This window comes from Aegilops tauschii, chromosome 2 (genome assembly GCF_002575655.3).
Source record: "Aegilops tauschii subsp. strangulata cultivar AL8/78 chromosome 2, Aet v6.0, whole genome shotgun sequence".
Lineage (NCBI taxonomy): Eukaryota > Viridiplantae > Streptophyta > Magnoliopsida > Poales > Poaceae > Aegilops > Aegilops tauschii.
This window is the reverse complement of record NC_053036.3, coordinates 55,229,649-55,301,737: the sequence shown is the minus strand read 5'-3', so window position 1 is coordinate 55,301,737 and position 72,089 is coordinate 55,229,649. Positions and strand designations below refer to the sequence as shown.

The following is a 72,089-nucleotide window of genomic DNA, read 5'->3' as shown; positions in this document are numbered from 1 at the left end:
CTTTAGGATTGACAAAACCTTCTGGTTGCATCATATACAACTCTTCTTTAATAAATCCATTAAGGAATGCAGTTTTGTTTATCCATTTGCCATATTTCATAAAATGCGGCAATTGCTAACATGATTCGGACAGACTTAAGCATAGATACGAGTGAGAAACTCTCATCGTAGTCAACACTTTGAACTTGTCGAAAACCTTTTTTCGACAATTCTAGCTTTGTAGATAGTAACACTACTATCAGCGTCCGTCTTCCTCTTGAAGATCCATTTATTCTCAATTGCTTGCCGATCATCGGGCAAGTCAACCAAAGTCCACACTTTGTTCTCATACATGGATCTCATCTCAGATTTCAAGGCCTCAAGCCATTTTGCGGAATCTGGGCTCACCATCGCTTCTTCATAGTTCGTAGGTTCGTCATGGTCTAGTAACATAACCTCCAGAACAGGATTACCGTACCACTCTGGTGCGGATCTTACTCTGGTTTACCTACGAGGTTTGGTAGTAACTTGATCTGAAGTTACATGATCATCATCATTAACTTCCTCACTAATTGGTGTAGAAGTCACAGGAACAGATTTCTGTGATCCAATAAGGGAGCAGGTACAGTTACCTCATCAAGTTCTACTTTCCTCCCACTCACATCTTTCGAGAGAAACTCCTTCTCTAGAAAGGATCCATACTTAGCAACGAATGTCTTGCCTTCGGATCTGTGATAGAAGGTGTACCCAACTGTCTCCTTTGGGTATCCTATGAAGACACATTTCTCCGATTTGGGTTTGAGCTTATCAGGATGAAATTTTTTCACATAAGCATCGCAACCCCAAAATTTTAAGAAACGACAACTTTGGTTTCTTGCCAAACCACAGTTCATAAGGCGTCGTCTCAACGGATTTTGATGGTGCCCTATTTAACGTGAATGTAGCTGTCTCTAATGCATAACCCAAAACGATAGTGGTAAATTGGTAAGAGACATCATAGATTGCACTATATCCAATAAAGTACGGTTATGACGTTCGGACACACCATTACACTGTGGTGTTCCAGGTGGCGTGAGTAGTGAAACTATTTCACATTGTTTTAACTGAAGGCCAAACTCATAACTCAAATATTTTACCTCTGCGATCATATTGTAGAAACTTTTATTTTCTTGTTACGATGATTCTCCACTTCACTCTGAAATTCTTTGAACTTTTCAAATGTTTCAGACTTTGTGTTTCATCAAGTAGATATACCCATATCTGCTAAAATCATCTGTGAAGGTCAGAAAATAATGATACCTGCTACGAGCCTCAATATTCATCGGACCACATACATCTGTATGTATGATTTCCAACAAATCTGTTGCTCTCTCCATAGTTCCGGAGAACGGCGTTTTAGTCATCTTGCCCATGAGGCACGGTTCGCAAGCATCAAGTGATTCATAATCAAGTGATTCCAAAATCCCATCAGTATGGAGTTTCTTCATGCGCTTTACACCAATATGACCTACACGGCAGTACCACAAATAAGTTGCACTATCATTATTAACTTTGCATCTTTTGGTTTCATTATTATGAATATGTATATCACTACGATCGAGATCCAACAAACCATTTTCGTTGGTGTGTATGACCATAGAAGGTTTTTATTCATGTAAACAGAACAACAATTGTTCTCTAACTTAAATGAATAACCGTATTGCAATAAACATGATCAAATCATGTTCATGCTCAACGCAAACACCAAATAACACTTATTTAGTTTCAACACTAATCCCGAAAGTATAGGGAGTGTGCGATGATGATCATATCAATCTTGGAACTACTTCCAACACACATCGTCACCTCGCCTTTTACTAGTCTCTGTTTATTCTGCAAATCCCGTTTTCGAGTTACTACTCTATAGCAACTGAACCAGTGTCAAATACTGAGGGGTTGCTATAAACACTAGTAAATACACATCAATAACATGTATATCCAATATACCTTTGTTCACTTTGCCATCCTTCTTATCCACCAAATACTTGGGGCAGTTCCGCCTCCAGTGACCAGTTCCTTTGCAGTAGAAGCACTTAGTCTCAGGCTTAGGTACAGACTTGGGCTTCTTCACTTGAGTAGCAACTTGCTTGCCGTTCTTTTGAAGTTCCCCTTCTTCCCTTTGCCCTTTTCTTGAAACTAGTGGTCTTGTCAACCATCAACACTTGAAGTGGTCTCGTCAACCATCAACACTTGATGTTTTTCTTGATTTCTACCTTCGTCGATTTCAGCATCACGAAGAGCTCGGGAATTACTTTCGTCATCCCTTGCATACTATAGTTCATCACTAAGTTCTACTAACTTGGTGATGGTGACTAGAGAATTCTGTCAATCACTATTTTATCTGGAAGATTAACTCCCACTTGATTCAAGCGATTGTAGTACCCAGACAATCTGAGCACATGCTCACTAGTTGAGCGATTCTCCTCCATCTTTTTGCTATAGAACTTGTTGGAGATTTCATATCTCTCAACTCGGGTATTTGCTTGAAATATTAACTTCAACTCCTGGAACATCTCATATGGTCCATGACGTTCAAAACGTCTTTGAAGTCCCGATTCTAAGCCGTTAAGCATGGTGCACTAAACTATCAAGTAGTCATCATATTGAGCTAGCCAAACGTTCATAACGTCTGCATCTGCTCCTGCAATAGGTCTGTCACCTAGCGGTGCATCAAGGACATAATTTTTCTGTGCAGCAATGAGGATAATCCTCAGATCACGGATCCAATCCGCATCTTTGCTACTAACATCTTTCAACATAATTTTTCTCTAGGAACAAAAAATAAACACAGGGAAGCAACAACGCGAGCTATTGATCTACAACATAATTTGCAAAATACTATCAGGACTAAGTTCATGATAAATTTAAGTTCAATTAATCATATTACTTAAGAACTCCCACTTAGATAGACATCTCTCTAATCATCTAAGTGATTACGTGATCCAAAGCAACTAAACCATGTCCGATTAACACGTGAGATGGAGTAGTTTCAATGGTGAACATCACTATGTTGATCATATCTACTATATGATTCACGCTCGACCTTTCGGTCTCTGTGTTCCGAGGCCATATCTGTATATGCTAGGCTCGTCAAGTTTAACCTGAGTATTCCGCGTGTGCAACTGTTTTGCACCCGTTGTATTTGAACGTAGAGCCTATTACACCCGATTAACACGTGGTGTCTCAGCACGAAGAACTTTTGCAACGGTGCATACTCAGGGAGAACACTTTTATCTTGAAATTTTAGTGAGAGATCATCTTATAATGCTACTGTCAATCAAAGCAAGATAAGATGCATAAAGGATTAACATCACATGCAATCAATATAAGTGATATGATATGGCCATCATCATCTTGTGCTTGTGATCTCCATCTCCGAAGCACCGTGCTTGTGATCTCCATCTCCGAAGCACCGTCATGATCACCATCGTCACCGGCGCGACACCTTGATCTCCATCGTAGCATCGTTGTCGTCTCGCCAACTTATTGCTTTTACGACTATCGCTACCGCTTAGTGATAAAGTAAAACTATTACATGTCGATTGCATCTCATACAATAAAGCAACAACCATATGGCTCCTGCCAGTTGCCGATAACTCGGTTACAAAATCATCTCATACAACACATTATATCACATCATGTCTTGACCATATCACATCACAACATGCCCTGCAAAAACAAGTTTAGACGTCCTCTACTTTGTTGTTGCAAGTTTTACGTGGCTGCTACGGGCTTAGCAAGAACCGTTCTTACCTACGCATCAAAACCACAACGATAGTTTGTCAAGTTGGTGCTGTTTTAACCTTCGCAAGGACCGGGTGTAGCCACACTCGGTTCAACTAAAGTGAGAGAGACAGACACCCGCCAGTCACCTTTAAGCAACGAGTGCTCCGAACGGTGAAACCAGTCTCGCGTAAGCATACGCGTAATGTCGGTCCGGGCCGCTTCATCTCACAATACCGCTGAACCAAAGTATGACATGCTGGTAAGCAGTATGACTTATATCGCCCACAACTCACTTGTGTTCTACTCGTGCATAGCATCAACGCATAAAACCAGGCTCGGATGCCACTGTTGGGGAACGTAGTAATTTCAAAAAAAATTCCTACGCACACGCAAGATCATGGTGATGCATAGCAACGAGAGGGGAGAGTGTTGTCCACGTACCCTCGTAGACCGACAGCGGAAGCGTTATCACAACGCGGTTGATGTAGTCGTACGTCTTCACGATCCGATCGATCAAGTACCGAACGTACGGCACCTCCGAGTTCTACACACGTTCAGATCGATGACGTCCCTCGAACTTCGATCCAGCCGAGTGTTGAGGGAGAGTTTCGTCAGCATGACGGCGTGGTGACGATGATGATGTTCTACCGACGCAGGGCTTCGCCTAAGCTCCGCAATGATATTATCGAGGTGTAATTTGGTGGAGGGGGGCACCGCACACGGCTAAAAGATCTCAAGGATCAATTGTTGTGTCTCTGGGGTGCCCCCCCCCCTGCCCCGTATATAAAGGAGCAAGGGAGGAGGAGGCCGGCCCTAGGAAGGGGCGCACCAAGTGTGGAGTCCTACTAGGACTCCCTAGTCCTAGTAGGATTCCACCTCCCATATGGAATAGGAAAAGAGGAAGGGAAAAAGAGAAGGAAGGAAGGGGGCGCCCCCCTTCCCTAGTCCAATTCGGACCAGACCAAGGGGAGGGGTGCGGCCACCCTTGAGGCCCTTTTTCTTCTTTCCCGTATGGCCCAATAAGGCCCAATACGTATTCCCGTAACTCTCCGGTACTCCGAAAAATACCCGAATCACTCGGAACCTTTCCGAAGTCCGAATATAGTCGTCCAATATATCGATCTTTACGTCTCGACCATTTCGAGACTCCTCGTCATGTCCCCGATCTCATCCGGGACTCCGAACTCCTTCGGTACATCAAAACTCAATAAAACTGTCATCGTAACGTTAAGCGTGCGGACCCTACGGGTTCGAGAACTATGTAGACATGACCGAGACACGTCTCCGGTCAATAACCAATAGCGGGACCTAGATGCCCATATTGGCTCCCACATATTCTACGAAGATCTTTATCGGTCAGACCGCATAACAACATACGTTGTTCCCTTTGTCATTGGTATGTTACTTGCCCGAGATTCGATCGCTGGTATCTCGATACCTAGTTCAATCTCGTTACCGGCAAGTCTCTTTACTTGTTCCGTAATACATCATCCCGCAACTAACTCATTAGTCACAATGCTTGCAAGGCTTATAGTGATGTGCATTACCGAGTGGGCCCAGAGATACCTCTCCGACAATCGGAGTGACAAATCCTAATCTCGAAATACGCCAACCCAACAAGTACCTTTGGAGACACCTATAGAGCACCTTTATAATCACCCATTTACGTTGTGACGTTTGGTAGCACACAAAGTGTTCCTCCGGTAAACGGGAGTTGCATAATCTCATAGTCAGAGGAACATGTATAAGTCATGAAGAAAGCAATAGCAACATACTAAACGATCGGGTGCTAAGCTAACGGAATGGGTCAAGTCAATCACGTCATTCTCCTAATGAGGTGATCTCGTTAATCAAATGACAACTTATGTCTATGGCTAGGAAACATAACCATCTTTGATTAACGAGCTAGTCAAGTAGAGGCATACTAGTGACACTCTGTTTGTCTATGTATTCACACATGTATTATGTTTCCTGGTTAATACAATTCTAGCATGAATAATAAACATTTATCATGATATAAGGAAATATGTAATACTTTATTATTGCCTCTAGGGCATATTTCCTTCAGCCCCGGCAAGGGTCTTACCGGGGGAACCTGCTTCGTTCCTCTGCTCTTTGTGGTCTTGGCCTTGGCGTTGCTCTGGTTATCTTGGGCTTCGGTCTTACCTTGGCTCACCTCCCCTATTCTGCTTGGTGTGGCCGTGGCCGCGGCTCCGACTGCGCATGCACAGGTAAAGGGGTACAAAGGTGCGCCCCTCCTTTTGTACACCGACAAGAGCTCACTCCCCTTACTTTTTCACATCTCTCTCCTCCACATAGGCCCTATATAAATGGAAGGAGGGACTGCTATGAGCACTGCATACTCTACTACAGATGTTGTCAGTACTCCACTAGTACTATTCACTACTAGGGAAAACTTTATACACAGAACTTTAGCAGTAGCGCTTGTTAAAAAAGCGCACTATTGCTACACAGCAGTAGCGCGCGCGAAATAACCGCGATGTAGATACATATATAGCAGTAGCGCGTCCTGTTGTAAAAGCGCTACTACTAAAATTCCCACCACTAAGCCGATAGGCTACACATAGTAGTAGCGCTCTTTCAGAAAAAGCGCTGCCGCTAATATTGTTGTAGCAGCGCGTTTATGTGTAAGGCGCTACTGCTAACGAAAATAAAATGAAATGAAAAACAAGTAGAAAAGTAAATGAAAATGAAAATGAAAGAAATAGAAAAAGGAGAAAGGAAAAAATAAAATGTAAAGAAAAATAAATGAAAAAGGGGAAAAAGGAGAAAGGCATAGCAGTAGCGCATTTCTGGAAACGCGTTGTAGCTAACTTGGCTATAGCGCGTTTTCAGAAACGTGCTACCATTATGTTTCACTTAACCAGCGGTTTCCCTCCCCCCCACCACTTCTCCCCCAAATCCCTCGCCCCACTTTGCCGCCGTCTCCCCAATTCGCCGTCGCCCCACTTCACCGCCGTCTCCTGCCGGCGTGGATGCCCGCAACCTCACTGTCTCCCCCCGAGGCTGCCCTCATCCTCACCGCCGCCGCCCGAGGCCGCCCTCAGCCTCACCGCCGCCGCCCGAGGCCGCCCTCGACCTCACCGTCGCCGCCCTCGACCTCACCGCCGCCCGAGCCCGCCCAGGACCGTCGCTGTCCGTGCCCGAGCCCGCCTTCCCCGCCCCTGCCTCCATCGCTGAGCACCTCCCCGCCACCGTCTCTCCCCTCTCTGTAAGCCCCCCACCCCTCCCCCCACCACTCCTCTCTCTCTGCATTTTAGAGCAAAAATTAGTAGAGCAAAAGTTAGTTTATAGCAAAAAAATTAGTTTAGAGCAAAATATGTTAAGTAGTAGATGTTAGAGCAAAAATTAGTTTAGAGCAAAAAATTTGGTTTACAGCAAAAGTTAGTTAGGGCAGTAGGGTTTAATTAGGTTTTTTGTTTTCATAGATGTTTTTTTAAAGGAAAAATGAAGAAAATGTTGTAGCAGTGCTGCTTGTAGTATATAGTGATACTAGTAGATGTTAATTAGGTTAGGGCAGTAGCGGTACTAGTAGATGTTAATTAGATGTTTTTTAGTTAGGGCGGTAGGGTTTTGCTAGGTTAATTAGGTTAGTAGTGCTGCTAGTAGTAGTGGTACAGTAGGTTAATTAGGTGAAGTTAAATGAATAACCTAAATGAATGAAATTAGTAGTTAACTGAATTTTTTTCCTTTCATCATTATAGAGCACTAAAGTTAACTGAATTTTGTTCTATTAGTAGTTAAATGAATTTTCTTCTACACTTAGTTTTTGAATTAGCTTGTGAAATTTGGACATGTGGTTGCTCGTGTATATTTGGACATGTGTTGCGGTGTCGAAGATGGATATTTGAACACTATTTCCAGGGAATGAAGCCGAGTGGCCTATGTTTTGCCGGAATGTTGATTCATTTCCGTTCCGGCAAATTTCAGGTTCTCGATTTGTCCACTTTTTAGCAAAAGTCATGCCGAAATTTTCCGTGAATTTCGGCATGACTTGTGCTACAAACTAGGACATATCGAGTGCCCGGGGTTTGCCGCACCGGGAAGAAGTCAACGTTCCTGCAAAGCATAGGCCTTTTTTATGTCATTATTCATTTTATTAGGTCTAGAATTAATTAACTAGATTTAATCGTAGGAAACATGGCTAGCAACCATGAAGGATAGGGTTCTGGCGACTGCGACAATGTCTACCTGGCGGCAGAAGCATTTTTGAGGGAAGCCGACGATCAAGAGTTGATGTTGCTAGGTCCACCTGTCACATCGGAGATTGAGACCGACATTGAGACCGGCGCTGAGACTGAGACCGGCGCTGAGACTGAGACCGGCATCGAGACCGGCGCTGAGACTGAGACCGGCGCCGAGACTAGTGGAGCCGGTATAGAACCGAAAGCAAAGAGGCAATGGCTTCTTAACAAGCTCAGGACTACTAGACTGGTGGTCACGGAGGTGGACGGCGGCAATTTTGAGCCAAACGCGCCCGAGGAAGCGCGCGCGTGCTACGACAATCAAATAGGCTGCATCATACGGACAACCGCCACCATCAACGATGAGAAACTAAAGAAGATAGATAATATGAGGCCCTCCCTCCTAAAGAAGTTGCACCAGATATTCTTGCTCCCGGGCCGGAATGAAAAGGATTATAAAGATCCAGATAAGGACCCAGCAATGAAGAAGATAAACAAACACGCCATGACCAAGTTTAGCGACGCGTTGGCCGCCTGGAAATCAAGGGTGAAATATCGGATCGTCAACAAAAAGGAACCCTACTCCGAGATTGTAAAGGATAATCCGACAGTCACGGCAGAGCACTTTCAAATATTCAAGGCGGCTTGCGAGACCTAAGCTGCCAAAAAAAAGTCGAAGTACATGAAGGGGCTTCAACAGAGGAACATTGGGTGCCACCACCTCGGAAGCCGTGGTTACGGCGGGAAGAGGTCCATATGGGCCATGGAGGACGCGGAAGCCACGAGTCTGGGCATCCCAGACCCCTTGGCGGAGTTCACCATCCCGCAGGAGCGTGACGTCCTCCGGGCCCGGCACCGTTGGGACCCAGTGAAGAAGGTTTTCGAGACGAACGCGGTCACGACGGAGTTTATGAGACTGCTGGTAATTTTAGTTTCTGATCAATCCGACTGCACGTTAGTCATATTTGTAAACGATCCTTGTGCCTTTTGCAGAGAGAGCAGCACAGGATTGCGGCCGAAAGCGACTCGCCGTCTGGGGCGTTGGCGAGGCCCAAGTGGGACACTCCATTCAACCGGGCGTTGAACATATTGAAAGGACTCCCGGTGGAGACTCAACCATGGTATGGACGCGTGCACGGTGTCGAAGACGGCGCCACGTGGAAGAAGTACTACCATGAGACCACGGAGGAGAGAAAGGAAAGACGGAGGTTAACTGAAGAAAACATCGACAAGAAGGTTGAGATTGCGGTTGAGAAGAAATCATCTGAGACAGTCGCAACAGCGGTAGCTGCCGCAAAACAGGTGCTTGTAGATATGTCTACTACCTTGGTTCTGGCCGTTTTCAATTGGAGCAGGCAAAATCCAGAAAAAAATGCAGCGGACTTTCCCCTTGCTGACTTCTTGGGGAGCAGCTCGACTAGCGTTGCACCAGCACCTGCAGCTGCACCGGCTCCCGCACCGGACGTGCTCGGCGGTGCTTCGTCTTTCGCTGAGCTCGACGCCCTCATGGTATCTGTCACACCGGCCCCCTTCAATAAATGTATAACCTCACGTTTTCGTTGCCTTTCGGATGTCTCACGTCGTAGACTTTTCTTTGCAGGCCGACGAAACCCCGTGCACCATACTGTACACCATCGGTGACCAGAAGGTGGACGTGGGGAAGGCGACGATAATGGAGCCGAAGGAACCATTGTTCCACAGCCGGCCGATCCCCCCAGACGTCTTCAAGGTTTCTGTGGCCAGTGTCAAACCGGGCCACGATAATTTGGCTCCTCTGGTACTAGTGGGGGATGACGACGAGACCCCGCGGCGGCTTGGTGATTGTTGCAATGGGTGGGTACTATTGTGGCCAAAGAGTCTGCTTCGTCTGGAGGCGGCCGGGAGCACACCCACGAGCACGCAGTTAGGTATGAACATCAACACCTCACCTACCCAATTAGCATCGGCGGTCGTGCTGGGTGATAGCGGAGGGGGTGAGGAAAAGGCTCCATTAGTCGCTGGTGACGTCGCCATAGATGAGGATGAGGATGAGGATGACGATGACACTCAACAGTATGTCGATACTGGCGCCTACTTAGTGTTTGAGCGTCATGAGTCGGTGCCTTAATTGCCGTCTTCGGAGGCTGAACGTATTATGAATGACCTTCCGGTAGTAAAGAAGTCTAGGAAGAGACCGAGGAAAGGCAAAAAAGCTGCTTCTATGATCCAGCCGCCTCAGCAGCCTCGGGTTCAAGACCGTATAGATATCCCCGGTGCGGCAAATGGCATATCCCCGGTCAACCAATCCTACCTGAAGCAGCGCTAGGGGCCAGATTCGGTGATCTAAGGAGACTTCATGACGATGTGTTGCGGATAGAGAAAGGCCTCATCACCTCGGAAGATCCAGGATACCCACTCTACGTGGTTAACGTTCCGCGACAATTGTCGTACGTCGACACATTCCCCGCGAAGAAGTTCTTCCATCGATTCAATTACATATTCGACATGTTTCACGTGAAGAAGCTGGATTTTACGTTTGTCCACCTTTATGCCTTGCACATGAACTACCTCATCGGGGTTGAGCAGATACCTCATATATGTGTTGCTGACCCGTACTTCATGCACGAGGGTTTCTTGGGAGTCTGCGCAAAGCACCGTGAATATGCGAGGGAATACATCGTCAATTTCATGCTCGCCAATAAGGACAAGGAGGCGATTCTCGTGCCTTATCATCCCCTGTAAGTCATCCGCGCGGATATCCTTCCTTCAATTTCAATCATTCATTTGCACGGTGGAGGCTAATTAATTTGAGGTGTACTTATTTTGCGCAGCGGCGGGCGCGCCGTCCTCATCATCCTCTACCCCCGATACTCCCACGCTCTTACTTGGACTCATCGAAGAACATTAACAAAAAGGATTACACCCACATCAAGTTTGTTCTCGACAGTGCTATGTTTTACTACGACGCACGGGGTGGAGAGGTCAAGGACAAGAAGAGAAGAGACAGCAGGCCCGCCTTCGGCCATAAGACCAACTTCTGCTGCATCCAGCAACCGAGTGATTCTCTTAATGATGGATTCTACGTCCTACACCACATGCTGGAGTACAGACGGGATCACCAGAACCTTCGTATGTCAGCTAGATCCGGTGATGCCCATATTCTACAATGGGCAAAGAACTTAGGAGATATCGAGGATCATCGACTTCGAGCTGAGTTCTATCACATCCAGCGCGAACTTGCCCAAATCATCATGAAGGAGGTCATCGAAAAAACAGGGATGTTCTACGAAGAAGGACAAATGTCGCGGGAAGACGTCCGAACACGGGTAGCCGCTCAGCGTCTCGACCTAAAGCCTTTCACTAGGCTCGGGGACTATCTCCCTGACTAGGATGGATGGCACTACATGTTGGAGTGATTGTTGATATATGACAATGTGTCCGTTTAGTCCATACTTTCTGTATGACGAAACTTTGAGTTATGCACGACGAAACTTTATTTGTGATGTAATTAAACCGTCCTCCTCGACTAGCGACGATCACTCTAGTTAGGGCATTTTGGGTACGATCAACTTTGTTATTTATGCTTATGATATGTTGCTTCTATTTTTGCCAAGTCTGTCTCTTTCTGATGCAACTATATATGTTGCATATCATCGACTCATGTGACGATGCAGGTGCATAGATCATCGATGGCGAAGAAGTGCTACGCCAGGAGTATATATACGACGAGTGGCCGGAGTGTCAGGCCCAGGTGTACCGGTTTCCGGTTTCCGAGCGACAGGCAGTAGTTAGTTTAGGTTCACGCTAATGCGAGAGAGGGATACGAACTCATGTACTACATAGTTCCGCTCTCACTCAAAGTGGTAGCTCTTCTCGCGTATATCATTGTTTAGATGGATGACGATGTAGTTGCAAGTAATCGAGACTTGTATCGCTATTTTTGAGATGATGACGAGAGACCACTTTGTGTTGGATGATGATTATGATGATGACATGATTTGATGAGACTATTTGTATGTATATGCTATGATTACATTTGTATGTGTATGATATGCTAAAGATTATTGTATAAAGCCTATTCAAATACAAAACAAATATGCAGAAAAAACAGAAACTAATAAAACTAACAGTAGCGAGGGGAACAAAGTTAGTAGTAGCGCTCCCTTACCAGTAGCGCTTCCTGCTAAAAAGCGCTGCAGATATTAGTAGCAGCGCTCTGCACTAAAGCACGCTACTGCTAGCCATGCATAGCAGTAGCGTGGGACGACAGGTGCTACTGCTACACGTTAGCTGTAGCGCCTTATCAGTAGCGCATCGTCCCGCGCTACTGATAGGCAAAATACGCGCGCTACTGCTAGGGTTTTCCTTAGTAGTGATTGGACAGGGAGCTTAAAAAAGTTACTATTGGACTGGCTATATGTGGCGAAATCCTAGTAGGAAGAGCATGCGTGAGAACAAGCACATTCACGTGGTTGAAAACAAATTGGAAACCTTGTCTGTTTGAATACAAATCTAGGAGTACGTACGAATCTAACAATATTGATTGGGCGTTGTTGAATGTTGATACTTTTTTCCTGTAAGTTTGATCAAAGTAGAGATACTTTGACTACACATAAAACTTATATGTAAACTAGAAAGGATCGGAGGGAGTATATTGTACGTTCAAGAGAGAAACGAACATTGAATACCCTTTATATATGATTTGTGGATGCTATGATCACCGGTTCAAAATTTTGAATCCGCCTTAGGTATCACACATGCACCCACTCGTTCTCTCTCGATTTCATCTCGGGGTCCGGAGATCGATTGAAAGAGGACTAGGGTGGGTACAATACGTTCATTTCGCTTATGAATGTACAATATACTCCCTCTGATCCCCACAGACCCCCCCCCCCGCCCCCGCTGGTCATTTCTATCATAGAAACAGACCAAACCTTTATCTCCTTGCACGACACGCAATTGATCTCTCAACATCAATCGATCTCATCAAGATGTGTCGGGGCATGAACCGAATGGGATGTCAAAACTAAGACGGGAAGCAACACGTACTAGAGGCAAAGTGAAACTTTCAACGAACCATTTGTTTGTATGCATGTCGGACAAATTACAACATTGGAAATACAAGCATGGTCTAGGCCCACATGCGAATGATACTCGGCGGAATGTTCAAATGAGGCATGCGGGAGCGACACGCTCATCGTTTCTTTACACGGTCGGTTTTAGTGTGCCGAGGGTGGCGTTAGCGCTGTGGCACGACCAGCAGATCAACACTGGGCTCGTCGAGGATGCACGGGGCGCCTAAGTGTGCGCGCGCCGCGACGCATCCGCAGAGTGGTGTAGCGCAGCCAACTGCATCCCCGGGACCTGAGAACATGTTGGGTCGTCTTGCTTTTTCAATGACATGTGGGGTCGCATGTGAGCAAAGGGCATCTCCAACGTTGCCACGACCGCAGCTGACTACCCTGGCACACCAAAAACCCTCGTCCCTCGCGCCATCGCGCGGTGCGTTCCCAGCCGGCGCCAGCTGCCCGCATTCATGCCGTCCGTCCGTATGTCGTTGTTAAGAGGCTCGGTGCCCGAGGAACCAACTTCGGTGACTTAATGACGCACCCGGACGCTTGGCCTCACCAGAATGCGCTACTTAAAGCGGCAACGCCCAGCTAACCTCCACACCATAGCGCATCGTCCTGCTACCTGGCACCACATCCGCCATGACCGCGAGCGCGAACGCTCTACGGGAGAGCTTGTCTTCGGGGATGAAGCTCAAGGTCGCCGCCCTCGCTCAAGTCGCCGCTCGCGACGCAATAGCGGCGTAGCCGGACGCGGATGCGACCGCACAAGCGGTGGCCACGCTGGCGGCCGACGGGAGCACCGTCAGCCACGCGTCCTACTTGCCGCCGTCCAACGTCCGGCACCGCCAAGGTCGGGGACTCCTCCGAGGATGAGTAGGGCATGGGAGGCGGTAGGGCATGGTGTGCCAACTGGCCGGTCCGTCTCCCGTGTTCTACTCTTCCTTGCCGGAGACCGCACCTTCACTTCACGGGTCTTGGACCCCGCCCCCGTACATGGAGATCGCAGATGGAGGACGTCGGTCGCTGCCGTAGAATAGGTTTAGGGTTGGGTTTCTTTTATTTTTCTGTCCTATAAAAGTTCGAAATGTAATGAAAATCTGTCGTGTTTGCATTAATCTCGGTCGGTATATATGAACTTTCACAATAATATAGTATATTGTAGGAGTACTAGCAAGATGCCCGTGCGTTGCACGAAACATTAAGATCTTGTGGGAGAAAAGGATGAACGAGGGAAGGCCTTATCTGCAAATGTGGAGAGGAGTGCGGGTAAATTTTCATAGTTTCCTTCATATCCGTTAGATATAGATCGGACGGCCTATGTTGTAGGATGGCAGGCACACCATCATCACAAACTCTGCTTTTTTATTGAACCGAGACAAAGCTAACATGCGAAGTAAATAAACACATAGTCTACATACACAATTTATCTTAGGCACTCCAATAGTACGTCCACTACACATTCACGCATTTCACATCTTTCTACATCAACAGGAACCTACAAAAGGGTTAAAGTAAATTGCCTCTCTCTCTCCTCCCTGATTTTCATGGTGGTGGGCCCCTCCCTCCCCCATATCTACAATCAACAGCTCACACGTTTCACATTACGTTAATTACGTAACTGGGATTACGTAGGTGTAGCATTACTCGTCCTAAAAAAGCTAACTAAGCCAACCTCCCAGCATATCGCGCGGGAAAAGACCCGGCCGCGCCGTTTTAGTCGAGATTACCGGATTACTAGTAGTAGCATCGATGGATCACGCGAAGCACCAAGCTTTTTTCTTTAGGCTGCGAAGCACCTAGTTTAAAAGGAAAAAGGCGGTACACTCACAGCACCCCTGTCGCGGTCGCATTGCACCCCACACACGTTCGGTCCTGCACACGGCTCACGTAAACGGAACGCGCTTCGGCTTGCCTCTTCACTGACACGTGGGACTGCACTTGGAGAAACCGACCATGCGCCAAACTCCCCCCGCCCACCGCGCAAAAATCCCCCCCCCCCAAATTCCCCCCAAATCCCAAATTCAACCGCCCTTCGGCCAACTAGCCAATGATATTCCCCAAACCCCCCTCCCCCCGTCCCCCTCCACTCCACTCGCTCCGTCAAAGCCCCCCCCCCCCCCGCCGCGCCGATACGTCGGTGCCGCGGTTTGTCGAGGGGACGCACGGCGATCCTCTCGCCCCCACAGTACGCTCTCATAGACTGCCGTCCTCTAGCCGCGCCGCCACCGCTGGCGACGTTCTTGTGGAGGCGCACGGCGGTCAGCGGTGCCACCGCTGGCGACGTTCGTGTGGAGACGCATGGCGGTCAGCTTCTCCCACGGTACGCGCATTCTAGACTGAGGCCCCGTGCATGTCGGTGTAGCGTTGAATGTTAGCTGATAGACGCTGTTAATCTCACTGTTTGCCGAAGTAGTTTATAGTTAATATGCTCTGCTTAAGAAGCTTCCTTGCCATGTTCTGCACTCAATCTGCTTAGCTGAGATGGCATGCCAAGCCCGATTAGTTGCTAAAATATCCTGCCATATATTTATTGTGACGTAGATTGCCATGGTCTAGTAGCCAATCTGTTAGGTGAAATAGTTGTACACCGTTTTATACTCGATCTTTGTTGTTGCGATGGCCTTCGATAGTTCGATGGCTATGTGCTCAGCCTCATTGACTGCTGAAACAGCCTGCCATAATTTAGCACTCAAATCTGTTTGCTGAATTAGCTTTACATATATCTCGTTACTTAGATCTGCTCGTCCAAATATCTTGCCATAGCTTTAGACATCGACCTAGATATTTTTTCTGGACTTCATAAACAAACATATATGTTTTTCCTGTAATATCTAGTAGAAGAACTAATTTGTATGTCTAACAAATGGACATGACTTGGATAACTTCCGCTCGAAGATTCTCCGCTGCATATGTCGAGGGGGTTGAAAACTTCATGAACTTTATCAGAGCTGAGTACGGTGGTCCAAAATCAGATGTGCTCTGCCCGTGTAGCAGTTGTATGAATTCAGTTACAAGACCCCAAAAAACTGTGCAAAATCATCTACACTTGTATGGGATGTCGGCCACATATACTAGGTGGGTTCATCATGGTGAAGCTGTGAACGTCAATGTTACTGACTACGTGGAAGCAGCAGATCACCATCTTGATTTGCCTGATGCTCAGGTGGAAGAGGAGGAGGAGGTGGTGGTGGTGGTGGTGGCGGAGCCAGTGAGTTTGACCAACATTGAAACAATGCTACGAAATGCTCATGCATTTCGTGAACTATCACCTGCGGAAGAAAAACGGTGGGCCCGCATGTTGGAACAATGCAACGTGGCTGTCACCCCAGGAAATAAGCTATCAGTATTCTCAGCTATGGTCACCTTTCTTCAGGTGAAGACATCTGAGCGGATGACCAACAAATCATTCGATGCGATGTTGGCTGCTTTCCGCAAATCTTTCCCAGATGCGTCTGAGCTGCCACACACCTACAGTAAAATGAAGAATTTCCTTCGTGCAGTTGGAATTGGATATGATATGATCCATGTTTGTAAGAATAATTGTGTTCTGTTCCGGAAGGATTATGCCAACTTAAGTGAATGCCTGAAATGCAAATCATCAAGATGGAAAGATGGCGATGCTGTGAAGAGGATTCCTCATAATGTTCTGAGACATTTTCCAATTATACCAAGATTGCAGAGGTTGTTTCATGATGCTGAAACAAGAGAGGATGTACTGTGGCATTCTAGGAACCAGGAGTACAGAGATCAAAATATAATGAGCCGTCTATCTCATGGTAGTGAGTGGCAAAGCTTCAATCAGAAACACAAAAAGTTTGCTACTGACCCGAGAAACATTAGACTTGGCTTAGCTTCAGATGGATTTAACCCATTTGGCCACCAGAGCGCCACATATAGCATGTGGCCAGTGCTTGTTATCCCTTACAACATGCCTCCAAATGTCTGCACCAAAGAATCAAACTACATGATGGCCTTTCTCATCCCAGGTCCAAAAAGTCCTAGAAAGGATTTTGATTTATTCATGGAGCCTCTTGTGGAGGAACTTCAACAGCTATGGAGGGGTGTTCTCACTCGAGACCTATATAGCAGCCCACCAGCTGATTTCTTTCTGCGTGCTGTTATAATTTGGTGCATCCATGATTATCCGGCTTTGGGCACTATGTCAGGGCGAACGACACATGGTTACAATGCATGTGTTCGCTGTGACAGGAATCCGCTATCATACGCAATACTTAGCAAGATCTGTTACATTGGACACCGCCGTTTCCTTGCCAAGGACAAGCCGTGTCCTACAAAATATCGAAGACATGTGTTCAATGCAAAGCATGAAAACCATGATGCGCCAAGGAGGCTCACCGCCGATGAGTTGCAAGTGGAATTAGAGAAGGTCAGGCATATTACACCAGGAAACCATCCTGGTAATGGTAGCGGGAAAAGGAAGCGTGGCAGCGCAGAAGAGAGATTATTGTTTACCCGCAGGTCCACTTTGTGGGACTTGGAGTATTGGAAAGATTTGGATCTGCGGCATAATCTTGATGTGATGCACATCGAGAAAAATATATGTGACAGCATCATCGGCACACTTCTTAATATTGAAGGCAAGACGAAAGATACCTTAAAATCTAGGATTGATTTGACACACCTGGGTATCAGAAGGGATTTGCAGGTGCAAAATGAAGGTAAACCACGGGATATGGCACCAGTTGTGTACGTCTTGGACAAGGTAAAAAGAAAAGAATTCTGCGAGGTCCTCTCACATGTGAGATTCCCACATGGATTTGCTTCCAACCCTGAAAGGAGAGTCAGTGCAGATGGAAATAAGGTACAAGGGTTGAAAACTCATGACTGCCATGTCCTACTTCAAAGGGTTTTACCTGTTATCCTTAGAGGATTGGGCCGCCCTGACTTATACAGAGCAGTTGCAGAGTTGGGACAATTCTTCAGGGAACTCTGTAGTAGAAATATCAAGATAGATGCTTTGGAGCGTCTTAGAGACAAGATACCAACTATCCTATGCGACCTTGAGAAGATATATCCTCCAGCCTTCTTTGATGTGATGGTGCATTTGACTGTTCATCTACCTGATGAGGCACTACTTAGAGGTCTAGTACAGTATGGCTGGATGTACCCTATTGAAAGGCGGCTAGGCACTTTCAAGGGCTATGTTAGGAACAGAGCTAGACCTGAGGGTTCCATTGTAGAGGCCTACATTGCTACAGAAGCGTTGACATTCTGCTCAAAATACATTGAAACAGCTGATCAGCTTAGTAAAGAGGTGGGTGAAGACAATCCCGGGCTCAATGTTTTCGATTATTCTGTTCGAGTTACAGGGAAGAGTCGACAAGAGGACAAACCTAAAGATTTGGACAAAATGGTTTGGTATGTGTTGAATAATTGTCCTGAGATACTACCTTATATCAAGTAAGTGCTAAGTACTGCAGCTTATACATCGTAATCTACTAAACTTGCAGCACATTCTTATATATTTAGATGTTTGACGCGATCACTATGTGGTGCAGCATCTACAAAAAGGAGTTACTGCCGCAAAATCCAAGAAACATTGACAAACTGGTTATGGCAGGATTTCTGAAATGGTTCAAGAGCCATGTAAGCTTTTGAATTGCACTGTCAGTTTTTTTAATATATTGAGTACATAAGATGATCAGCTTGTCTATTTTCTAAACATAGGTTAAGAAGATGCGGGAGGATGGGCAGGCAGTTGATGATGCCCTTTACGCACTAGCAATGGGCCCTGATACTCGGGTAAGACATTATGAATCTTGCGTTGTTGGAGATGTGCGCTACAACACCCTTGCATGCGACGAAGGCAGGAAGAAACAAAACAATGCCATCATGAGCACAGATACGTATGGCAGAGTGACAACTGAAATGCATGCTAACATAACAGACATTGTTTAGTTGCAGTATATCTCCAACTTCGAGGATCATCGTGTGTGGTTCTGTTGTGCTGTCATTGGTATAACCTGTTTTCCAGGATCACAAAACCCAGAGCTGATGATTATTTCAAATCCATCAATGTCAAGGCGGCGTACCAGACCAACGAGCCTTTTATTTTGGCAAATCAAGCAACACACATATTTTTCTTAGAAGACACATTTGCACGTAGCGATGACTGGAGAGTATTGCAAAGGTTTGAGCAGAGGAACTCGTTTAATGAAGTTGCACAACAAGATGATGCTTACACCGCTCCTGATGTACAAGATTCCACAGATGTTCCTAATATCTTTGAGAACCATCACGTCAATGACGCTGGCGAAAAGATTGTCTGTCGTGTTGTGGACATACAAGAGTTGATCAAGAAGAAGCCAACGTTCGAGGACATTGAGGATGAAGAAGAAGATGACACTGTGGGGAATTACGATTCAGACTGATACACATGGCGAAGATGTTGACGCTGCTGCTGCGGATGATGATTAGATTGCTTTTGTCGTATTTGCCTGTCAGAAGACGTTTTTTTATCTACTATGTGAAATTGTGTTTGCTGTGACAACTGAAACCTGATGAACGTGTTGTTTAGTATTTTGCTGTGAGAACATCACTTGTTATGTATGTTGATTTGTCTTTGGTGATTGTATGACAACTAAAACATGATGACATTGTTGTTTAGTTGTACTCATATTTGGCTATGAAACTTGAATTTGATGACATAGTTTGCTGTTGGACTGCAATTTGCTCGACGTCTTTGAATGGGAACAAAGCTAACCCAACAGGGCCTCTGCTAATTTATTTATTTATTACCAAAAGGGCCTCTGCTATTTATTTATTTATGAGCAAAAGGCGATACCCCCCGATTTCCGTTAATAGAAATCATTAGATGTTCACAACACTACGCCCAGCCTACTACACATGTTTCATTCATTACTAGTTTCAGCAAAGTGCTCATGTCATAGCCACTGAATACATCACGAGTGCTACATACACTTCAAATAAAGAGACAATCATCCTACAGAGCACATCGATTTTGCCCATTATCTTCACAAGCTCTTTCATCTCCACATTGCTGTCAAGGCCATTCAGCAGCTGTTGCTTGGCCATGATCAAAGGAACTGCATATTTAACCTTCTGCTCTGCATCTTCCTCTTCTGCCGTTCCTTCAGTTACTTGTCCAACACCCCAACCTGCTGGTATTGGGATTCCTCGGCTAACCAAATAATCAGCGTAGTTGCATTCTCCCACATCAGCAACTTCCCAGAAATACAAATCACACGAATCTTCCCTTTTCTGCATGAATCAAATTGGAAGATCATCAACCAAACTATTAAAAAATCAGCAACTGAAAGCAGCAGAACAACACTTAAACATATTATTACCCCATGATTCGGGCATTTGTAGAAGACTCGGCCAGGGTTGAGGATTGTGGTTGAGACGCGACGGATGACTCTGCATGCTTTGCAGCAGTGGCACCACACCAACGGCAGCGGGTTGCGATGAGCAACCAGCTGTAGTGTGTGTGCCGGTGGGGGAGTGATGAGACCCACAGGCGATGGTACGGGTGGCGACTTGGCACATATCTGGTTGTTGCCTGCTGAAGAGCAGGTGGACAAGCAGCCATCGGACATGGTTGCTGCGGCCAGAGCTTCTGATGCTAGGTAGAGTAAGTAGAGAAGAGGAGAAGCGAACGTTGGATATGTCAGTTTCATTACTTGCAGAGTAGCATAGCACCATATATAGTCATAGTCTAGGTTTGGATTCGAACCAGCTACAGGAGCACGTCTCTCTTTTTTCTAAAACTCAGCAATGTCTCTTTACTGGTACACTAGCTTGTTCTGTACACCTTCTCAAGTCTTTGATTTTCTTTCTTTTTTTGCGAGGAAGGAAGGAGGACAAAATTGAGAGTTCCTGGGACTCGAACCCAAGGCCTCTCGGTTGAAAACCAAGGGTGCTAGTCACTTATGTGGCGAACGTTCCCTGCGAGGAGGACGGCAGACGAACGCATTTTCCTCGCAGTTTTAGTTGCGACGCAAGATCGAACGGTCGTAGTTTCGGGAATGTTACCAGGCAAACGAGCCCAGTTTTTCTTTTCTTCCTATATATAAAAAAGTATGCTACTTGGTGTCGGCTTAGTCAACAAACGATTGTGCCAACTGTTGGATTGACATTCAACGTCTGTCGTGTTTCTTCAGTCTCTTCTTCCTCCAGCCGCCAAAGCCAAACTAGCGCCGGCGGGACTGCCTGCTCCTGCCTCCCATGGCTGGCTGTGCTGCCGCGCACGCATCCTGGCCACATCGCACCCTAAAACTCTGCGCATCTTCCCCGGCTCCTGTTCGTTCCCGCCCGAGGCCTCACCATCGTCCTCCGCCTTGGTTCGCTCGGCGTGGCGCCGCCCTCCGGTGTTGTCAACATGGTCAACAACCGAGAGGAATAAGGATATGATTGTGCACGGTGAGGATGACAGTAGGGACCCAGCAGCGCGCGCAGTAATTTTGTTTTTTCGGGACAGAGAAGGGTATCAACTGGGTTGTGCGGGAGCTCTGGCCCGTCTAGCCCAGGCTTTTATTTCATATGTTTAGCACATGACCAGCCCAGTTTGTTTTCTTCCTTTCTGAAAATGGCTAGCCCAGCTATTTTGTTTTTTGCAGAATAACCAATGTAGGCCTACTTGCTTTTCTACGCCCTGCTGGGCCGGAAATCTTTCAAGACGAGGAGGGATGCATTTTGCCCAGAAAATGGGCTATAAGTAATAAGAAGTGGGCTATAAGTAATAATAAATTGGTTGTAAAATGAAAAAATACAGCAAACATGCAATTAGTTCCAAAATACTTTTTTCTTTCGGATTTTGATATTTTAAATTTCATTGTTTTTGTGCGGGTAAAATTTCATTGGATTTAAATTAAGGTATGTTTAGTTTTTAAATTAATTTGAATCTGGCTAGAAATTTTGGGTTGTATGTTGTCTGGGACAGATTTGGAGGCTGACTTGTGGGTCTACTAGGTTGACGTGTAGGAAAGGCTTTGTCAACTTAGTCCACAAATGATTCTAGCAGCAATGACCATTGGATGTTAATCCAACGGCCATGCTTCTTCTTCAATGTCTGATCTTCTTGCTCCAGCCGCCCGAACCAGCGCCGGTGGGACTGCCTGATCCCGCCTCCTGTGGCCGGCTGTGTTGCCGCACAGGCTGCACCGCCCCACCCTACTCCATTGCTGGCTAGGCCATTCCTCTACTCACCCACACCTCCTGTTATTTTCCGGCGACGGCAACCGGACCAGTAAACCCTCGTACTCCCCACCGCGTGGGAAACCACTGCTGAGTCTTCCCCGGCTCCGTGTCGTTCCCTTCCTAGGCCTCGCCGTCGTCCACCGCCCTGGTGCTCTCGGCGTGGTGTGGTCAACGTGGTCAACGAACGACATTCATCGGACGTGGACTGTATGTGGAGAGGCTGACAGCTGGGTCCACAGCCGCACATAAGGAAATGCCTCCTTATTACGCGCAAAATAATGATTCCTCCACCTGACATCTGGGACCCACTGGAAGGGCCTCTGTATTTTGCGCAAAAAACGTTCCCCCCGCTGACAGGTCGGACCCACCAGCTATATCTTCGCACGCAAGGAAGTGCCTCCTTATTACGCACACAAAAATGAATACTCCCCCTGCTAGCTGGGACCCAGCATAGTGGGAGGCTGACTTGGGCCTACTAAGTTGACGGGGATGGAGGGCTTTGTCAACTTAGTCAATATGAACGATTCTAGCTCCAGTGACCATACGATGTCCATCCAACGGCCGTAATGCTTCTTCAACCTCTGGTCTTCTCGCTCCAGCCGCCCAAAGCAGCGCCGGTCGTGCCGCCTGCTCCTGCCTCCCGTGGCCGGCTGTGCTGCCGCGGAGGCCTCACCGCCCCCTACTACTCCCACCGCTGGCCAGGCCATCCCTCCACTCACCCACACCCCCTGTTATTCTGCGGCGACGACAGCCTCACACCGAAGCCGAACCAGTGAACCCTCGTACTCCTCTCCGCGTGGGCATCCACTGCCGCGTCTTCCCCGGCTCCGCGTCGTTCCCTTCCTAGGCCTCGCCGTCGTCCATCGCCCTGGTGCTCTCGGCGCGGCGTGGTCAACGTGGTCAAGGAACGACTTCCATCGGAAGAGTACTGTATGTGGAGAGGCTGACAGCTGGGTCCACGACCGCAGCAAGGAAGTGCCTCCTTATTACGCGGAAAATAATGATTCCTCCACCTGACAGTAGGGACCCACTGGACGGGCCACCGTATTTCACAAAAAAACGTTTCCCCCCTAACTGCTGGGACCCACCAGCTACATCTTCACACGCAAGGAAGTGCGTCCATATTACGGGCAAAAAAAATGATTCGCCCCCTGACTGCTGGGACCCACCAGCTACATCTTCGCACGCAAGGAAGTGCCTGACAGTCGGGACCCACCTGGTCAAAGCGTACGTAGCGTTGTCATTCTGGTGGCGAACGTGTACGTACATACTGGTCGATCGGTCTGTCTGCAGGCTGCAGCGATGAACCGTGGCCGAGTAAGGAAGGGCACGTGTCGTAGTAGAGGCGCGCATGTAGCATGTACACGTACATACAGCGGTCGGGGTGTAAGAAAGTAAATATGGCCACGTACGTACATACGGGCGGGGTCTCGAACGCCTACTCGCGCATATGTACGGCCAGGGCTCATGTACATGGCTGGGTCAGAACGGAGAAGCTGCACCGTCGTCGTGTTCATGGGGAGGCAACAGAATGCGTCATGTTCATCAGGAGGCAACAGAATATGTCGTGTTCATCGGGAGCCAACCGGCTTGGACGGAATAGCCAATGGAAATAAGGCCTGCGTACCGCAGAACGGAGGAAACGGCCTTGTGTTCGACCGGCCACGGTCGAAACGGGATCCTGTTCGTCGGGAGGGGTCTGGCGTACCGCAAAACGGAGGAAACGGACCTCCTACGGTTGCAACGGGGTCCTGTTGATCGGGAGGGGTGTGGCGTATCGCAAAACGGAGGAAACGGACTTGTGTTGGAGAGCTACGGTCGAAACGGGGGTCCTGTTCATCGGGAGGGGTGTGGCGTACCGCAAAACGGGACTCCACGGGATACTGTTCATCTCCACCGTCGACTGCCTCCACGGGCTACTGTTCATCCACCGTCGACTGCCTCCACAGACTACTGTTCATCCACCGTCGACCTCCTCCAGCCTCCACCTGCGACTGTTCATCCACGGGCCCCTGTTCATCCAGCCTCCACCGCGCGCTCCTCCACCGGCTACTATTCAACCAGCCCTCTCCACGGGGTCCTGTTCAACCACCCCTCCACGGGCTACTGTTCATCCAGCCCTCCACCGGCTACTGTTCAACCAGCCCTCCACCGGCTACTGTTCAACCAGCCCTCCACGGGGTCTTGTTCATCCAGCCCTCCATGGGGTCCTGTTCATCCACCGGCTCGATCGATCGGGGTCCTGTTCATCCAGCGGCAAGGGCCTCTACTACCACGGGGTCCTGTTCATCCAACCCCCCACCGGGAACCGTTCATCCAAACCCCCCAACAACGCTCACTGCTCATCCAGAGGCAGCATCGATCGGCTTCAGTTAGCAGCAGTAGCGAAGGAATCACTCGGGTTCAGTTAACATCAAGGGATCGATCAGGTTCAGTAACGCGTAGCCTGCAGTGCAATCGCTCGGGTTCAGTTAGAGCCCATCGCCTCGCTCGGGTTCAGTTAGAGCGCAACACCTCGCACACACGCGTGTACGTACGAGAGAAACGCGCATCGCTCGGCCCCCGACCACCCACCGTAACCGGGAACTCCCCGATATTTTCCTCGCCCTCGCTTCTACCACGGTTTTTTCCGTCACGGACGGCCCAAAGAATGTCATGCAGCTGCGTCTCCGGCCCGCCCGGGACGAAAAGCCCATTTTTTGTCATGATTTTTTGTCATAGAAGTAGGAGCCCACCACATCTATGATGATACCGGGTTTTGTCACAATTATCGTCATAGAAGTGTCATAAGCATGACAGAAAAAAATTCGTTCAGCCCAAAATGTCACGGATGTGTCTTTTTTTGTAGTGATAGTGGATGCATGCAACCTCCACCTACACCTATCATAAGGGCAATGAACAGTGAATCTTCCTGGCTCACTCCTATCAATCTCATAAGAATGCAATATGTAGTCACTGCATTTTTAGTGAGAATGCAATATGTAGTCACTGCATTACGACAGTCCATCGTCGATTCGAATACGGTTCCTAGAGTAAGGTCAGGATTCTCCCTATTCCACTCAATTGTTGGCATGTCCTCACCATCATATTCTTATAAAACTAAGGAGTCGATGTTCTCCTCCTTCTCTTCATCGTCAGTGTCATCAAATCTAGCACGACTGCTAGGCTCCTCTGGATATTCATCTTCCACTGCCTGTTGACTGACTCTATCTACCAGTTCAGGGAATAGAATCTCATCCTCATCATCATGTCGAGGCACTTCCTCGTCAGGCTCTGCATCTACTTCTACATCAGGTGCAGAAGGGAGAGGAGAAGTGGCAGAATTAGCGGCAACCGACATGTTGTGGCTTGCAGAACCACTAGGTTTACTTGCTCTCGACCTACAAGGAATGCGAGGACGCTCGCTATTAGCAGAGACAGGTGATGTTTGAATACCCTTCGGGATACGTTGTTTGCGTGCCTGAAGCACACCGATATGGATTTTATCGAAACGGCTGTCAGCATTCAAACTAAATAGCAATCCCAGATGCTCATCACAAGTTAATGGGACAAATCTCTGCTCGGTACTATCGAAATATCTCAGTTCAACAGCATCGGCAGGTGACATCGCTTGAAACTACGCCGGTATTTCCCCAAAGAGGAAGGGATGATGCAGCACAGCGGCAGTAGGTATTTCCCTCAGATATGAAACCAAGGTTATCGAACCAGTAAGAGAACCAAGCAACACAACGTAAACAACCCCTGCACACAGATAACAAATCCTCGCAACCCGACGTGTTAAAGGGGTTGTCAATCCCTTCCGGGGTACAGCGCCTCAAGATAGGCAAACAGACGTGAGATAAATTGTAGTAGATTGATAGATCGAACGCCAAATAAAATAAATAGAAATAAAACGCAGCAAGGTATTTTTGTATTTTTAGTTTAATAGATCTACAAATAAATGCAAGAGAAAAGTAGGTCGCAAAGGCAAATATATGAGAAAGAAGACCCGGGGGCCGTTGGTTTCACTAGTGGCTTCTCTTGAGAAAAATAGAAAACGGTGGGTAAACAAATTATTGTTGGGCAATTGATAGAACTTCGAATAATCATGACGATATCCAGGCAATGATCATTATATAGGCATCACGTCCAAGATTAGTAGGCTGACTCCTGCCTGCATCTACTACTATTACTCCACACATCGACCGCTATCTAGCATGCATCTAGTGTATTAAGTTCATGGAGAAACAGAGTAATGCAATAAGAACGATGACATGATGTAGACAAGATCTACTTATGTAGAGATAGACCCCATTGTTTTATCCTTAGTAGCAACGATACATACGTGTCGGTTCCCCTTCTGTCACTGGGATCAAGCACCGTAAGATCGAACCCACTACAAAGCACCTCTTCCCATTGCAAGATAAATAGATCAAGTTGGCCAAACAAAACCCAAATATCGGAGAAGAAATATGAGGCTATAAGCAATCATGCATATAAGAGATCAAAGAAACTCAAATAACTTTCATGGATATAAAAAGATATAACTGATCATAAACTCAAAGTTCATCAGATCCCAACAAACACACCGCAAACAGAGTTACGTCATATGGATCTCCAAGAGACCATTGTATTGAGAATCCATCGAGAGAGGAAGCCATCTAGCTACTAACTACGGACCCGAAGGTCTACAAAGAACTACTCACGCATCATCGGAGAGGCACCAATGGAGGTGGTGAACCCCATCCGAGATGGTGTCTAGATTGGATCTGGTGGTTCTGGACTCTGCGGCGGCTGGATGAATATTTTGTCAACTCCCCTAGGGTTTCTGGAATATTGGGGTATTTATAGAGCAAAGAGGCGGTCCGGGGGGCACCCGAGGTGGGCACAACCCACCAGGGCGCGCCTGGGCCTCCTGGCACACCCTGGTGGGTTGTGCCCTCCTCGAGGCACCCCCCAGGCGCAACCAGGGCTCATTACATTCCTTCTGGTCCAAAAAAACCTCCGTGAAGTTTCGTTGCATTTGGACTCCGTCTGATATTGATTTCCTGCGATGTAAAAAAACATGCAGAAAATAGCAAATGGCACTTGGCACTATGTCAATAGGTTAGTACCAAAAAATGGTATAAAATGACTATAAAATGATTATAAAACATCCAAGATTGATAATATAACAACATGGAACAATCAAAAATTATAGATACGTTGGAGACGTATCAGCATCCCCAAGCTTAACTCCTACTCGTCCTCGAGTAGGTAAGTGATAAAAACAGAATTTTTGATGTGGAATGCTGCCTAACATGTCATATCATATTCTTTTCTTTATAGCATGGACAACTGGACTTTTATGTGATTCAAATCAATAGTCTAGTTTTGACATAATAATTTAGATACTCAAGCATATCAACAAGCAACCATGTCTTTCAAAATGTCAACGCTAAAATAAGTTATCCCTAGCCCATCATGCTCAACCATTGATCCATTCATGAAACACACTCGAATATTAACTACACCCAATACTTAAGTACGATCATATTGCCTCCTAGTTGGTGCTTTTGTAAGAGAAGATGGGAACTCAAATTCAAAAATAAAAATTGCATAAAGTAAAAGAAAGGCCCTTCGCAGAGGGAAGTATGGATTTGTAGAGGTTCCAGAGTTCAAAGCGAAAAATTAGAGATAAAAACATTTTGGGAGTTGTATCCACCCCACCAACGAATATGACTTAGAGTTCCCAACACTTTCCATGCTAGATATATCATAGGCGATTCCCAAACAAAAAAATAAAGTTATTCCTTTTTCCACCATACTTTCACTTTCCATGGCTAGCCGTATCCACGGTTGCTCTCCATACCAACACTTTCCAAGGAATTTATTATTTGACAACATAAAGTAAATTCATTTTTGCATTTCGGGACTAGGCATCCCTAAAACCTTTGCCTTACTCTCGTGCAATGACAAGTGAATAAACACTCATCATGAGAATAACACATCCATCATGGAAAATATTAGCCACCCCTCACCACTCCGCGAGCGAAACAAACACACAAAAGAGAAGTTTATTTTGAAAATTCGAGATGGCACATGCAAATTTGCTTAGAATGGCAAAAGAATACCGCATATAGGTAGATATAGTGGACTCATGTGGCAAAACTGGTTTAAAGAATTTTGGATGCACAAGTAGAGATCATACTTGGTGCAAAGTGAAGGCTAGCAAAAAGATTGAGAAGCGACCAACCAAGAAACGAATAATCTCATAAACAAGCATTAAGCATAATTAACACCGAATAATGTAGCACAAGTAGGATATAATTTCATGCATGACTATTGACTTCTGTACTTGCATAGGGAATCACAAACCTTAACACCAATATTCTTACTAAAGCATAATTACTCATCAACACAACTCACATATCACATCATCATATCTCAAAACTATTACTAAGAATCAAGTTTATTTTGTCCAATGATCTTCACGAAAGTTTTTATTATATCCTTCTTGGATATCTATAACTTTGGGACTAATTTTCATGTGTTGCTTTTCATAAGCTCAAACAAATATAAGTGAAGATCATGAGCATAATTTTTCTTTCTCTCAAAATAATTTAAGTGAAGCAAGAGATAATTTCTTGAAATTTTTTACTAACTCTCAAATAAATCTAAGTGAAGCAAGAGAGCATTTCTTCAAAAATACTAAAGCACACCGTGCTAAAAAAGATATAAGTGAAGCACTAGAGCAAGTCCATAGCTCATAAAAATTTAAGTGAAGCATAGAGATCAATTCTAACAAGTCATGACATAATTTTGGCTCTCTCAAATAGGTGTGTCCAGCAAGGATTGATGACTTAAAACACAAAATAAAACAAGCAAAGACTCATATCATACAAGACGCTCCAAGCAAAAGACATAGTATGTGACGAATAAAAATATAGCTTCGAGTAAAATACTGATGGTCGTTAGAAGAAAGCGGGGATGCCACTCGGGGGCATCCCCAAGCTTAGTTGGTTGCTCATTTTTGGATAATAGCTTGGGATGCTGGGGCATCCCCAAGCTTAGGCTCTTCCATCCTTCCTTCATCCATCGTAAGATAACCCAAAACTTGAAAACTTCAATCACACAAAACTCAACAAAACCTTCGTGAGATCCGTTGGTATAAGAAAGCAAACCACTACTATAAGTATTGTATCAAACCACTTCATATTTTGTTTTTGTATTATATCTACTGTATTCCAACTTTTCTTTGGCAAAACTCATCAAAGAAAACCATAGAGCCATCAAAATAAGCACACAACACAAAGAAAACAGAATCTGTCAAAACAGAACAGTCTGTAGCAATCTGAATATTTCGAATACTTCTGTAACTCGAGCATGAATTAAGCTTGGGGATGTTGATACGTCTCCAACGTATCTATATTTTTTTATTATTCCATGCTGTTATATTATCATTCTTGGATGTTTTACAATCATTTTATATCAATTTTTGGTACTAACCTATTGACATAGTGCCCAGTGCCAGTTGCTGTTTTCTGCATGTTTTTTACATCGCAGGAAATCAATACCAAACGGAGTCCAAACGCAGCGAAACTTTTTATGGATTTTTTTGGACCAGAAGACATCCAGTGGGCCAAAGAAGTACCGAAGAGGGAGCCCGAGGTGGGCACAACCCACCAGGGCACGCCTGGGCCTCCAGGCGCACCCTAGTGTCTTGTGCTCACCTCGGTGGCCTCCCGCACCGCCTCTTTGCTCTATAAATACCCCAATATTCCAGAAACCCTAGGGGAGTCGACGAAAATCAATTCTAGCCGCCGCAAGTTCCAAAAACACTAGATCCAATCTAGGCACCATCACGGAGGGGTTCATCATGCCCATTGGTGCCTCTCCGATGATGCGTGAGTAGTTCATTGTAGACCTACGGGTCCGTAGTTAGTAGCTAGATGGCTTCCTCTCTCTCTTTTGATTCTCAATACAATGGTCTCTTGGAGATCCATATGATGTAACTCCTTTTTGCGGTGTGTTTGTTGGGATTCGATGAACTTTGAGTTTATGATCAGATCTATGTTTTTATCCATGAAAGTTATTTGAGTCTTCTTTGATCTCTTATATGCATGATTGCTTATAGCCTCGTATTTCTTCTCCGATATTTGGGTTTTGTTTGGCCAACTTGATCTATTTATCTTGCAATGGGAAGAGGTGCTTTGTGATGGGTTCGATCTTACGGTGTTTGATCCCAGTGACAGAAGGGGAACTGACAGTATGTATCGTTGCTATTAAGGATAACAAGATGGGGTCTATTTCTACATAAATAGATCTTGTCTGCATCATGTCATCGTTCTTATTGCATTACTCCATTTTCCCATGAACTTAATACACTGGATGCATGCTGGATAGCGGTCGATGTGTGGAGTAATAGTATAGTAGATGCAGGCAGGAGTCGGTCTACTAATCTTGGACGTGATGCCTATATAATGATCATTGCCTGGATATCGTCATGATTATTTGAAGTTCTATCAATTTCCCAACAGTAATTCGTTTACCTACAGTTTGCTATTTTTCTCGAGAGAAGCCACTAGTGAAATCTACGGCCCCCGGGTCTCTTCTTTATTATATTTGCCTTCGCGATCTATTTTTATTTGATTTTATTTTCAGATCTATTAATCCAAAAATACAAAGTACTTTGCTGCATTTTATTTTATTCACGATCTATTTATTTAATCTATTACAACTTTCTCCCGTTTACTTGCCAATTTCTGGCCCCATTGCCCGAAAAGGATTGACAACCCATTTAACACGTCGGGTTGCGAGTATTTATCATTTGTGTGCAGGTGCTGTTCACGTAGTGTTGCGTGTTTCTCCTACTGGTTCGATAACATTGGTCTCATCACTGAGGGAAATACCTACCGTTGCTGTGCTGCATCATCCCTTCCTCTTTGGGGAAATACCGACGTAGTTCAAGCCGCATCAGTCGGTGACGGGGACGACGGCGGGGATGATGCAGGGGCTTCTTGATTTCTGCAAAAACAAAATATAAACAAAAACATTATTATCCTCATCTTAGGACTTAGTGAAACCCTATGTCTAAAACATCCTAGTTCTAGCTGTAACATTTACTAAAAATACCTTATTCTAACCCTAAAAATTGAAAAGACCTATACATTTACTGAAAATACCATAGTTCTAGCCCTAACATCTGTCCATCCATCCATCCATCTATCTATATATCCTCATATAAACCCTAGTTCTAATCATCAACATGGGCATTTTCATATTTTATTTGATACCGACATCGAACGAATAAAAAAACCTATTGTATTCGAAAGACTTACATTTACTGAAATTTTTCTAATTTTCTGTTCTATTCTACATTTACTAATTTTCTATTCTATTCAAAAGAAGAAAATTTACTAAAAGTTTCCTATTCTATTCAAAAGACTTACATTTACTTTTTTTCAATTCTATTCAAAAAACCTACATTTACTAAAAAAAAATCTCATATAGCATTCTAATACATTTCTGTACCTAAAAAAAATATATTACTAAATTCTTTTACTAAAAATTTCTATTACTAAAAAAATTATTACTAAAAAAATCTCATATAGCATATAGGGAGGAGGAGGGAGAGAGGAGGGGGTGAGGAGGGAGAAAGGAGGGAGGAGGAGGGAGAGCGGAGGGGGTGAGGAGGGAGAAAGGAGGGAGGAGGAGGGAGAGAGGAGGGCCGCCGGAGGGAGGAGGAGGAGGAGAGAGTAGGAGGAGGGAAGGAGGGAGGAGGAAGACGACTTACCGACGAGGAAGGAGGCGGCGACGATGGTAGTAGGCGACGGCGGCGGCGCGACACGGCAGCGGGCGGCGGCATCGGGGGTTGGACGATGAGAGTGTGAGAGGGAGAGTGATCGGGCCGGCGGGGAAGAGGATAAGGTAGCATTAGCAGTAGCGCTGGCTCGTCGACCAGCGCTACTGCTATGTCTCTAGTAGTAGCGTTGGTTCCAGCCGACCGCTACTACTACGTGTAGCCCCTGCCGGTGGCCAAGGACCACTTAGCAGTAGCGCTGCCAGGCCCCCCAGCGCTACTACTACTTTGGTACCTGTAGCGCTTGGTGTTAACCAGCACTACTACTAAGTGGCAGTAGTGCTGGACCCATAACCAACATTGCTACTAAATTTCTATCTATAAGGTTTCTCCTAGTAGTGTAGGCTCGTGTCAGCGATGACGCCTAGTGTCACATTGAGAGTGGGTTTTCTATAAGCTCAAGCACACTACCCCTTATCATCATCCGCCAACATGACTTTTGAGATTTCTGCTAGCTAATTAACTACATGATTTTTTTCCTTTTTGTTTCTCTCAAATGAAACAATAAAGGGGAGCCTTGGCGCAGTGGTAAAAGCTGCTGCCTTGTGAGGTCACGGGTTTAAGTCCTGAAAACAACCTCTTACAGAAATGTAGGGAAAGACTGCGTACAATAGACCCAAAGTGGTCGGACCCTTCCCCGGACCCTGCGCAAGCGGGAGCTACATGCACCGGGCTGTCCTTTTTTCTCTCAAATGAAACAATATATGGACCTCAAACTTCGTGGATCAATGAACTTTAGAGATACAATGTGTGAGGATTTTTGAGATAGCATAATACAGAGAATGTTGTTTTTTATTAAAGAATGTTATTTAGTTTATGTTGCACTATAATGTTTTGTTGTCGTACAAACTTGAACTTTATATGTTATTTTATTTGAAAGAAACAAATCTTCACGGGATCTGGGTGAAGCACCCTCGACAAACACAACGAGCGGGCACGGTACCTCTTTACAACATGGGATCCGCGTGTGCGCTGGAGCTGAAATCGTCCATCGGGGAACAATTGAACCCCTAGAGCTTCGAGTCATGACAAAGGAGAGCATGCCACAGATGATATGGTGTGCCGAACCAGGATTGGGGGGTGCGGGGTACTCGGTGGTGGTGTTTGCGGGGCGGGGCTATGGACGTTGCGGTTGGGGTGGTGGTGGCTGCCCACGATAGATGGAAGGTAACCATCCACGGTTTTCGCTTGCAAATGTTTCGCAGTTGGGGAGGGAGGGGGTGGTGCGTTGAAGCAAGACACTAAAGGGGTGTTTGGTTGGGTTTTTACTTGGTTTTTCAAAGGAAAATGTTTCCAGATGGCGCGCCGGCGGAAACGTTCCGACCGATGCACGCGGGCCTATCGATTGTGCGAGTGGCGATGGGAGCACCCCTTAGAAAAAACGAGGCGACGAGAGCACTGCTTCCAAATCATTCTTTTCCCTCACTTTCTTCTTCCCCCACAACACGGACGCCGGGGGCACCCGCACCACCAGGCACCAGCCCCCGCCCGCACCACCAGCACACACGTCTCCGGCTGCGACCGCGGCATCCTCCGCCATGTGTGCGCCCCCGATGAGATCCGCCACCGCAAGCCTTTCCCCCTCCCTGACCCTCCTCCACACCTCCTTCTCCTCAAGGAGCACGCCACCTCTGCTTAGTTTTTTTGCTGGAAGCGGCTAGAGCTGGACGTGAAGCAGCATCCTTTCTTGCTGCAACTGGCCATCGCCGGAGTTGGAACCATCACTGTTTTGCTGGAACCGGCCGGAGCGGGAGCTGGAATTGGCATTTAATTTTTGTTGCAACCGGCTACGAGAAAAGCTTTAACCGGCGGCAATTTTTTTTCAACCATAGACGACGGAAGCCATGGACGACGACAAAAAGCTACAATCGTCTCCTTGTCTTCTACAATCGGCTTATTTTTTTGCTACAAACAGAGGATGGCCCTGGGGTACTGAGTGTGGTGACCACGGTCGGCGAGGACGGGCTGCGCTGCTCCAGGCAACAATCGACGTTGTGTTTTTTTTGCTACATGCTACTACAACAGACGTCGTGGTTTGCTACAAACAGTACCGTGAAATGCTACAATCGGCAATGGTACTGGTACAAGATGCTACAATCGTCGATGGCCGTGCATGGGGACGAGGACGACGACGCCGTGGCAGATGCGAGGCTGCGGATGAGGATTTTTCATGCTGGAACCGACGAGGATTCATGCTGGAACCTCATGGAGGAGGTTGTGTGAGAGCGGCGAGCCCGGGGTGTGCGGTGGTGCTTCGGACCTCACAGGGGATTACGACGGGGGGTCGACGGTGCTCGCGGCAACCTCCTCTCTCGCTCCAATGCGCGGCGCTGCGATCTTTTCAGGAAGACGATGGAGAAGAAGGACCAATCGAGGAGGCACATCCGACGGCTAGCAGTGTAGGAATATCATACAGTCCTAGGTGGACCGACGGAATTGTTGCGCCGGTGCGCCGGCGCAGAGTAATGCCCTTTTTCAAAACGCTCTATAGTTGCAACTGCAGCGTGGGTCCAGCTTGCGCTCATTGAACGGCTATGCAACACCCCGATCCAACGGCCCGCGAGGCGGTTGATTTTGGGCTCGCATCGGCCGGACGACGCCTAGCGCCCGCCAAAACCTCCTCTATTCTCGCCGCTCCCACGGAGGCGAAAGGCAGCGGCGGCGGCTGCGGTTCCTGATCGGAGCGGCGGCGCGGCTGAGCAAAAGAGGCAGCGCTGCAGACTGCAGGTGCATTCCCTCCCCTCTCTCTCTCTAGTCCTCTCTCTGGCGTCCTCTCCCCCTCTTCCCCCACTCTGGTTACGATGGCTGCTGTGGACGTGAGCTCCGGCGGTGGGGAATGGAGGCGCCGACGGCGGGGTACGGAGGCGCTGCTCCGGCCTCCTCCCCCCTCTCTCGTTTCTCTGCTAGATCCGACATATCCATATGTTCTGTGTTCTTTGCTGCTCCTCCTTGTGCCAGATCTGAAGCATCTCTCCCTTTCTCTGCAGTTGGCAAGGAGGAGCGCCGACCCGACGAACAGAGGCGGCGAGGCAGTCCCTTTCTCCCTCAAAAATCAAAGGCATAAATATAAACCCTGCTGCACATAGCAACCGATTTTTGTTGTGCTTTTATATGGTTTGATTGTGTGCATACGAGAGCATACATTTGATTGCGTATGGACAGTGGGCATGTATTTCTTTTTGTATGGACAGTGAGCATTTTCTTTTTGCGTGGAACAATGCATATATTTGAGTGGCTATTTAAGTTCTCCGTACTGTATAGACCCTGATCATGGTGTCTTGTTTTTTTGTTCAATTTTGCATTGTAGATGGACAGCAAGCAAAAGAAGTTACCCCCCCTGTTGTTTGGCCCAGGAGAAAAATAAAAAGCGAGCGGTAGTTGGCTTCAACCGCCGCCCGAGCAGCCCTTTCGTGCTAACAGGAAACCAATTTCCTGCTCTCAAACATTTCTAGTTTTCTACCCCAAAACCACAAGCCCTAGCTATCAAGGGGATCAAACATCATCACACGGAATTTGAATCGATCTGAATCCAATGGGGTCTTCTAAGGACGATGTGGATCGCCTCTTCGCCTGCTTCAAATGCGGCGTCTCCCCTCCTCGTAAGCTCCCTTTTTCTACAAAAAGGGCTGGTTTCCCCCCCAATGTATCTTGATTTATTTGGTCGATTCGACTCGATTGGGATTCAGAATCGGCATTCAGGGTGAGACCGCGTCAGCAGGGCAAGAAGTTGCGGGTTACGCCTTCGGCGGAAGGCGATGGCGGCGGAAGCAGTTCCTCTTCTGCTTCGACACGGAAAGCTGGGGAAAATGCGAGCGAGGTGACATTTTTTTAAGTTCTATTTTGTGGTTTAACTACAAGAAACATGAAAGAGAAAGTGAATTCATGCGATTCCTGGTTCATTCCAGCATAGGGAGCCATCATCAGCTGCGATCAAATTCAGAAATCGAAAGCAGATGTCTCCAGTTGTGTTCTACGGTTCTCCGCAAGGTGTTCCAGTGAAAAAGCCAATGAGCCTCTTGAGGCTGCTTCGTGAAATCCACATTGACCTCAAGAAGCAAACTGATTTGATCTCCAGGTGTCTAGTTTAGTTGATGTTTCATTCGCGTGTGGCAAATGAGCTCGTTTTGTTCTGAATGCTGTTCTTTTTGTGGGTATGTAGGGATGTTGTTTGGGCTACATTCCCTAGGCAAGATGAGGCAATAAGGTTCTCAAAGGAACATGCACACACCAAAGTCTTCAGCTATCAAGATCACTTGAGCGGGCAAAGAAGATTCCTTGTGTCTACACATGACGAGTTCTGGAGAAGGTTGAGGCCTTGTTACATTGTTGACCTTCCCATTCATACATACCTTATAGCTTATATCTATCCATCTCAATCTGCTTGGTTGTTTCATTGTAACCTCCTGTTACTAGGGGGCGAAACAAGTTGGGCCCTCTGAATAAAACTGCATCATCTGTTACTTTGTGCCATATTAGAATTTTTGTCTTGTTTTCCTTAAATGGCCAATCATATCGATAATACCAATCCATTCTGCTCCGTGGTACCGTCTTCTTCCAGGTACAATAATATGGACCCACAGATTCGCCATCACTATGAAGTTATCCAGGAGGCAAGTCTCCATATCTTTGTCCTAAAAATGGTCACAAATTATATGTTACATGGTAGCTTACACAGAAAATTCTGTATATCACCTTATTTTCATGTTCTAGTTCCCTGTTATGATGGGGAGGATGTGCGGAAAGAGTCCGTAAGGACGTAATTATCTCTGGCTTTTATAATTCCTAACTCATAAACTTGGTAAAGAAAAGCAGGTTATGCTTGCCTTAACTTTACTCAAACTGAGTGTTTTTTGTGCATTATTTGCAAGCTGTCTTGCCAGGGGATTAATACTCACCATAGAGAAAAAAAATACTATTATGGTTTAAATTTGATGAATCAGTTTACATACATTAATGCTTGAATTTTACCACAAATGGTCACAACCTAGATACCGACTATAACATCTCTACTGATGCTACAGGGTTCACCTTGCCACATTTACTTTGATCTCGAGTTTAACGCAAAACTGAACCAGAAGAGAGATGCAGATGAAATGGTTGATACATTGGTTGCTGTCACATTCAGTGCCTTGCAGGACAAATATTCCATCGAAGGACAAGAAGAATGGATCATAGAATTAGACTCATCTAATGAAGGTGGCCCAGTTTGTTCCCCTTTGCATCTATTTTAACCCTGGAAAATTGCTTTCTATAAGAACGGTGGGATCACCCTACGATGAATACGATTAGCTTGTGCATGTTCTGGTTGACTGGTGGCTATGTGATTCTGTAACTTTTAACTTAATGTGAGGATTATTCTTGCATAATTATTGAGTAGATGTGTACGCTAGGCATGTTCGGAAATCATATAACTAAATTGTATGGTACCACTTCTTAGTAATGCTGAACTGAGGCATCATGGCTCTCAGCCTAATCATGTTGTGAATTGTGATGCACCTGGATTCTTCTCTCAAGGTGCAGGGCTTCTCCACAGAGAAATTTGAAAATTTAATATTGAGAGTACAAGAAAGAATAAGACAGTACTATTACTAAGTAATTTGTCTAGGACAGGGTGAGCACAAGTTATAATCACGGTTCTAGAACAGTTGTAGTAAAATAAGCTGCAGATTTATATATTATCGGAGTGGATATGGTTAAAGCATGAGTTAGTTTTCATGCACTTAATGTATGCCTTTTCCACCACAAACAAGTTATTCTACAAGCAAGGAGTTGCTATAACTAGAACAATGTGAAAGCAGATTGAAGTTGCCTCTTATTGATTATTATTCAAATGTGTTTGCACCAAAGATTTCCATATATTTTTTAGTTTTCTTTGTTATAGACTAAAGTCTTGTTGTCATGGTGAACTTCTATGCTGCTTAATGGTACTCACATGACAACTATTGTTGTTTGCTTAGAAAAGTTTTCGCGCCATTTGATCATTCGTATACCAAAGACTGCATTCAAGGATAACTCCCATGTTGGTGCATTTATCTCTGAGGTATTATTCAATCTCAATCTTTAGTTTTGCTGCATTCTGTAAATTTATAAATTTCAGTTACTGAATACCTTGTTATGCTGGTTATATTTATCTTTTTCAATTGCTACGCAGCTTGCTGTACTGGTTATATTCAAGCAAACAACAAATCTAAATTTATACATTTTTGCAATACATGGTGGAAGTACATATGTGAAACGTCTGTTTAATGTGTATTGTATTAGCAGCGAGCCACCAATAGAGCAAGTACAACATAGAACATCGAGGAAAAATTACAGTCCTTTCATTCTTCCAGTAAGGGATTGAAAGCCCCTTGATAAACAGGTTCCATGTTATCTTCTAGAAAACATGGCTGTCACTGTTCAACAAGATAATTAAATAGTTGGGTAGTGTGGTTTCTGTTTCCTTTTTTTGGGGTGGGGTGGGGTGGGGTGGGGGGGTATTCTAGAATATTTTTGTTGTGGGAAAATAAAATGCTTATATTAGGGTTCCAACCTAGTCATACATGGCATCTGCATAGGCGGTCAGCACAAGTCAAGACAGTCAACAAAAGTCCGAGCAAGCTATCATGGGCCTAAGCAGGCCATAATGGTCAACAAGTCAAAGGAAGAGGGGCAAATAAAAGGACAAGTCAAAGATTAAGACATAGAAGCAAAGAGGTTCATTTGCCACATTTCAGGGACTTACCACATTTCAGGACAGACAGCTAGTCAATTCATTTTCTGTTTTCTTTTGTAATGAAAATACATCACTGATGTTAGAAAAACAAAAAAAAAAACTTCGAATTTAAATGGAGACTATATGTTTTCCAATATATGCTTAAGATGTTTTTTTTGGCAATGGGGTTTATGTTCAGAGAAATAGATTTTTTCGCATCCTTTGGGGTTCAAGGGCAGTGTTTGATTGTGTTGCATGTTCTATAACCTTGATAAACTGTATTGCTTCCTGTGGCTTCCAGAATGAAATATTATTCTTCTCCACAGATCTGCTCTCGGATCGCCGCTCAACGTGCAGCCAATCCCAACCTTGATAAGCTGTATATTACAAAAGATAGCGGCGCAGAACCTGTTGATCAGCTCTTTGTAGATACTGCTGTATACTCTCGTAATCGCTGCTTCCGTTTAGCCTTCTCATCAAAGTCTGGGAAAAAATCATTTCTTGTGGCTACTGGACGTTTCAAATGTAAGAACATGGTAAGCAGCTCTTGACCACAGGCTCGTTTTTATGCTAGACAAAAGATATGGCTTTAATGGATGACTTAATTGCAAAAAACCACCACAATTGTGGCTACAGAGTAAAAAAAACCACCACCTTTTTTTTTTGCAAAAATCAACCAGCATCCAATAGTCTGTTTACAGAAAACACGAATCACACGATTAAGCACCGATTGACGCTGAATCTGACTGGTGGGTGGGTCCTGCTATAAGTGATGATGTGGCAACCAAAACTCACACCGTTAGGGCTTGGGGCGAGCTGGTGCGCGTAATGTTGCTCCCCGCCCATCTCCTGCTGCCCAATGGAGTGTAGAAATAGCATGCTGCGGGGAAACAGGACGGTCTCCTGCTGGCCGGAGGGCGCGGCTCTGCCGTTGGAGATCTCGCAACAGCAGTTTGTCACGCTGGAAGCGAAGGGGAAGGTGGTGTGTGGGGTGCAGGGTGCTCCATCCCAATCGTCTCCCCCTCCTGGACCGGCGCGATCGGGATGGAGCACCCTGATCGGGATATAAACAATAATATTTTTAGAGAAGCTCTGAACTATGTGTTTACATGTACGGTTTATGTGTAAAAGACTAGGTTTACAGCTACTAGGCCTTGTAACTTTACTTTTAATAAAAGAGATGCATTTGTACATGTAACAGAAGAGAAAAACTAGACCCACAGGGGTTAGTACCCTGCAGATTTCTTATTTAAAATGGGAGAAAACCGTGAGATGCCCGCGGAGTCCAGGACTCGAAGGCGTGTGGGTAGGTGTGGACATGCACCTAGCCAAAATGAGTGACACTCGGTTCTCTTGTGTACATGTAACAAATCTGGAAATTCCATGAGAAAACTATTATCGCATTGTCAGTTAAAACTATAAAATGGCAATGCATTGCAGATGGTAAAATAAAGAATTTAATATTATATCTGAAAATATTTTGAAGCACTATTTCCAAATATAATGTAACTTAATAAGGTTCCATAAATGACCTGGGAATTCATCCCAAACCAGCTTTTTAAAAATAGGCCGGTGCAGACAGCTCTTTTTTCAGATCAAAATCGAGTATCGACTCATGCAACCTTCGAATTGTGGGTTGTGTCAACAGTTTTTAATATCTTTTGGCATGAGGAATTTAAATGAATGCTGAAATGCAGTCGGCGATTAGATTTTTGTCTGCACTGCAGTCCCTATGTGCTTGCAGTCTTGCAGACAAATCAACTTGACAGTTGCAGGTTTTCATGTGATGGTGATGCTATACAGTCTCTGGTTCCCTTTTCCTGTCATAGCGTCATTATCTTTTACCCCTAATGTTACCCACTGTTATCCACATGCAAACTTGCGAGGTTTATCTCAATATTGCATCTGATAGGCTGATATGATGTTCTATTTGTTTACAGAATGACAAGGAACTATTTATGGAGTCACTTATTTGCAGACTAGATGATGACTGCGATAAGCTTTTGATCTGCAAACTTGATTTGGAATGCAAGAAAGCATTACATTTTGACACTGAAGCCAGCGTTACACGAGTGAGTATTTGCGGTTTCATTACTGATGTATTTTTACTATGTTGAGTTTATATATGATTTTTTCTCTAATGTGCCATTCTTAGATTCAAGGAAAAAACTGCCGGGTTACCATTGATACTTACCGAAGTGATTTTCCTCAAGCATATACTTACGGGAGATCTCCTTTTCCAGCTCTGGACGGCTTTATTGAATCTATAGCTTCCTTTGGAAGTGTCTCAGGTTTTTGGTTCTTCCTCACAGATATCCTTCTACTCCCTTCATCCGGAAATATGGGGCACATGATCTTTTCTTGACCAGCAATTAGTCCAACTACATGTAGATTATCTGATACAAAATCGATATCGGTGAGAAGTGCTTTTATACTACGAACCAATGATGTTGATCTTGTATCACACAGTCCACATACTGCTGAACAAATTCTCGGCCAGAGATAAATCTTGAGAAGCGCTGCACCTTCTATTCCTGGATGGTGGACTATTTTTGTTTGAGACGGTGGTCATTTTTCTAGCATACATTTATGTGTTATACAAGACTCAGTTTCAAAAGTTTTGTCTGCCTCCGGCAGTCTATTTGAAATTCTGAAATGTGTGTTTGTGGGCCGTCCTGTCAAAGAACGTGGTTCCACAACATGTCTATAGTAGTTATGTTGCCATTGATGGTTTTTATTCTGAAGATTCAAAATGGTAGTCTTGACAAACCCCTTAATTTTTTTATGCAATCATGAGTGATGAAACATAATAAATAATAGGGAGGATTGCTCATCTCCGAAAAAACATTGTCACCATGTTAGTAACTGTATAGACTTGTTATCTACGGTTTGACAATTGCGCATGTCCTGTACTGACGGTTTGACGTTCCCTATTCATACGGAGGCGCAGCACCAACCCACAACTCAATACTCAACAGTATTAACACATGTCTAACTTGGATGTAGCCCACGCATTTATTTAGCTATTCTGTTGTGTACTCTCAGCCAATGTATGCTATTTGAACTATAATCAACGGAATACGTGTGCATTTCAACTATCCATTCCAGCATTGTAGCTGAGTGGTGTTAGGTATATCACATCTTCTTTCCACTTCATGAGCCAAGATGGTTCACCGAGCAGCACTACCTCTAGCAGCACTGTTTGGTCACATCTGCTATTGCCTTTTCTACTCTACTAGTGCACCACATCTGCACAACGGACCTTTCCTGTCTGCTCCTTCAGGTCCAGGACTACTGCCCGTGATGCCACCTTTTCGTGGTGCTCCTAGCGAGATGCTATTTTTTGACTTCATGTCGACGTCCTAGGACTCCAGTGTGCTAGAGTAGAACAGTATTATCTTGTTGTCAGTTAAAACCGTTAAATCAAAATGTAATGGATTAAAAAGATGAATATAGGTATATATGAAACTTAGAACTTAGAAGCATATAATGTCAAAACATAACCTGAGCGTATGCTGTGTAGTTGTGTGCTGCTGCTGCCTTGGTGATGTATGAATACGGCACATTGCTACACTAGCATGCTGGCCATGCATGTGACACTACCTTCAGTTGGAAATGCGTCTTCCTAAGCCCCTCTACAGTAAAATAAAAAAGAATGGTTTCTGGCCATTAATCCTGAACTTTTGCTGCGCTGTTTCATTTGCTGAAGTCTTCACACTATTGGTGTTTCCACAGATAATATTGTAATATATTTTTAGTAGATTATTTCTTAGTACTCTTATTTGATTAATTTTATGCTGAAAGCAAATAAATGCTGCATTTTGGGAGATGCAAAAGTCTTACTCTTTCATCACTATCTTAAACATTTATTTATTATTGCAGGGAAAATTCGATGCTGGTACTGGTTTTCCCAAGATGGTTTAATGATTTATAGCATGTCAAGGAGTAGATACTGTGAGCATATTGGAAGAGAGCATAAAAGCAATCATGGTAACATTTTACCGTTCTCTGTATATGACTTCCTTGCACAGCAGTGCATTACTTTGTTGATGCTGCTTGCACATGTACCATAATCAGTTAGTTGAGAAAATACCATAAGTTTATACTGTATTTTGTGTATGCTACTATAGTGTTGTTTGGATGTGTACCATCATGTGTTTGCTCTTAATTTACTGTTAGCATTTTTGCAAGAACAAATGTATAATGGCCATGTGCTGCTGCAACAAATCCTTGTGTTATGTTCTTTGCCTTTAGTATACAATATTTGACCAAATAATACTGGACATGTTTGTTAAGCATTACAATCATCTCATGTTGTGTTCATCTGCTAGCTCACTCTGCTGCAAAATCATTGTAAGTGCATAGTATCATAATTCTCTATTAATGAGGATGCTTGAAGTAGTTAGCCTATAATAGCTGTAATGAATTTTTTTGCAAAAAAAATTCACAAACCCTACAAAGATGATCAAAGTAGGAAACATTAACTGTGTTCCGGTGACATGTGGCCCTCAACCCCCCTTTCAGCCTTCACTAGATGTTTTCAGTTTAGATGAATACTTGCAAGCAAAATTGCCTGCACATGTAGGTGTGTTTTCTGAAGTTTGTCACTACTTCATGTTAGCATATTAGCTAATCACTAATCCTGACTGACGGTGCACCAGTTATGTACATTGTGGATTTCCAAAGAGCTGCGTATTACCAGAAGTGTTATGACCCTGATTGTCGAGGTAAGAAAGGAACATTGATTGTTCCAGTAACTCTCATTTTTCACTATAATCATTTCCTCTTAACATGAGTGCTTTGGAATGAACAGGGTACCGTTCTCCACTGCGTGCCGTACCCTTGGATGTGATTCCTGAGCTCACCACCTCCATAGCCGGATCGGCCCGGAGAGATTATCAAGGGAATGTTGTAGAAATCAATATGGAAGGCGGCGGAAACTATGGTAACTCTGTTATGGGGAGCGGGGAGGAGGAGGAGGAGGATCCTGGTTGGTGGGAAGAAGCGGTGAAGTTTGCTGACAGTGTCGAGAATGTCGGTCATGCTCCTCCTGCATCTTGTAACTTGGTTAGTAGTTTGTGTCACTGCTCGCTTTTGCTCCCCCAAGTTTGTCGGTCGAAGTCATGATCCCTGATATGTGTGTATGCGCAGGAGGATGGCGGCTGTGATGATGCTGACTGGTGGACGGATGTGGAAAGGTTTATGGTGCAGATGGAATCACAGGGCGATGCATAGGGAGGGTTCTTGCAGCCACGGTTACTGAACACGTTCGTTCATGGTAGATGTAGATGTAGCTGCCATAAGGTACATAGAATGCCTGCCATTTGGTTCTCAGAATCTGTTTGAGGGAGGCGATGTGTATTTAATTGTTTGACAAGGTAAATTGCATTGGTAATCCACAGATGAGCCCAGGCTCCTCTCGATGAACAGTAAATTCAAAAAAATAGCAAAAAATGTATCTGAATTTTGTAGGCATCTAAGATGCTTGGATGTGCTAGGAGCGTGCAAATTTCTATTATTAGCAAGAAACAATGTGATGGTGAGATTTGAGGAGGGACTAATGGTATTGACATAAATTTCCTATTATTAAAAGAAAAAACAAATTGGTGTACAATGAGACGCATGAACGTATGGGGTTGCTCTAAGTTGAGTTTGTTTTTCTGGGCTAATTCGATAGATGCCATTGCAATTCTAGCAAATTTGAGAAAACTTTCAAAGTTTAAAAAGTGCCACTACAATTCTCATGTATGTCCATACAGTCGATACGACCGAGGAGAGGGAGTCAGGGAGCAAGAGAGGTTTTCTTTGTTTTTTTTTAAAATCAACACGTTGAATATTTTTCAAATACATGATGAATATATTTTCAAATACACGTTTTCAAATTTCTTTGAATACATGATAAACATTGTTTCAAATACACGTTGACCATTTTTTATGAATGTCATGTAACGTTTTAAAAACTTAGTGGGAACATTTTTTTTACATTGTATAAACATTTTAAATGGACATTTCTTTTGAAACCCGTGAACATTTATAAAATATCATATTTTCTTGAATGGTACATTTTTTTGGTGAATGTATGTTAATATTATTTTACATTGTACGGGCATTTATCTAAAAATGTCATAAACATATTTTTGAAACACGTGATTTTTAATTTCATTAACATTTTTAATGCTATCAACATTTTTTACACCATATGCACATTTTTTAAATGTGTGACATCCCTTTTAAAGATTCAACTAAATTAATTATTGAATTAAGTACGCAATCTAACAAATTAACGCTACTGGGCCAGCCCACTTCGCGCTCTGCGGGAGGGGAAAACGGGCGCATTGCTGTTTGGGCTAATTATGGGCGTCATGGCCCAGCGGGTCCCTCGCAATGGCCAGACACACAGCGTACGTCAAGGCCCATCTACCGGCTCCCTAAACCCTAGCACCTCTCCCCTGCTTCATCCACCAGCCGCCAGAGCCATACCCTCTCTCCCTCCACCGGCTCTCCTCTCCCTTCCTCGTCCTCCCTCCCTCCACCGGCGGTTCTTCCCTCCTCCTCGCCACCCCACCACCCGTCGTCGTCGTCGGCAAGATGCCGAAGAAGAGCAAGAAGAGCAAGAGCAAGCGCGTCACGCTCAAGGCGAAGCACAAGGTGCTGCGCAAGGTCAAGGAGCACCACCGCAAGAAGCGCAAGGAGGCGAGGAAGGAGGGCAAGACCGGCCGGAGCAAGGTCGAGAAGGACCCCGGGATCCCCAACGAGTGGCCCTTCAAGGAGCAGGAGCTCAAGAACCTGGAGGTCCGCCGCGCCATGGCCATCAAGGAGCAGGAGGACAAGAAGGAGGCGCGCAGGGAGAGGGTAAGCGACCGCCCGCCTCTCCTCTTACTTTCGCCCCTGGCGTGCTGCCACCAATTTCTCAGTGTTCGGTCGGGGTCACGAGACCAAATTATTAGTCGTCGTTGATGATCTTATTATTTCTCAGTGTCAAACGATCACTCTTCCATAGTTCCGTAGGTGTCATTAGATGCTTGCCTACATGGATTTGTTGGCTAGATGATGAGAGTTGATTTCCTTTGCGAACTCTGCCTTCGGAAGTCTATTGTTGAGGCTGTCTGATTGCAGAAGTTGAACACTGATCAAATATTGTGCCCTCCTATTTCAGGCTAGGAAGAGAAAGCTTGGAATACCCGACGATGAAGACATGGCTAATGACAATGACGCAGCAGAGGAGACTGCTGCTTTAGCGGTGCCTAAGACCAATGGTTAGCTTCTTTTCCCCCACTGCCGGCGTTTTTTGCGCCTACTGCTTGCGTGAGTATTATTGACTAAAGCTGCTGAATGTGTCTTCAGACCATTCGGAGAGAGCCTTCTACAAGGAGCTGGTCAAAGTCATCGAAGCTTCCGATGTGATTCTCGAGGTTCTTGATGCAAGGGACCCGCTTGGCACTCGTTGCGTTGACATGGAGAAGATGGTCAGGAAGGCTGATCCAACTAAACGGATTGTGCTGCTTCTCAATAAGATAGGTATAATGCAGCTTTTGATTACTTTGTTTATCATCGGTGTACCTCTCCTATCTTTCTGCATCTTATGGTCATCTTTTTTGTGGATTGCAGATCTTGTCCCCAAGGAGTCGGTGGAGAAGTGGCTTTCATATCTAAGGGAGGAATTGCCAACTGTTGCATTCAAGTGCAACACTCAAGAGCAGAGGACCAAGCTGGGATGGAAATCATCAAAGCTCGATAAAACAAGCAATATCCCACAAAGCAGTGATTGTCTTGGTGCTGAGAATCTGATTAAACTGCTGAAGAATTATTCCAGGAGTCATGAGGTATCCTATCTCGATGTTTTTAGAGATGATAGAAGACTGTCTTTGTTTGGGTGTATTTATCTAGCTTCATTTAGGAGTTTCACTTGTACTTCATGCTATTGAATTTTGTCCTTTTGCCTTGTTGTCCTGTTCCATGGAAGCCATATCAACATTGACAGCCAGTTTTATTTTCACGCACGCACCTAAATTTTCTGTGTGGACGTTGTTTAATCTCATCATGACATTTTGATAACTACTACTGATTTTACAGTGGTCTTGTGCCTAAATTTTACTATTGGGTTGTGTTTGCAGCTCAAGTTGGCAATTACTGTGGGTATCGTTGGCCTTCCTAATGTTGGCAAGAGCAGTCTAATCAACAGTTTGAAGAGGTCCCGCGTGGTTAATGTCGGTTCTACTCCAGGGGTTACTAGATCAATGCAGGAAGTTCAGTTAGACAAGAAGGTGAAGTTGTTGGATTGTCCTGGTGTTGTGATGCTCAGATCTGCCAGCAGTGGTGTGTCTGTAGCCCTTCGCAACTGCAAAAGAGTTGAGAAGATGGAAGATGTAATCACTCCTGGTAGGTGCTATCTTGTATTGTTTTTTATCATCATTCCAGCCAGCTTTTTGATAATTTATATTCATCCTAGTTACTGTACTCCTAGTTTACTTTGCTGATACTAATCTGACAGCAAAGCTAGTATGATAGTGTACCTGGAAATGCATCGTGCAATGACTTACTCCATATTTACTGTATTCTTGCAGTTAAAGAAATCCTTGGTCTTTGCCCACAAGAGAAATTGCTGTCTCTGTACAAGGTGCCAAGCTTTACTTCAGTTGATGATTTCCTTCAAAAACTTGCTACACTCAGGGGGAAATTGAAAAAAGGTGGTATAGTGGATGTGGAAGCTGCTGCGAAAATAGTGATTCATGACTGGAATGAAGGTACAATTGACAAGTTATCCTGTAATTGTTAATTTATTATTTTGTTTCCAAGCCATCTAACCCTCTTGTTATTAGGCAAGGTACCCTACTTTACACTGCCACCTAAAAGGGATGCTGTGGAGGACGCCAATGCAGTAATTATCACAGAAGACGGAAGTGAATTTAATGTTGATGAAATTTACAAAGCTGAGTCTTCATATATTAGTGGTCTAAAATCTATGGAGGAGTTCAGTCATATAGAAATTCCAGCTAATGCCCCACCAGAGATTGATGAAGCGATGCTCGAGGTATTTCTTGCAGCTTCAGTGGTCTTCCTTTAATTGACGCGGCAATGGTATTATTGTAGATTTTTGCAGCCAGCTACCCCTTTCTTGACAGTATTCTACACTTTGGTTCCTACATATGCTTGGTTGGCCATGTTCTAATTCTAACTAACCAAGTTATAAACTGTAGACCTGTCAAAGGCTTTTGGTAGACATAAACGAAGCAGGCTTGGGTATCTCTTGTGTTGGGAGACGTCAAGTTAACTTTCAAGTTGCATATTACTAGTAGTACAGCTATAGATGACATTTGTCTTGCACTGAACAGGATCCCCCAACGCAAAGTGCGCCTGTGAAGGACGAATCGATGTCGGACGTGAACGACCGTGAAGGAAGCAAGGCGGCGGCCAGCGGTGGCACGCAGCACGACAAGCTGTACACTGCTGAGGGCATCCTTGACCCCCGCAAGAAGAAAGCGGAGAAGAAGCGGCGCAAGGGGAACAAGTTCAGCGTGCTGAACGACATGGACGCGGACTACGACTTCAAGGTGGATTACCAGATGAAGGATGCCTCCCCCGCGGACGACGAAGATGGCGATGGCGGCAAGGGCGAAGGCGAAGAGCCCAAGGGTGAAGACGACAAGAAAGACGCCCCTGCTGCGGAGTGCGAGCCCATGACGAGTTGATGATGCCTGAGGTAAAACCGCAGGTTTTGGGAGTGCGGATTAGTAGGGAGGGTTGTATTACAACTGTATGATGTGGGCTGCCAACAATTGGCAGGAGTTTTGTACGCCGTTAGGTTTAATGATGAAGACAGATGCAACAAATGGGATGATGCTTGTTTTTTCCCCTCGTTTTTTTTTGTCTTGATAAATTAGTAATTACACGTGCACGGTTTGGACTGTCAAAGAGAGTACAAGAAAGAAAATAGAAAAACTGACGTCGACGTGATGATGGCGTAAGTTTCCTCTGTTAATTTTGGGGGCAACCTACATAGGCGTGTCTTCAAACTTCTGAACCCTCAAAGAGAATGCATTCACCTGTCAGCAAAGCCATAGCCAAGCTGCAGCATCACCTCTCCTCTCCTGAATCTGAATCAATAGGCAGTGTCAGCCAATGGGTAGGCCAAAGCCAGCCCCTACAGATGCTTCTCCCCATGTACAAATCACATATACAATCGTGAGCGGCAACGAGAGATCGGAAGTAAGTTTAAAGCGTGTTAATTGGCATCGTGATGACGTGCGTGTCTCCATGAGTAGTGAAGTTACTTCTTTTGCTCTGGTTCGTGATTCCCTATAGGAGAGAAGGAAACTAACGACACAAACTCTAGTAGAATCGTCATTGACAAAAATACGATGGAGACAATCGTCAAAGAATATGGAGACTCAAGAGCTAGTGGAGCGAAAGTCACAATGGCTAAAACACAACCTTCATATTTCACTTTTCATGTAGGATTTCGTTTGTCATTGGATACCTACTTCTTGGTAGGTGGGGACCAATTCCCACCTACCATGAAATTTCCGTCCCGCCACGTTCCCACCACGTGGGTGAAATTATGGAGTGCAACCCACGCTATCCCTCCCGTACTCCAAATATGAAGGTTGGAGACCAAATATGGAGCTCCCTTTATAAAATATATGGCGATTTTGACAGGTATGATGACTCTACTAGAGTTGTTTTTTGTGTGGTTTGTGCTACATATGACAATTATTATGCAATTTCGGAAAATATGGCGATTCTACTAGAGTTGCTTAAGATCGCCTTGCCCTTGCATTTTGTGTTGATGACGAAGTGCTTCGGGTATTTGTTCATGACGAAACACGTGGGGGCGAAGAGAGCCGGGAAGAAACACGCGAGTGGGGTGGGGATGTGGACGCGCACAATATCGCAATGTCAATTAACTCGCTTCAACTACGACGACAAGAGTCACATTATAAAATAAGATACAATCTCATTTTCCTTCTTTAACTATGCTTTCGCATCGTAATTTTACTTTTGTGGTAGTTTTTTAATACTAAAAGACATTTCTTCCCCAATTTCATTTAAAGAAGCTACATGTCTTTACTGCCAGAACCAACCATGTCATATGTGCGACAAATACTCGTCTAACACTTGTACGATGCATGCCCAGCACCCCTCGATCAACATAGCTGCTATACGTACGACATTTTCATGTCGGAAACACATACGATGTGCGGTTGCATGTCCTTTCGTCCAATCAACCAGCTCCATCGGGAAAAGAAAACCAATGCAGCATGTTGTCTAGTGAAGACACGTCAGATCGTATGTACAAAGATCGTGTGCAAAGCAATTTCGCTCGATCAAATAAACACACAAACGTGAGACGCGTGATGTAGGGTCGGATGCAGACCGGACAGTAAAACATCCGATGTGATTCAATTTCGCAGCGAGAACACACCACCACCCAAAAGGTCACTCATACATCAGAGGGAGACTTACAAATAACTTGCATCAAGCACACCACTAAGTAAGGCTAAGTATTTTCACAAAAAAGTAAGCCCAAGCAATTTTCTAAAAAAAGTAAGGTGAGCAAACTGGAAATAAGCAGCACGAAACAAAATGCTGAGAACTATGCAGACTAGCAAGTCTACCCAGTGCAAAGCAAACACTTCCATCAAAGGATCACACATGTTTGATTAACGACACAACAACAACAATAAGAAAACTCTAAGATCACCTTACCCTTGCATTTTGTCTCCTTTTCTTCAACCAACCAGTCTTGGTATCCATGATGTCCAACTCCTTATCGCTTGCAAGATCTCATCCGCGACTTGTTCCAGTAGCTTTGCCGTAGCCCAATCTTGCATCCTTCTTCCCCCGCAAGTCACTCCAAATATTAATCCAGGGTGTTCCTATGTATAATACATCAATAGGCTAAGCAAGCCATTTCTGCTGGAAGCAAACAAGGTTACGAGCCTTCCAAATGTCCCAGAGCACTGCTACAATACCCATAGAAAAAAACTTCCTTTTTTTGTCACCCATGCCTTCTAACCACAAATTAAAACATGTGTTAGCATGAGCAAAGCGGCAGTTAAAAACAAGGTAGCAACTAATCACGTTCCAAATATATCTTTGCCGGAGATCCATCCCTTCGGGAGGAGGAATTCGAAGTCATCGTCATCACCAACACTCCGGTCATAATTGGGATCAGTATCTTCATCAACACTGTCATCTCTGTCGTGGACTTAACATGGCAGATACCCTAGCAGAAGGATTTAGGTATGGAGCCATCGCAACTAGGCTAGCTTGAAGGGGTTAAACGGGACAAAGGACACAGAGAGTTTACCCAGGTTCGGCCCCTCTCAACGAGGTAAAAGCCTACTCCTGCTTTAGGTTGTATTGCTTGGTTTTCGATTACCAGGGAGCGAATACGCTTGACCTAGTTCTCGACTTGTTGTTTCTTGTCCTAACCCGCCGCCGGGTCACCCCTTTATATACACAGGTTGATGCCTGACGGCTTACAGAGTCCCGGCCGGCTCATACACAACATGTCCGGCTCGGTGACTAACTAAAACTTGCCTTACAATACAAGTTACACATATGGCGGTTCATCCTCTTGGGCCTCAAGTCGCCTCTGGGTCTTGGGCCTTCAATAGGCTTGCTTCATGACACGCCATCCTCATCTTTAAGTCGCCAGCGGTATGACCCGGCCCCTCCTGGGCGGGTTATACCCAATAGTTATATCCTCAACATTAAGCCCTGGGTTGATTAGAATTTGTTCACATCAATCTTCAGTACTTGACTTAGCAAAATCTTCCATCATCAATTTTATGAACTTGTGGTAACCCGCCATGACGTCAGCTCACAGATTTATGTTAACCCGCCATGACGTCACCTCGCATTAACTTCACAAGAATATCTCATCATATCTTCATCTTTAATAGACCTCTCGAAAATCGAGGCGTCCGTGCAATCACATAAACATTTTTGGCCTCCTCGATTCCCGCGCATGCCATCTATCCATTGCCTTATAAATAGGGACAGGGGGCCCCTGTTTTCACTTTTACCCCCTGCTGCTGCCTCTTCTTCTCCTTCCTCTCGACGCTAACGCGACCAGAGCTCCGCCACCGCCATCGACCTTCTTCCACTGCATCAACTCCGGCCGCTGCATCACCCTGAACAGACCAGAGCTCCGCGGGGCACCTCCGCTGTCCATCAGCATTAGTAAGTTCGACTTCATCCCAAAACAGATCTGTACTTAAGGTTTTCACTTGTTCGTCGGTGTTCTTCGCCATTCTTCGTCTTCTCCTCTAGATCGAGTAGTTTTTGATCTGAACATGGTACCAAACTTGTGCGGTAGCAATTTAGCACTTGTTTTTAATATCCGAATACCTCCCCTCCATAGAAGATCTCTTCTGAGCACATGAACTTTTTTGCTGCCGCCACTTTAGGTTTAGAATTTTCTTCATTTTCTGAACTGCTGCAGATCCAAAATTACAATACCAATCTGTGAAAACTGTTTGTCCAACACTTAGCAATCCTTCACTTATAGATCTGAAATATGATAACTGTTTGGGCGGCTTAACTGATAAGCCATAACCCGCCATGTACCATTAGTCCCCTTTTAAGCCGCTAATAGATATATCTGCATAACTCACTGCTATCTTCCGGCTTAACACATTGGCTCTTTATAGCACTTTATTACTTTTGAATCAATTGGCCGGCTTAACAGCAGAATCTTAAACCGACAATATTTCTTTCTTCTAGGCCTTCATCCTCAAAAATGACTAAGACTGTCACCGCATGCAACTGGGTCGTTTCCCGGGTCACCGAGGAAGCATTGAACGAATATGTCCAGACAGGTGCTTAGCCAAGAAAGTTGTCATCCATTGGAGGGTTCCAGGCACAGAAACCCCTCCTGAGCCCAAGGATGGTGAAGTAATTGTCTTCACTGATCATCTGCTCCGGGGTTTTGGCCCTCCCGACTCAAAATTCTTTCGCGATGTGCTGCACTTTTTCAAGCTCCATCCTCAAGATATTGGGCCAAATTCCGTTTCAAACATATGCAACTTTCAAGTGTTCTGCGAGGTGTACCTTCAACAGGAGCCCACTGTAGAACTGTTCAGGGAGTTCTACTATTTAAACCGGCAGACCGAGTTCATAGACGGGCCCAACCTAGAATTATGTGGCATTTCAATTCAAAGGCGGAAAGAAGCCACCTTCCCAGCCGCCAAACCACCCATTCATCCCAAGGACTGGAACCAAACTTGGTTTTATTGCCAAGACACTTCTCCAAAAGGGAAAAAAAAAATCCTCTGCCAGGTTATCGTGCCAGCCGGCTTAGCAACAGGCATCCTCTTCCTGACCGCATCAGCACAGCGGAACGGAAAAAATATATGCTCGTCTTTTCAAAGATCCGAGCCTTAATGGCCAACGGCTTAACCGGAATCGACCTGGTTCGCTGCTGGGTCGCATGGAGAATTTTGCCCTTAAGCCGTCACCCCGGCTTAATGTGCGAGTACTGTTGGAAATATGCCCTAGAGGCAATAATAAATGGTTATTATTATATTTCTTTGTTCATGGTAATTGTCTATTGTTCATGCTATAATTGTATTGTCCGGAAATCGTAATACATGTGTGAATACATAGACCACAAAGTGTCCCTAGTAAGCCTCTAGTTGACTAGCTCGTTGATCAACAGATAGTCATGGTTTCCTGACTATGGACATTGGATGTCATTGATAACGGGATCACATCATTAGGAGAATGATGTGATGGACAAGACCCAATCCTAAGCATAGCATAAAAGATCGTGTAGTTTCGTTTGCTAGAGCTTTTCCAATGTCAAGTATCTTTTCCTTAGACCATGAGATCGTGCAACTCCCGGATACCGTAGGAGTGCTTTGGGTGTGCCAAACGTCACAACGTAACTGGGTGACTATAAAGGTGCACTACGGGTATCTCCGAAAGTGTCTGTTGGGTTGGCACGGATCGAGACTGGGATTTGTCACTCCGTGTGACGGAGAGGTATCTCTGGGCCCACTTGGTAATGCATCATCATAATGAGCTGGGGCGCCCCCCTTGGGCCTCCCCCCATGCGCCTAGGGTTGGGAACCCTAGGGTGGGGGGGCTTTCCCCTTGCCTTGGGGGGCAAGCAACCCCTTTCCACCCCTTGGCCGCCGCCCCCCAACCCTAGATGGGTTTTGGCCGGCTCGCCCTCCCAAGGGGGCTTATATAAAGGGGGGGGAGGGAGGGCAGCAACCTACAGCCTTGGGCGCCTCCCTCCTCCCTGCTACACCTCTCTATCTCTCGCAGAAGCTCGGCGAAGCCCTGCCGGAGACCCGCTACATCCACCACCACGCCGTCGTGCTGCTGGATCTCCATCAACCTCTCCTTCCCCTTGCTGGATCAAGAAGGAGGAGACGTCGCTGCACCATACGTGTGTTGAACGCGGAGGTGCCGTCCGTTCGGTACTCGGTCATCGGTGATTTGGATCACGGCGAGTACGACTCCGTCATCCACGTTCATTGGAACGCTTCCGCTCGCGATCTACAAGGGTATGTAGATGCACTCCTTTCCCCTCGTTGCTAGTATACTCCATAGATGCATCTTGGTGAGCGTAGGAAAATTTTAAATTATGCTACGATTCCCAACAGTGGCATCATGAGCCAGGCCTATGCGTAGTTACTATGCACGAGTAGAACACAAAGCAGTTGTGGGCGTTGAGTTTGCCAATTCTTCTTGCCGCTACTAGTCGTTTCTTGTTTCGGCGGCATTGTAGGATGAAGCGGCCCGGACCGACCTTACACGTACACTTACGTGAGACAGGTTCCACCGACTGAGATGCACTAGTTGCATAAGGTGGCTAGCGGGTGTCTGTCTCTCCTACTTTAGTCGGAACGGATTCGATGAAAAGGGTCCTTATGAAGGGTAAATAGAAATTGGCAAATCACGTTGTGGTCATACGTAGGTAAGAAACGTTCTTGCTAGAAACCTACAAACCACGTAAAAACTTGCAACAACAATTAGAGGACGTCTAACTTGTTTTTGCAGCAAGTGCTATGTGATGTGATGTGGCCAGAAGATGTGATGAATGATATATGTGATGTATGAGATTGATCATATTCTTGTAATAGAAATCACGACTTGCATGTCGATGAGTATGACAACCGGCAGGAGCCATAGGAGTTGTCTTTATTATTTTGTATGACCTGCGTGTCATTGAATAACGCCATGTAAATTACTTTACTTTGTTGCTAAACGCGTTAGCCATAGAAGTAGAAGTAATCGTTGGCGTGACGACTTCATGAAGACACAATGATGGAGATCATGATGATGGAGATCATGGTGTCATGCCGGTGACGAAGATGATCATGGTGCCCCGAAGATGGAGATCAAAGGAGCATAATGATATTGGCCATATCATGTCACTATTTGATTGCATGTGATGTTTATCATGTTTTTGCATCTTATTTGCTTAGAACGACGGTAGCAAGTAGGATGATCCCTTATAATAATTTCAAGAAAGTGTTCACCCTAACTGTGCACCGTTGCGAAGGTTCGTTGTTTCGAAGCACCACGTGATGATCGGGTGTGATAGATTCTAACGTTCGAATACAACGGGTGTTGACGAGCCTAGCATGTACAGACATGGCCTCGGAACACACGCAATACACTTAGGTTGACTTGACGAGCCTAGCATGTACAGACATGGCCTCGGAACACGGAGGACCGAAAGGTCGAGCATGAGTCGTATAGAAGATACGATCAACATGGAGATGTTCACCGATCTTGACTAGTCCGTCTCACGTGATGATCGGACACAGCCTAGTTAAAGTCGGATCATGTTTCACTTAGATGACGAGAGGGATGTCTATCTGAGTGGGAGTTCATTAAATAATTTGATTAGATGAACTCAATTATCATGAACTTAGTCTAAAATCTTTACACTATGTCTTGTAGATCAAATGGCCAACGTTGTCCTCAATTTCAACGCGTTCCTAGAGAAAACCAAGCTGAAAGATGATGGCAGCAACTATACGGACTGGGTCCGGAACCTAAGGCTCATCCTTATAGTAGCCAAGAAAGATTATGTCTTAGAAGCACCGCTAGGTGATGCACCAATCCCACAGAACCAAGACGTTATGAACGCTTGGCAATCACGTGCTGATGATTACTCCCTCGTTCAGTGCGGCATGCTTTACAGCCTAGAACCGGGTCTCCAAAAGCCTTTTGAGAAACATGGAGCATATGAGATGTTCGAGGAGCTGAAATTAGTTTTTCAAGCTCATGCCCGGGTCGAGAGATATGATGTCTCCGACAAGTTCTTCAGCTGTAAAATGGAGGAGAACAGTTCTGTTAGTGAGCACATACTCAGAATGTCTGGGTTGCACAACCGCTTGTCACAGCTGGGAGTTAATCTCCCGGATGACGCGGTCATTGACAGAATCCTCCAGTCGCTTCCACCAAGCTACAAGAGCTTTGTGATGAACTACAATATGCAGGGGATGGAAAAGACCATTCCTGAGGTATATTCAATGCTGAAATCAGCGGAAGGGGAGATCAGAAAAGAACATCAAGTGTTGATGGTGAATAAAACCACTAAGTTCAAGAAGGGCAAGGGTAAGAAGAACTTCAAGAAGGACGGCAAGGGAGTTGCCGCGCCCGGTAAACCAGTTACTGGGAAGAAGTCAAAGAATGGACCCAAGCCTGAAACTGAGTGCTTTTATTGCAAGGGAAGTGGTCACTGGAAGCGGAACTGCCCCAAATACTTAGCGGACAAGAAGAAGGCCGGCAACACCAAAGGTATATGTGATATACATGTAATTGATGTGTACCTTACCAGTGCTCGTAGTAGCTCCTGGGTATTTGATACCGGTGCGGTTGCTCATATTTGTAACTCAAAACAGGAACTACGGAATAAACGGAGACTGGCGAAGGACGAGGTGACGATGCGCGTCGGGAATGGTTCCAAGGTCGATGTGATCGCCGTCGGCACGCTACCTCTGCATCTACCTACGGGATTAGTTTTAAACCTCAATAATTGTTATTTAGTGCCAGCTTTGAGCATGAACATTGTATCTGGATCTCGTTTAATTCGAGATGGCTACTCATTTAAATCCGAGAATAATGGTTGTTCTATTTATTTGAGAGATATGTTTTATGGTCATGCCCCGCTGGTCAATGGTTTATTTTTGATGAATCTCGAATGTGATGTTACACATGTTCATAGTGTGAATACCAAAAGATGTAAAGTTGATAACGATAGTCCCACATACTTGTGGCACTGCCGCCTTGGTCACATTGGTGTCAAGCGCATGAAGAAGCTCCATGCAGATGGACTTTTGGAGTCTCTTGATTACGAATCATTTGACACGTGCGAACCATGCCTCATGGGTAAGATGACCAAGACTCCGTTCTCCGGAACAATGGAGCGAGCAACCAACTTATTGGAAATCATACATACCGATGTGTGCGGTCCAATGAGTGTTGAGGCTCGCGGAGGATATCGTTATGTTCTCACTCTCACTGATGATTTAAGTAGATATGGGTATGTCTACCTAATGAAACACAAGTCTGAAACCTTTGAAAAGTTCAAGGAATTTCAAAGTGAGGTTGAGAATCAACGTGACAGGAAAATAAAATTCTTACGATCAGATCGTGGTGGAGAATATTTAAGTCACGAGTTTGGTGCACACTTAAGGAAATGTGGAATAGTTTCACAACTCACGCCGCCTGGAACACCTCAGAGAAATGGTGTGTCCGAACGTCGTAATCGCACTCTATTGGATATGGTGCGATCTATGATGTCTCTTACCGATTTACCGCTCTCATTTTGGGGTTATGCTTTAGAGACTGCCGCATTCACTTTAAATAGGGCTCCTTCGAAATCCGTTGAGACGACACCGTATGAATTATGGTTTGGGGAGAAACCTAAGCTGTCGTTTCTAAAAGTTTGGGGATGCGATGCTTATGTCAAGAAACTTCAACCTGAAAAGCTCGAACCCAAATCGGAAAAATGCATCTTCATAGGATACCCTAAGGAAACCATTGGGTATACCTTCTACCTCAGATCCGAAGGCAAGATCTTCGTTGCAAAGAACAAGTCCTTTCTAGAGAAGGAGTTTCTCTCGAAAGAATTGAGTGGGAGGAAAGTGGAACTTGATGAGGTGATAGTCACCCCTTCCGAACCGGAAAGTAGCGCAGCGCGGGAAAATGTTCCTGTGGTGCCTACACCGACTGGGGAGGAAGTTAATGATGATGATCATGAAGCTTCGGATCAAGTTACTGAACTTCGTAGGTCCACAAGGACACGTTCCGCACCAGAGTGGTACGGCAACCCTGTGCTGGAAATCATGTTGTTGGACAACGGTGAACCTTCGAACTATGAAGAAGCGATGGCGGGCCCGGATTCCGACAAATGGCTAGAAGCCATGAAATCCGAGATTGAATCCATGTATGAAAACAAAGTATGGACTTTGACTGACTTGCCCGATGAGCGGCGAGCCATAGAAAACAAATGGATCTTTAAGAAGAAGACGGACGCGGATGGTAATGTGACCATCTACAAAGCTCGACTTGTCGCTAAGGGTTATCGACAAGTTCAAGGGGTTGACTACGATGAGACTTTCTCACCCGTAGCGAAGCTGAAGTCCGTCCGAATCATGTTAGCAATTGCCGCATACCATGATTATGAGATATGGCAGATGGACGTCAAAACGGCATTCCTTAACGGCTTCCTTAAGGAAGAGTTGTATATGATGCAGCCGGAAGGTTTTGTCGATCCTAAGAATGCTAACAAAGTGTGCAAGCTCCAACGCTCAATCTATGGGCTGGTGCAAGCATCTCGGAGTTGGAACATTCGCTTTGATGAGATGATCAAAGCGTTTGGGTTTACACAGACTTATGGAGAAGCCTGTGTTTACAAGAAAGTGAGTGGGAGATCTGTAGCATTTCTCGTATTATATGTGGATGACATACTATTGATGGGAAATGATATAGAATTCTTGGAAAGTATTAAGGCCTATTTGAATAAGTGTTTTTCAATGAAGGACCTTGGAGAAGCTGCTTATATATTAGGCATCAAGATCTATAGAGATAGATCAAGACGCCTCATTGGTCTTTCACAGAGTACATACCTTGACAAGATATTGAAGAAGTTCAGTATGGATCAGTCCAAGAATGGGTTCTTGCCTGTATTGCAAGGTGTGCAATTGAGCACGGCTCAATGCCCGACCACGGCAGAAGATATAGAAGAGATGAGTGTCATCCCCTATGCCTCGGCCATAGGGTCTATTATGTATGCCATGCTGTGTACCAGACCTGATGTAAACCTTGCCGTAAGTTTGGTAGGAAGGTACCAAAGTAATCCCGGCAAGGAACACTAGACAGCGGTCAAGAATATCCTGAAGTACCTGAAGAGGACTAAGGATATGTTTCTCGTTTATGGAGGTGACGAAGAGCTCGTCGTAAAGGGTTACGTCGACGCTAGCTTCGACACAGATCTGGATGACTCGAAGTCACAGACCGGATACGTGTATATTTTGAATGGAGGAGCAGTAAGCTGGTGCAGTTGCAAGCAAAGCGTCGTGGCGGGATCTACATGTGAAGCGGAATACATGGCAGCCTCGGAGGCAGCACAGGAAGCAGTCTGGATGAAGGAGTTCATTACCGACCTAGGGGTGATTCCCAATGCGTCAGGCCCGATGACTCTCTTCTGTGACAACACTGGAGCTATTGCCCTTGCGAAGGAGCCCAGGTTTCACAGGAAGACCAGGCATATCAAGCGTCGCTTCAACTCCATTCGTGAAAGTGTTCAAAATGGAGACATAGATATTTGTAAAGTACATACGGACCTGAATGTAGCAGATCCGTTGACTAAACCTCTCCCTAGAGCAAAACATGATCAACACCAAGACGCAATGGGTGTTCGATTCATCACAATGTAACTAGATTATTGACTCTAGTGCAAGTGGGAGACTGTTGGAAATATGCCCTAGAGGCAATAATAAATGGTTATTATTATATTTCTTTGTTCATGGTAATTGTCTATTGTTCATGCTATAATTGTATTGTCCGAAAATCGTAATACATGTGTGAATACATAGACCACAAAGTGTCCCTAGTAAGCCTCTAGTTGACTAGCTCGTTGATCAACAGATAGTCATGGTTTCCTGACTATGGACATTGGATGTCATTGATAACGGGATCACATCATTAGGAGAATGATGTGATGGACAAGACCCAATCCTAAGCATAGCATAAAAGATCGTGTAGTTTCGTTTGCTAGAGCTTTTCCAATGTCAAGTATCTTTTCCTTAGACCATGAGATCGTGCAACTCCCGGATACCGTAGGAGTGCTTTGGGTGTGCCAAACGTCACAACGTAACTGGGTGACTATAAAGGTGCACTACGGGTATCTCCGAAAGTGTCTGTTGGGTTGGCACGGATCGAGACTGGGATTTGTCACTCCGTGTGACGGAGAGGTATCTCTGGGCCCACTCGGTAATGCATCATCATAATGAGCTCAATGTGACTAAGGCGTTAGTCACGGGATCATGCATTGCGGTATGAGTAAAGAGACTTGCCGGTAACGAGATTGAACAAGGTATTGGGATACCGACGATCGAATCTCGGGCAAGTAACATACCGATTGACAAAGGGAATTGCATACGGATTGATTGAATCCTCGACACCGTGGTTCATCCGATGAGATCATCGTGGAACATGTGGGAGCCAACATGGGTACCTAGATCCCGCTGTTGGTTATTGACCGGAGAGGCGTCTCGGTCATGTCTGCATGTCTCCCGAACCCGTAGGGTCTACACACTTAAGGTCCGGTGACGCTAGGGTTGTAGAGATATATGTATGCGGAAACCCGAAAGTTGTTCGGAGTCCTGGATGAGATCCCGGACGTCACGAGAGGTTCCAGAATGGTCCGGAGGTGAAGAATTATATATAGGAAGTCAAGTTTCGGCCACCGGGAAAGTTTCGGGGGTTACCGGTATTGTACCGGGACCACCGGAAGGGTCCCGGGGGTCCACCGGGTGGGACCACCTATCCCGGAGGGCCCCGTGGGCTGAAAGTGGAAGGGAACCAGCCCTTAGTGGGCTGGGGTGCCCCCCTTGGGCCTCCCCCCATGTGCCTAGGGTTGGGAACCCTAGGGTGGGGGGGGGGCTTTCCCCTTGCCTTGGGGGGCAAGCAACCCCTTTCCACCCCTTGGCCGCCGCCCCCCCAACCCTAGATGGGTGTTGGCCGCCCCCCCTCCCAAGGGGGCCTATATAAAGGGGGGGGGGAAGGGAGGGCAGCAACCTACAGCCTTGGGCGCCTCCCTCCTCCCTGCTACACCTCTCTATCTCTCGCAGAAGCTCGGCGAAGCCCTGCCGGAGACCCGCTACATCCACCACCACGCCGTCGTGCTGCTGGATCTCCATCAACCTCTCCTTCCCCTTGCTGGATCAAGAAGGAGGAGACGTCGCTGCACCATACGTGTGTTGAACGCGGAGGTGCCGTCCGTTCGGCACTCGGTCATCGGTGATTTGGATCACGGCGAGTACGACTCCGTCATCCACGTTCATTGGAACGCTTCCGCTCGCGATCTACAAGGGTATGTAGATGCACTCCTTTCCCCTCGTTGCTAGTATACTCCATAGATGCATCTTGGTGAGCGTAGGAAAATTTTAAAATTATGCTACGATTCCCAACAAGTACACCGGCAACTTAAAAGACCCACAACGCCACTGCCAGATTCAGTTGACTGACGATGATACCAATAACATGACCAAGTCCCTGTTGAATGAGAGCTTGGTAGATTGCAGTAAAACCGGACTGAATCCTTTCTGCACTCTCAACCAGCCACCAGTTGTAAGCATTATAACAATTTTCAGTTGAATCATATCTTCAATTAAACTGTCTTCTTATAACTATTTAATCTCCACAGGCCAATTCTCCTTTTTGGAATAGGAAGCTGCAGGATAAACCGGGCAAGAAGACCTGGACAAAGAATAAGGCTCAGAAAAGCCTGCCCAGCAAAAGACCAACACCCCCGAGCCTTTTGACTTGGATGACGTTGAGTCGGAGGTAGAACTCGACTCCCTTGGCTCATTTTTTGTACATCTTATTGATAATGATCACTATCAGGATGACGCGGAACGCAGCCACGCAGATGGCGAAGAGGTAACTATCCTTTCCTCCAACTCAGAACCTCTGCCAATACAGAAAGTGAAGGAAATATGCCCTAGAGGCAATAATAAAGTTATTATTTATTTCCTTATTTCATGATAAATGTTTATTATTCATGCTAGAATTGTATTAACCGGAAACATAATACATGTGTGAATACATAGACAAACAGAGTGTCACTAGTATGCCTCTACTTGACTAGCTCGTTCATCAAAGATGGTTATGTTTCCTAGCCATTGACATGAGTTGTCATTTGATTAACGGGATCACATCATTAGGAGAATGATGTGATTGACTTGACCCATTCCGTTAGCTTAGCACTCGATCGTTTAGTATTCTGCTATTGCTTTCTTCATGACTTATACATGTTCCTATGACTATGATATTATACAACTCCCGTTTACTAGAGGAACACTTTGTGTGCTACCAAACGTCACAACGTAACTGGGTGATTATAAAGGTGCTCTACATGTGTCTCCGAAGGTACTTGTTGAGTTGGCGTATTTCGAGATTAGGATTTGTCACTCCGATTGTCGGAGAGGTATCTCTGGGCCCACTCGGTAATGCACATCACTATAAGTGTGATGCCCGGGTAATTAAGCTACAGAAATCCCACGCTAATGGTGCCACGTTACCTCCGTTACTGTTGCTAATCTATCGTTAGATCTAAACCGGTCCAAAATTCAAATTCAAAATTTGGTAAATAATAAAAGTTTTCAAACATTAAAATAAAAATGTTCGGTTTGTACTAAATATTACATAGATAATTACCCTAACTGCTACCCCCTCCCCACGTCGCCACTCCCCCCTACCGATCCGATCTGGATCGGCATCGAATCGCCGACCCCGCCGCTCGACGCCGGCGCCCGGAGCTTCCCCGCCGGACTGCCTCCTCCTCCTCCTCGCCGGCCTGCACCTCGTCACCGCCTCGCCGACGTCTCCGTCTCCTCCCCATGCCCCTCTGCCAATTCCCGATGCCCACAGTGAGGCGCCGTCCTCTTTTCCTCTCCTCCCCCGGCAGATCGAACGCGCCCGCGTCGTCCCCGAGTCACCGCGACCCCCCTGCTCCCTCCACGCGCACTGCGCCCGCTCGTCGCCCCACCGCAGCCCGCGCTGGCTCGCCCACCCGTGGCCCCCCTGCTCCTGGCCGCGCCTGCCCGCGCCGAAGCGCACGCGTGCTCGTGCACCCAGCAACTGCTGCTGCCCTGGGGCCGCGGCCTCCTTCCCCGCGTCACGCCTGGACCGCGCGCCCCGCCCGTCCCGCTCCTCGCGCCACCACACACACCTCGCCCGCTGACCCCGCGCATCCGTTGCTGCCTGCTCACCACGCCCCGTGTGTCCGCAACCCCCACCGCGCGCACCCGCTCGCGCCTTGCGCCCTTCCCCTCCTGCTACCTGGCTCCTGCCCGCGCCCGCATCCGCGCTCGGCCACTGCCCGACCTCGCCTGAGCCTCGCGGTGCCCTGGCTACGCGCGACTGCTGCTTCCCGCGCCTGCCGTCGACTGCTGCTTCCCGCGCCTGCCGTCGACCGCTGCTTCCCGCGCCCTCCCGCGCCACCCCAGTGCTCGCCTCTGCCTCCCGCTGGAGGTCCACGCCGGCCGCCGCCCTGCTCATCCCCTATTGCCTCGCCGTGGCCTCGCCGCTGCCACGCCGGTGCCGCGCCGGCGTTTTTCCCCTCGCCGTGGCCCCGACTGGCTGCGTCCAGTTCGGTCTCCCGCACCCGCACGTCCTAGCGCCCACCCGCGCCCGTGTGCCCGATAAGGCCCCCAGGGCCTATGACAGGGGCCCCGCCCATAACGTTTTTTTAATAATAAATAAGTAAATAAAAATAAAAATGAATTAATAAAAATTAATTAATCATGTTTAATTAATTAGTTAGTTTAATTAAGCAGGAATTAGTTTAACCTAAACCCTAATTAACCTAACAGTGTATGACAGGTAGGTCCCACTGGGCCCACACGTCAGTTTGACCAGTCAACACCTCTGTTGACTGCTGACGTGATGACGTCAGCATGCACTATTCTGGATAATGTTAAATTAAAAATTAAATAAATCCTAAAAATGATTTAAATCTTTTAAAATTAATATAAAATAAACCGTAGCTCAGATGAAAACGTTTTCTACATGAAAGTTTCTCAGAACGACGAGACGAATCCGGTTATGCAGCCCGTTCGTCCGCCACACCTCCCTAGCATAGCAAACACGCAACTTTCCCCTCCGGTTCATTTGTCCGAAAACGTGAAACACCGGGAATACTTTCCCCGGATGTTTCTCCCCTTTGCCGGTATCACCTAGTACCGCGTTAGGTCACCTCTAGCACCGCGTATTGCCATGTTACGCTTTGTGATGCTTTGATTGCTTTGTTATTTATTGTGTTCCCCCTTCGTTACTTCTTTCCGGTAGACCCCGAGGCTGCCGACGACCCCAGTTCGACTACGGTGTTGACGACCCGTCCTTCTTGCCAGAGCAACCAGGCAAGCCCCCCCTGATCACCAGATATCGCCTATTCTTCTCTATACTGCTTGCATTAGAGTAGTGTAGCATGTTACTGCTTTCCGATTAATCCTATTCTGATGCATAGCCTGTCTTTGCTACTACTGTTGTTACCTTTACTTGCAATCCTAAATACTTAGTATAGGATGCTAGTTTTCCATCAGTGGCCCTACATTCTTGTCCGTATGCCATGCTATACTATCGGGCCGTGATCACTAGGGAGGTGATCACGGGTATATACTATATACTTTATATACATGACACATGTGGTGACTAAAGTCGGGTCAGCTCGTTGAGTACCCGCAAGTGATTCTGATGAGGGGGCTGAAAGGACAGGTGGCTCCATCCCGGTAGAGGTGGGCCTGGGTTCCTGACGGCCCCCGACTGTTACTTTGTGGCGGAGCGACAGGACAGGTTGAGACCACCTAGGAGAGAGGTGGGCCTGACCCTGGTCGACGTCTGTGGATACTTAAAAATAACACGCTTAACGAGTTCTTGGTATTTGATATGAGTCTGGCCATTTGGTCTATACGCACTAACCAACTACGTGGGAAAGATATGGGCACTCGACGTCGTGGTATCAGCCGAAGCCTTCGTGACGTCAGCGACTGCCGGGTTGGACCGCGTAACGTGACTTCCTTTGAAATGGAGGTTGCTAGGTCTGCTCTCCGGCCGCGTACGCAACGTGCAGGTGTGCAATGGGCGATGGGCCCAGACCCCTGCGCGCATAGGATTTAGACCGGCATGCTGACCTCTCTGTTGTGCCTAGGTGGGGCTGCGACGTGTTGATCTTCCACGGCCGGGCATGACCCAGAAAAGTGTGTCCGGCCAAATGGGATCGAGCGTGTTGGGTTATGTGGTGCACCCCTGCAGGGAAGTTTATCTATTCGAATAGCCGTGTCCCTCGGTAAAAGGACGACCCGGAGTTGTACCTTGACCTTATGACAACTAGAACCGGATACTTAATAAAACACACCCTTCCAAGTGCCAGATATAACCCGGTGATCGCTCTCTAACAGGGCGACGAGGAGGGGATCGCCGGGTAGGATTATGCTATGCGATGCTACTTGGTGAACTTACCATCTACTCTCTCCTACATGCTGCAAGATGGAGGTGGCCAGAAGCGTAGTCTTCGACAGGATTAGCTATCCCCCTCTTATTCTGGCATTCTACAGTTCAGTCCACCGATATGGCCCTTTACACATATACCCATGCATATGTAGTGTAGCTCCTTGCTTGCGAGTACTTTGGATGAGTACGCACGGTTGCTTTTCTCCCTATTTTCCCCCTTTCCCTTCTACCTGGTTGTCGCAACCAGATGCCGGAGCCCAGGAGCCAGACGCCACCGTCGACGACGACTCCTACTACACCGGAGGTGCCTACTACTACGTGCAGCCCGCTGACGACGACCAGGAGTAGTTAGGAGGCTCCCAGGCAGGAGGCCTGCGCCTCTTTCGATCTGTATCCCAGTTTGTGCTAGCCTTCTTAAGGCAATCTTGTTCAACTTATGTCTGTACTCAGATATTGTTGCTTCCGCTGACTTGTCTATGATCGAGCACTTGTATTCGAGCCCTCGAGGCCCCTGGCTTGTATTATGATGCTTGTATGACTTATTTATGTTTAGAGTTGTGTTGTGATATTTTCCCGTGAGTCCCTGATCTTGATCGTACACGTTTGCGTGCATGATTAGTGTACGATTGAATCGGGGGCGTCACAAGTTGGTATCAGAGCCGACTGCCTGTAGGAATCCCCCTTTCCAACTCCTTGGCCGAAGTCGAGTCTAGTCATTGAAAATGTTTTTTTACTAACATGGCTGTGCGGCTTACGGGCCCACGTCGCCATTGGGTGGTATTAGGATCTTTTATTCCTCGATGTATATTCTGGGACTCTGATCTCTCTTCTATTCGGGTTAAATGATTTTACTAACGCCGACTCTAGGTTCTCGTAACTACTTCCACCCGGAGAGCCCCTTACTCCAGATGATTACTTGGTCCACCGAAGGATTTCGAAGATACTCTCCGATGTTCTCTCGAGACTTTGAGCCTGTTGCTTTTGCAATTCCCTACCACCTAAACATCCCTATGGATAAATACTTACACCTGTCGTTCTTACTTTTATTCCCAGTTGATCTTGTTATTCCAAGATACCCCGAAATTCTCTCTAATGTTCCGAGAATACTTTATGCCTACTGCCTGCAGTTCTTGCCACATGAATATCCCTACGGATAATTTCTCGCACTTATCGAGTATCCACTCATCCCCAGTTGATTCATTTATGTCACCAATCTTTGAAATACCATTCAATCTTCCAAAAATCCTCAGGAGCCTGTTGCTCTTGAAATTCTTACTTGCTTGCATTATGGTTAACCCCATAAGTCTAGTAATCTTATTGGCATCCTTTGTCATTATCATTTTGAGTCCGTTGATTCAATATGTTGTGAATGCTCGCAATCCTCAGCCAGTTCCTAGAATTCATCCTTCCGGCTCAGGCGTCATTTTAAACATGAGTTGGATCTTGACCAATCCAATTGTCGTCGATTGTACCCCTATGCTTACTCAACTTATCCATCCTTAACCAGAGCGTTTGCTTCTGATCCGTTGATTTGGAAATCATAATTCCTTTGCATTTGAGCTTTGGTTTAGTTAGTTGTTTCTATAAGCCAATGCCCTTGCATTGTTTTCTTCCTCTGATTGTGTGTTGATGCTCACATCAGATCCCTTGAGGATGACCAGATCCTTTATTGGATTTTATCCGACAATGTCCTTCATATTCAATCACTGTGGAAGTTCTTTCCATGATACATAATGCCATTTGTAAATCATATTCTTTGATTTGGCCAACCATGCTCTGCGTTCGAGCTGGTGATATTTACTCTTGAAGCTTGTGGTATATGTTTCTAAGATACCCCGATGGGTTGAACCTATGCCTTAATCTATGCGAACCCGAAAAGTTTGCACGGGTCCTACTCCTCTGGTAATTCACCAGGTAGATTTTCACACTCAAATCGTTTTTTCTAATAAGAGTAGTGAATGAATGTTCATGCATGGGAGAAGTGGGAGTCGACCTTGAACTTTGTGTTCATGCCCATGGACACTATGTAGATCTTATCATGGAAGCTTCTCTTAAATTAATTATTCCCTTGATATAAGTTCATATTATATCCGGGATCTGGTCTTTTGTAATCGTGGTTCCGACCATGTTCTCCTTTAAATACCATTTCACGTGCAAGTTTAAGAACTTGTCTTCTGCAGAGCAATACCCCAGTCCAACCTCTATTTTGATCTGTCGTCGTGTATTACCCCGAGGTATCTCGATAATATCACATAACCATATTACGTCTTATGAGTTCTTCTTCAAGTATTATTTCTCACTGATTCCAATTTTCCCCGGGTTCTGAGTTGTTAGACACTCAAGGACACCGATAGTGAACCGAGTCTTTACTCCGATTCAATAACTCTAAGTAATTTTCATTGCTTACGAGTTTAATAATCCTTCAAGTCAATCCAAGCCTAATCGGCTATATCATTATCGTGCTAAATTTTAACTGTGCTACATGGTCCTTATTCCCGGAGCACAACCTTCGACGATGAACTAAGCTTTCGTCAATTTCCTCGTCTTATCGTTTCACCTTGAACAACAAACTTGACCCCGAGTTTGTGTAGTATCTGTGGCTCCAATAATCTTTTGTTGCATCAGTCCTTTTGCTTGATGCAGTCGTTGATCAATTGCTTCTTCGTGGATCCTCTCGACAACAAATTGTTGTGATCATCATCAACATTTTGACTCCTTCCAGGATATCAATGGAATTCTTGATGATAAGTGCCATCCTTGTTCCTTGGTAATTTGAGTTACCATCGACAACATCCTTACCTTCCTTTCATCACAAACTTGATCATGTTACGGAGCTCCTTGCTAACCAGCTTATGTTATGTTCTACCTTGGAGTATTACCATCTTTTATGTCAAGGATATTGTGAGAATTGCTCCACCTCTTGAGAATTCTTGATATAGTAATACTTCTCGCCATCTCCATTTGTTTTCTGATCCCCGTGTTGTTTGTAACCTGGATACCGACAATTGAACTATGATGCGTGAATTCAAAACTTCTAGCAATCCTGTTGCTTTGGAGTTAATGGTCGATAGTTCATTCTTAGACTATTGGTTATCGAATCACTGTTCCAACATTGATCATGCTACCTAAGCCCATATTTCGGGTGCAGCTTTCCACCAATGTTTAATTGAGTATGTTTTCCTCGAGCATACCTCATTATATCATTTGATCTGATAAATGTTATCTCTTTGTTCACATGATTGTGGAAATCCATCTTTTGGAAATCTCGATGAATTGTCGTTTAGTTCATCAGCCACCCCCTCATCCTCTCCTTGATTTAATGATGAACTCTTGTTTTGGAACTCGCTTCCGTAGTAAATTTCCCGAGAATCTTACAATGTCGTCTCGTCAATTTGTTTTGCACCTTTTCTTCTCAGGCATCTTGAGTCTGAGGTATCCAAACACCGATCAGATCTGAATCCCGGTCATATATGATGGTTGGAACATTTTTCCCAGAGTTATAACACTGGTCTTTTATGACCCGGTAAGGTGATGGCATGCCCAGCACACCTGGCGGGATGACCTGTTGTTATAGTTTCCTTATTAGCAAGGTTATCCATTCTTCCATGAGAAAATTGTAAGACTTATTCTACAAGTTTTTCCTGATGGATCCTTCCTGTATCCAAAGTCTCATCTTTGCTTGAAGACCATGTCAATGCTATCTCGAAGCATGTCTGTGGTACTCCGATTTTCAATAAGAGCATTTGAAGAACAATGCTAAATTTTCTTTGTCCATTATCCAAACACCGTTGTATGGGTGAAGTCATGAAATTTCTCTCCCCTTACCTAAAGGGTTTTCTACTTCTATCCAATCATGGATATCATGCTCTGCTTACCCTTGGGAAGGATATACCCCTGAAATATGTGTTTAAACACATTTTCCTTTCCATTGTTCTGTTAATCTGATAAACACCTTTTCCTTTCCATTGTTTTCTTTAACCTTTCTGGTGATCATTATGATCTAAGCAGTATTAATTCCCTGCTTATGTGAACTCCTCGGTGTACAACCCTGTCAGTAAGACCCCGTTACTTTTGTTGATGACATTTCGGTAACCGCCGATGGACGAGAACTTTGCCTACTGGTCCGCCTCATTTCAACGAGCATGAAAATGGTTCTCTTCGTCCCTCGCCCTTGGTACCGACATTGTTGCCGACATAATCGACAGGCTACCCTCTGACATGTCTTGCTATCATGACCGTGCAAGATGTCATCGTTCCTCCTACTTTTAATCCACATGGTGGGCCCATAACCCACAGTTCCACAGGATCGAAACCTGACTCTCTTGTACACCCCCTGTTCCCAAGGTTGTTCCTCGCGCGTGGCCTCGTATATAATTCACGAGCCACCTCCCGAGAGATCATCAATTCTGGTATCAGACACAAAACTTATTCCCATTGCTCTAGACCCCTTTTACACTTTGTTTCAGGCATCGAACAATTGCCTACCCGCTTGAAACTTCTCATGGTACCTTCTTACTTTGCTCTCGATATTTTCTTAAAGTTCCAGTTCGAGAGTTACTTTCCGCCACCTTCCCCGATGTTAGCTACCAGATAGTCAACCTTGCACAGGTCCGTTCTCCCGGAATATCCCCTTTATACATTCGTAAGTACGATTGAGTTCCAGAAGAAAGGATGCCGACTTCAGCATGATGACCTGAAGCAGAGAAATGAAGACATCAACATAATGGATCGACCTCTCTGAGAATAGCAACCAAGACCGAGAAGACTCGTTAGATTTCGCGACCAAATCCCTTCCCCATTACTTCCCCTCTTAAATCTCGGGACAAGATTTCTTGTAGTGGAGGAGAATTATGACGCCCGGGTAATTAAGCTACAGTAATCCCACTCTAATGGTGCCACGTTACCTCCGTTACTGTTGCTAATCTATCGTTAGATCAAAACCGGTCCAAAATTCAAATTCAAAATTTGGTAAATAATAAAAGTTTTCAAACATTAAAATAAAAATGTTCGATTTGTACTAAATATTACATAGATAATTACGGTGTAGAAGACACAGTTTTATAAAATGCATAAATATTTTAAATTGAATTAAAACAGAAGAGAAAATAAATAAAAGAAAAGAAAACACAAAAAACAAAAGACAATCAAACTAAAAAAGGAAAAGACCCCCCCTCCCCCCGCGCTGGGCCAAGTGGCCCAGCTGGCCCCAGCCGCCCAAATGGGCAGGCCCACCCCGGCGCCCTACTAGGTCGCCCCGAACCCCCTGGTCAAACCCTAACTGCTACCCCCTCCCCACGTCGCCAATCCCCCCTCCCGATCCGATCTGGATCGACATCGAATCGCCGACCGCGCCGCTCGACGCCGGCGCCCGGAGCTTCCCCGCCGGACTGCCTCCTCCTCCTCGCCGGCCTGCACCTCGTCACCGCGTCACCGACATCTCCGTCTCCTCCCCACGCCCTGCTGCCAATTCCCTACGCCCGCAGTGAGCCGCCGTCCTCTTTTCCTCTCCTCTCCCGGCAGATCGAACGCGCCCGCGTCGTCCCTGAGTCACCGTGACCCCCCCGCTCCCTCCGCGCGCACTGCGCCCGCTCGTCGCCCCACCGCAGCCCGCGCTAGCTCACCCACCCGCGGCCCCCTGCTCCTGGCCGCGCCTGCCCGCGCCGAAGCGCACGCGTGCTCGTGCGCCCAGCGACTGCTGCTGCCCTGGGGCCGCGGCCTCCTCCCCGCGCCGCGCCTGGACCGCGCGCCCCGCCCGTCCCGCTCCTCGTGCCACCACACTCACCTCGCCCGCTGACCCCGCGCCTCCATTGCCGCCTGCTCACCGTGCCCCGTGCGTCCATAACCCCCACCGCGCGCACCCGCTCGCGCCTTGCGCCCTTCCCCTCCTGCTACCTCACTCCTGCCCGCGCCCGCATCCGCGCTCGGCCACTGCCTGACCTCGCCTGAGCCTCGCCGTGCCCTGGCTACGCGCGACTGCTGCTTCCCACGCCTGCCGTCGACTGCTGCTTCCCGCGCCTGCCGTCAACCGCTGCTTCCCGCGCCCTCCGACGCTGCCCCAGTGCTCGCCTCTGCCTCCCGCCGGAGCTCCACGCCGGCCGCCGCCCTGCTCATCCCCTATTGCCTCGTCGTGGCCTCGCCGCTACCACGCCGGTGCCGCGCCGACGTTTTCCCCTCGACGTGGCCCCGACTGGCTGCGTCCAGTTCGGGCGCCCGCACCCGCACGTCCCGGCGCCCACCCGCGCCCGTGTGCCCGATAAGGCCCCAGGGCCTATGACAGGGGCCCCGCCCAGAACATTTTTTAATAATAAATAAGTAAATAAAAATAAATTAAGAAAAATTAATTAATCGTGTTTAATTAATTAGTTAGTTTAATTAAGCAGGAATTAGTTTAACCTAACCCCAATTAACCTAACAGTGTATGACAGGTGGGTCCCACTGGGCCCACACATCAGTTTGACCAGTCAACACCTCTGTTGACTGCTGGCGTCATGCTGACATCATGATGACGTCAGCATGCACTATTCTGGATAATGTTAAATTAAAAATTAAATAAACCCTAAAAATGATTTAAATCTTTTAAAATTAATATAAAATAAACCGTAGCTCAGATGAAAACGTTTTCTACATGAAAGTTGCTCAGAACGACGAGACGAATCCGGTTACGCAGCCCGTTCGTCCGCCACACC

At 46.0% G+C, this 72,089-nt stretch overlaps 2 protein-coding genes across 6 annotated transcripts; both read left to right on the top strand.

Annotated features, from left to right (window-relative positions):
- The first annotated feature begins 34,587 nt into the window (after positions 1 to 34,587).
- Positions 34,588 to 44,255, top strand: LOC109750592 (uncharacterized). Of its 5 annotated transcripts, none has more exons than XM_020309551.4 (16): positions 34,588 to 34,727; positions 34,988 to 35,058; positions 35,308 to 35,599; positions 35,719 to 35,817; positions 35,906 to 36,075; positions 36,160 to 36,306; positions 36,559 to 36,610; positions 37,022 to 37,196; positions 37,958 to 38,040; positions 39,021 to 39,230; positions 40,635 to 40,766; positions 40,850 to 40,985; positions 42,577 to 42,684; positions 43,356 to 43,421; positions 43,508 to 43,761; positions 43,846 to 44,255. In XM_020309551.4, the coding sequence occupies exons 3-16, from the start codon at positions 35,552 to 35,554 to the stop codon at positions 43,927 to 43,929; spliced, it is 1,764 nt and encodes a 587-aa protein (XP_020165140.1). In that variant the 5' UTR covers positions 34,588 to 34,727; positions 34,988 to 35,058; positions 35,308 to 35,551; the 3' UTR covers positions 43,930 to 44,255. The 5 variants fall into 5 exon arrangements, with proteins under 5 accessions (XP_020165140.1, XP_020165139.1, XP_020165141.1 ...); XM_020309550.4 differs by having other exon boundaries at positions 35,687 to 35,817; XM_020309552.4 differs by lacking the exon at positions 39,021 to 39,230 and having other exon boundaries at positions 35,687 to 35,817.
- An 886-nt stretch (positions 44,256 to 45,141) lies between these two features.
- LOC109750590 (guanine nucleotide-binding protein-like NSN1) lies at positions 45,142 to 48,524 on the top strand. Its single transcript, XM_020309548.4, has 8 exons — positions 45,142 to 45,546; positions 45,851 to 45,950; positions 46,039 to 46,212; positions 46,303 to 46,517; positions 46,809 to 47,073; positions 47,259 to 47,438; positions 47,514 to 47,725; positions 48,027 to 48,524. Exons 1-8 carry the CDS (start codon positions 45,283 to 45,285, stop codon positions 48,381 to 48,383), a joined length of 1,767 nt encoding a protein of 588 aa, XP_020165137.1. The 5' UTR covers positions 45,142 to 45,282; the 3' UTR covers positions 48,384 to 48,524.
- The last annotated feature ends 23,565 nt before the right edge of the window (positions 48,525 to 72,089 follow it).

Coding starts and splice junctions, on each gene's coding strand:
- LOC109750592 (XM_020309550.4), top strand. CDS start 35,533: ATGGGGTCTTCTAAGGACGATGTGGATCGCCTCTTCGCCTGCTTCAAA. Junction 40,767..40,849: donor CTGAAGCCAGCGTTACACGA/GTGAGTATTTGC, acceptor TGCCATTCTTAG/ATTCAAGGAAAAAACTGCCG. Junction 40,986..42,576: donor TTCCTTTGGAAGTGTCTCAG/GTTTTTGGTTCT, acceptor TTATTATTGCAG/GGAAAATTCGATGCTGGTAC.
- LOC109750590 (XM_020309548.4), top strand. CDS start 45,283: ATGCCGAAGAAGAGCAAGAAGAGCAAGAGCAAGCGCGTCACGCTCAAG. Junction 45,951..46,038: donor AGCGGTGCCTAAGACCAATG/GTTAGCTTCTTT, acceptor ATGTGTCTTCAG/ACCATTCGGAGAGAGCCTTC. Junction 47,074..47,258: donor GGAAGATGTAATCACTCCTG/GTAGGTGCTATC, acceptor GTATTCTTGCAG/TTAAAGAAATCCTTGGTCTT.